Below are 72,089 nucleotides of genomic sequence, written 5' to 3' on the forward strand. Positions count from 1 at the left end.
CGGCAATTTCAATCATGAAAATATCGAAAACTAAAAGGCGTAGGGCGGCGGTTTATATATCGTTGGAAAGCGGAGAAAGAGAGCTTTAAAATGATATGCATCTTTTCATAGTTTCTGCACTGCTCGGTGTCCCTTTAAGGAAGATACTTGGGGGCTGAACAGCATCAGATTATGTCTTCTCCCAGCCTGTGATATGCAAATGCAGAAGCTCCAGTGTACTCAGAATGTTCTCCAGTGGCTCTCCATCTTTGAGATTATATATTATACAGAAGCAATCAAAAGTATGTGAACCCTTTGGAATTGTATGGATTTCTGCGCAAATTGGTCATAAAATGTGATCTCATCTTCATCTAGGTCACAACAATTGTCAATCACAGTCTGCTTAAACTAATACCACACACATAATTAAATGTTTCCATGTTCTTATTGAACAAACCATGTAAACATTCACAGTGTAGGTGGAAAAGGTATGTGAACCCTTGGATTTAATAACTGGTTAAAACTCCTTTGGCAGCGATAACCAAACGTTTGCTGTAGTAGCAGATCAGACATGCACAACGATCAGGAGTGATTTTTGACCATTCCTCTTTACAGAATTGTTTCAGTTCAGCAATATTCATGGGATATCTGGTGTAAATTGCTTTCCTGAGGTCTTGGCACAGCATCTCAATTGGGTTGAGGTCAGGACTCTGACTGGGCCACACCAGGAGGCATATTTTCTTCTGTTTAAGCCATTCTGTTAATTTACTTCTATGATTTGGGTCATTGTCCTGTTGCAGCATCCATGCTGAGCTTCAGCTGGTGGACAGGTGGCCTTAAGTTCTTCTGCAAAATGTCTTGCTAAACTTGGGAATTCATTCATTCCTTCGATGACAGCAATCCGTCCAGGCCCTGATGCAGCAAAGCAGCCCCAAACCATGATGCCCCCACCACCATACTTCACAGTTGGGATGAGGTTTTGATGTTGGTGTGTCATGCCTCATTTTCTCCACACTCAGTGTTGTGTGTTTCTTCTAAACAACTCAACTTTGGTTTCATCTGTCCACAGAATATTTTGGCAGTACTCCTGTGGAACATCCAGGTGCTCCTTTGCAAACTTTAAATGTGCAGCAATGTTTTTTTTTTTTTGGACAGCAGTGGCTTCCTCTGTGGTATCCTCCCATGAACTCCATACTTGTTAATATTTTACGTATCATAGATTCGCTAACATGGATGTTAGCATATGCCAGAGACTTTTGTAAGTCTTTAGCTGACACTCTAGGATTCTTCTTTACCCCACTGAACATTCTAAGCTGTGCTCTTGCAGTCATCTTTACATGATGGCCACTTTTAGGGAGAGTAGCAGCAGTGCTGAATTTTCTCCATTTATAGACAGTTTGTCTTACCATGGATTGATGAACAGCGAGGCTTTTGGAGATACTTTTATAACCCTTTCCAGCTTTATGCAAGTCAACAATTCTTAATCGTAGTTCTTCTGAGAGCTCTTTTGTGTAAGGCATCATTCACATCAGGCAGTGCTTTTTGAGTAAAGCAGACCCAAAAATGGTGTGTGTTTTTTAAAGGGCAGCTGTAACCAACACCTCCAATCTCATCTCATTGATTGGACTCCAGCTGTCTAACACTTCACTCCAATTAGCTCTTGGAGATGTCATTAGTCTCGGGGTTCACATACCTTTTCCACCTGCACTGTGAATGTTTACATGGTGTGTTCAATAAAAACACGGAAACATTTAACTATTTGTGTGGTATTAGTTTAAGCAGACCGTGATTGTCTATTGTTGTGACTTAGATGAAGACCAGATCACATTTTATGGCCAATTTGTGCAGAAATCCATATAATTCCAAAGGGTTCACATACTTTTGATTGCTACTGTATATAGATTTAGAAAGGGTTTCTAATAATAAAAGCAGGAAATATGCATAGAAAAAGGTATCCCGAATAACTGACGGCATTCTCCTATGTGTTACTACAGTGCCTCTTTACGGTACCCATACACTAGTAGATGGTCAGCAGATTCCACCATCAGATAGATCCCTCTCTGATCGAATCTGATGAGAGAGGGACCTATTGCTGGCAGTGTAGTGCAAACTGATTTCCAATAGATTTCAGCATGTCATTTTTACGAAATCTGTCCATCCACCTCTGCCTGCTGGCCCCCAGGCCTCCCCATGAATTGTATCCCTGAGCCCGGGGTGAGTGTTGCAGGCTCACCAGGAGAAAGACACGAAAGGTGAAGGACACAGGAGCCTCTCATCTATGGATGAATGGGAGAGACCCTCCTTCAAAGCATCTCATCCTGATGAAGCCCACGATTAGGCAAATGCATCTATGGGAGGAGCCTTGTAAGCATTGAGAATGACTCTCACTGAAGCCTGCATCCCTGCGTGTTTGTGAGACTCCAGCAGGTTGAGTGAGTGGAGACAGGCTTACAGTGTGCATACTGACTGGGAAAAGCCATCCAGAGTGGTGAGACAATTGCCCGCGTGTCTTTGTGGAGCGCAGAGTCATTAAGCAATAGCTTTTACGCATATATGCGTGTCTGCATGAACTGTGACATAAGCTATGCATTGAAGTTGGGGTAATATGCAGAGTGCTCAACAATATCTCATATCTTTACATATATGCATGCAATCCCTAGAATGTCCTTGTAGGATCAATATATAAAAAAACAATAAAAGCAAAAACAGATAAAATATAAAAAAACATAACAGTCTCTGAAAAAAGTCCTTCAGACTTCTTGACACTATGTTCAATTTTCCACCGGCATCATCCAGCTTAATAGTATTAGATTACGCTCACCAGATATGATGGCTGATCAAATGAAAATCAGCAGAAAACGCTTCTGGCCCAGCCAGTAGATTCAGGTTTCCACAATCCAGATATTCCAGGTTTATCACTCCCCACCAGATTGTCTTGCTAACCAGGAGCAGGTCAGCAAACAGCGCTTTTGGTGAGTATGGCATTCACTTGCTTCATATCACACTTTGCCTATGACTCAAAACAGGCTTGACATAGTGTAAATCCGTTTTTATTCAAAACTGTTAAGGCTTCTTGCACACCAAGACGTTGCATTAGGTGGCACGTTAAGGTCGCATAACGTGCACCTAACACAACGTATGGTGCTGCAAGAGCCGACGGTAGAGTGAGCCGCGTTAGGCGGCTCGAGTCCTATAATGTCTCCCAGAGTGGCGCTGATTGGCCAGCGGGACCACGTGATGCGGAGCGAGACACTCCGCATCACGTGGTCCCGCCGGCCAATCAGCGCCAGCCAGTGCAGTGAATATTAAGTAGCCATGTGCGCGGCTACTGTAGCTGGCTCTCCCCGCCTCCTCTCCGCCCCCCACTGCGCATGTGCAAACAGTCTAACGCGGCTATAGCCGCTCCAACGCCGTAGCATGCTGCACTTTGCACAGAACATGCAGCGTTACATGTAACGCAACGTGGGCTGTGTGAACAGCCCACTTGTGTTACATTGCTGTGCGTTGGGGGAGCGTTACAGGCGCACTAAAGTGCGCCTGTAGCGTCTTGGTGTGTAAGCAGCCTAAAAGTAGTGTACTTACAATATAAAAACTTCTCATGCGCATATAAAATCCTTCTGAGCTCGTCCTGGCGTCTCCTCACTCTGCATGGCACCGCCCTACTATTTTCGTCCAATGACTCATCAGCCCCTTATCCCACAGTTTTATTTTATATTTAAATCAACTTTTTAAGCTTTTACTGTTTCATGGCCTTTTCCCAATGACACATCATTTGAAGTATGCCAGGGCTAAAATATATGAACTATTGACTTTTTTTATCTCTTTCCTGCTCTTTACTGCCACAAAAGTGTTTTATGGCTGCAATTCCTTATCAGTGAGGGTTGCGCTAGAGTCAGACCCAGTCTCGACCTGGACAGGAACTGCCACTTACATACCTGATTTTTAACTCTTTCAGGCAGAGAAAGAAAAAAAAGGAACACAGCCTAGTTATTTGTGTGCTAGGCACTATACATATACATGTCTATCTCATCATGTCACATGTCACCTCGGGTATCCTTTAACTCCTACATAGTCTCAGGGTGACATGGAGAGTTTATTACAGCCCTATGCTGCTGGAGCCAGGAAACAGTTGACTGTATGTTTGTGAGCCGGGGGGGGGGGGGGGGGGCACAGTGATGCCCAGGGGGGACCCTGTGTAGACCCCCAACGCTCTTATATTATGTCTCTCAGTAGAATATTTAAAATAAAAATGGGATCTGGAACAGATGAAACAACACAAAAGTAATGTGAAAGGCAAAGCAATGTTTTATTCTGCACAGAGTATAATGTAAGCACATAGCAGGTAAATAATCAATCATCACATTCCCTGCAGCCAGGCAGGTGCAAAGCTAATTGGAGGAAGTGGAACAGTTAGGCCTGGTGCACACCAGAGGAGTTTTTCTGAGCGTTTTGAGTTTTTAAAGGGACTCCGAGCTCAGAAAAAAAAGGAAAGTTGTACTCACCAGGGGCTTTTTCCAGCCCAGTGCTGGTCGGGAGTGTCAGGAATATATTGAGGTGCTGATGATATTAGGAAATACAGGAACATATCTCTGTCATTTTCTGTCTGCTATATCTCACATGTGTATTCTGCTTTGAAGGGATGGTTATCTGGCTGTACTACATTTGCATTGAATTTCTCTGGAAGCAGGGGGCTGGGACATTAGCATACAGTTCCTCTGGACAGCCAGAAAACAGGTAATTAGGAAACACTTAATCAGACAGTTGCTTTGAAGCAGATCACACAGGACATCCTGCTGCAATGTGAAAGCCTTAATCAATTGTCACCTGTAACCTGGGGAGATTGGAGGTTAACAAAGTCTTTTGTTGTATAGGACACTGTTCACATGTGGATGTCAGATCTCTGGGAAATCAAATTATGTCTGAGGATGTTATTAAATCTAGCTTCCCCCCGTCCACACAGGCTTACAGCCTCCAGGCGTATTTCATAGTATAAAACCGCAGCTAGGATAGCCACAACTTGTAGTTCTTGGAGGTAGCTCACACGGCTAGAACTAACCTGGTTCCTGACCAGAAGTGCGTACCGCCCGCAACAACACCAGATCGATACGCTGGTACGTTTATTTCCCGTTTATTTTGGTAAGCAAAATCGCTTTGTGTGTTATCTTTGTACATTTTATCTTGTAACTATTTTTACTTTGTTTTTTTGTAATCTTTTTGTATATATTCAGTTCTGCACTGTTCTATGTTTTTTCTGGAATATTAAATTATTATTTAATAAGTTTGACTTCTGCCGTACTAAACTAACACTCATAGCCTAGAAGAGACTGAAGTGTAACCGTGTATAAGTTCATGCCTAATTGTACGCTTGAGCAACACTACCGTAGGAAATTGTAATTGCATTGTGTGTGGGGGCGTTTGTCATACGTTGGCCTAAGCGCGCAGCTGACCCAACGTACGAACAACGCCAGTGCGAGTAGCTAACAGTATCGTTCGGAACGACTGTTAGTGGGTCTTTGCTTCACGACAGTGTAAGATTGCAACTGTGTGTGTGTGTGGGTGCGTGGCGTTCCCGTATTTGGCCTAAGCGCAAAGCTGACCCAAATACGAAAACGCGGAGTGCGCGCTGAGGACTCGACAGCAGAGTGGAAGTGTCTAGCAACGCTAGTGGTGGCAGTGAGAGGTGTTTTGAGGGGTTCCAGCCTTGTTTGTAGCTTAAATAAGGCTGTTCCCCGCTTAATCTGGTCAAACCCGCAGTCGGGAACCGTATACGCAGGCGTGCCGCGGGCCGGTTCCTGACATAATTGGCTGGCAGCGGTGGGATCGTTTAGTACATTAGTACGCAGTTTAGCTCGCTATTCTGAGTACTAAAGGCTGGAAGCTTGCTAGAAGCAACTAGCCTACAGAAGTCTACTCAGTGCAGAATCTATATACGTTTTTTTTTTTTTTGTTCAAAGATACACACTTGGTGTTTGCTTTCCCTCCCCCCCTTTTTTTTCTTTTTATTTTGTGCAACACGATGGCTCAGAAAGCATCCAGCTATGCAAGGCAAAACAAAGAGATACTACTCAACCTGTGTGAGCACAAAGGCATCGAGACGGTGAGCGGCCAGACTAAGGAGCAGTTAGTTCGTGCGCTCGAGGAGCATGATGAGGCAGAACGAGCCCGTGCTTCAACGTCAGCAGATGCAGCTCACGACACGCCAGAGGAGGAATCGCTCCCGCCACAGGATGCGAGTGGAGACGATGTCCTGGATGATCCACCTAACACGGAGATGACATCTCTGGAAGCCGACCTACAGCTACTAGGTTCGGCTGAGCCCGAACTGCGCCTAAAGCTGATTCTGGAACATCGGCAAGCAGAGAGGGAAATACGACAAGCAGAGAGGGAACAAGCTGCCCAGCGACTCCAGGCCGAGAGGGACAGACTCCGGGCAGAGGAGGGAAGAGCTGAACGGCAACACCAGCTGGAGCTGGCGAAACTTCAGCAGCAGAACCGGTCTGCTGGACCCGCAGAACGCGAAGGTGAGCGAGTCCACAGAATCCCCCTGGATAAGTTCCCCGCTATGGACAAGGACTCTGACATAGACACTTTCCTACAGGGGTTTGAAAGGACTTGTCGGCAGTATGGGGTGCCCCGTGAGCAGTGGGCAAGATACCTCACACCAGGGCTGAGAGGCAAGGCCCTGGAGGCGTTTGTGAGTCTCCCCCAGGAGGAAGAAACAGACTTTGAGGCAATTAAGAAAGCCATCATTGCACGATACCACCTCACGCCAGAGGTGTATCGCAAACGTTTCAGGACAGTGCAGCGAGGTCCTAATGACAGCTACCTGGATCATGCTTGCACCCTGCGCACTGCCTTCCAGCAGTGGCTAAAAGGACTGTCAGTTAAAACCTTGGATGCCCTGCAGGAGCTGATGATAAAAGACCAGTTCCTACACACCTGTCCTGTTGAGGTCCGGCTGTTTGTGCTGGATCGAGAACCAAAGACAGTGGATGAGGCTGCGGAAATGGCCGATGCCTACACCGCCCATAGAGCACCTGAGTCCCGGAGGACTACTACGCCCAGCTGGAGAGGAGAACAGATTGCTAAACCTGTTTCACCCAGCACCCAGAGGAGGCAAGCACCGCTGTCTCCTGGATTCAAGCAACCTGACACTCGGAAATGCTTTGTATGTGACAGGGTGGGTCATATCAGCATGACTTGCCCAGAGAGGAAGAGGGAGGCCCCAAAATCCAGTGAGGCCTCAAACCCCAGTGAAGTCCCAACGGCTTTGTGTGCTACCAGGAATGCTACTGGCTATGCAGAGAATCTGCAGCTTGTCACGGTTGGGGGTACAATTGCCACTGGGCTGAGGGACACTGGAGCAGAAGTGACTCTCATACATCCCCAGCTCGTGAACCCGGAGCAGTACATACCTGGGAAAATGATTGCTGTCCGAGGAATTGGGGGTGTCACCCCAGCCATACCCACCGCCTTGGTCCACCTGAATTGGGGGGCCGGCAGCGGATTGAAAGAAGTTGGGGTAACCGACAAAATCCCCACCAACGTTTTGCTGGGTACTGACCTGGGACGGTTAGTGGCCCGGTATGAGCCTACTCCAAACCCCGTGGAGCCTGCATCCCCAGCAGGAGTTCAGGACTCTTGCAAGGTACTGTCTGATAATGCTGTGCAAATGGGGAGTGCTGGTGAGGCCCCAGGGGCTATGGACTGTGTGCTAGGAGCCAGCCCTAGTGAGTCTCCAGTGCCTAGGCCTGGAGTGGGACATGTTGATACAAAGAATGCAGAAATTGATAATGTCATTTATGATGCACGGACTATCGAGGCGATCGATGCCAGAACTGTTGATGCTACTTGTGAAGTGCTGAGTAGCAATGTGTGTAAAGATACAGATAATGTTGATGTTTTATGTGATGTTCTAAATGTCAATATGTATAAGACGGATAATGTTGATATCATATGTGTTGTGCTACATAATGATGCTTGTCCTGTGGACACTCCGTCGGCTGCAGGAGTAACCAGCAATGGTCGCTGGGCTGCAGCAGATGGATTGCCCACTGAAGGGGCAGACGGCACCAGGCCGGGTCTTCACCCTTCCGATGTTTTTAAGACCAAAGGTGATGTGGTTTATGATACGTCTAATGTGGACGCTCCCTCAGCTGCAGTGGTAACCCGCAGCGCTAGTGGGTCTACAGCACAGGGACTGTCCACCGAAGTGGCAAATGTTGCTGGGTCAGCCACATCCAATCCGGAACCTGGCCCGGAGGGCCCAGGAGCCTCTCCGTCTGCAGCCTTCCTGGAATGTGTGACAGGCAGCACTGAGCTCTCTGGGGCTGTTCGATTTGACAGCAGCCTGGAAGAGCTCAGGGGGCTAGCCAGCAGGTCACCAGCTGGGAGGGGCGGGCTGAGAGGGTCCTGGGGAGTTATTCCCTCTGAGCTGTCCGAAGTGGAGGAGGCAGACCGGCAGATAATCGTTCCCCAAAGGGACCGAGAGATAGCTCCTGCCACTATAGAGGAAGTGCGTGTAGCGACGGTTGGAACCCTTCCCCAGCTGCAGCACTGTCTCTATGGTCGCAAATTCACGGTTGTCACTGACTCGCATTCCCCTGGTTGGTTACGTCAGGTTGCCAAGGGCAACGACACATTGCAGCAACCTGACCAACTTTTCCATTCCTGTAGCTTGGAGCTAAGGAGTTACCCCCCCCAGGCCCGGCCGTCAGTGTCAGCTTTGGCAGGACGATTCGTTAGAATCATCTGCCGGAGCCGTCTGGAAGAGGGGGCGTGTCAGGAATATATTGAGGTGCTGATGATATTAGGAAATACAGGAACATATCTCTGTCATTTTCTGTCTGCTATATCTCACATGTGTATTCTGCTTTGAAGGGATGGTTATCTGGCTGTACTACATTTGCATTGAATTTCTCTGGAAGCAGGGGGCTGGGACATTAGCATACAGTTCCTCTGGACAGCCAGAAAACAGGTAATTAGGAAACACTTAATCAGACAGTTGCTTTGAAGCAGATCACACAGGACATCCTGCTGCAATGTGAAAGCCTTAATCAATTGTCACCTGTAACCTGGGGAGATTGGAGGTTAACAAAGTCTTTTGTTGTATAGGACACTGTTCACATGTGGATGTCAGATCTCTGGGAAATCAAATTATGTCTGAGGATGTTATTAAATCTAGCTTCCCCCCGTCCACACAGGCTTACAGCCTCCAGGCGTATTTCATAGTATAAAACCGCAGCTAGGATAGCCACAACTTGTAGTTCTTGGAGGTAGCTCACACGGCTAGAACTAACCTGGTTCCTGACCAGAAGTGCGTACCGCCCGCAACAACACCAGATCGATACGCTGGTACGTTTATTTCCCGTTTATTTTGGTAAGCAAAATCGCTTTGTGTGTTATCTTTGTACATTTTATCTTGTAACTATTTTTACTTTGTTTTTTTGTAATCTTTTTGTATATATTCAGTTCTGCACTGTTCTATGTTTTTTCTGGAATATTAAATTATTATTTAATAAGTTTGACTTCTGCCGTACTAAACTAACACTCATAGCCTAGAAGAGACTGAAGTGTAACCGTGTATAAGTTCATGCCTAATTGTACGCTTGAGCAACACTACCGTAGGAAATTGTAATTGCATTGTGTGTGGGGGCGTTTGTCATACGTTGGCCTAAGCGCGCAGCTGACCCAACGTACGAACAATGCCAGTGCGAGTAGCTAACAGTATCGTTCGGAACGACTGTTAGTGGGTCTTTGCTTCACGACAGTGTAAGATTGCAACTGTGTGTGTGTGTGGGTGCGTGGCGTTCCCGTATTTGGCCTAAGCGCAAAGCTGACCCAAATACGAAAACGCGGAGTGCGCGCTGAGGACTCGACAGCAGAGTGGAAGTGTCTAGCAACGCTAGTGGTGGCAGTGAGAGGTGTTTTGAGGGGTTCCAGCCTTGTTTGTAGCTTAAATAAGGCTGTTCCCCGCTTAATCTGGTCAAACCCGCAGTCGGGAACCGTATACGCAGGCGTGCCGCGGGCCGGTTCCTGACAGGGAGGTCCCACGCGGCCTGCCAGCCATTCCGGAGCGGGGAGAAGGAGAGGAGCCAGGACGCCGGCGTGGGACCTCCCGACCAGCACTGGGCTGGAAAAAGCCCCTGGTGAGTACAACTTTCCTTTTTTTTCTGAGCTCGGAGTCCCTTTAAATCTGCTGCTAATGTTATCCTATGTGTCTGTGCACACTGGAGCAATGAGGTTTTGTAAAAAAACCATAGCATTACATTGGGAAGAGCTTTTAGAGGTTTCAAAAGCTCTTCCCAATGTAATGCTATGGGGTTTTTTACAAAACCTCATTGCTCCAGTGTGCACAGACACATAGGATAACATTAGCAGCAGATTTAAAAACTCAAAACGCTCAGAAAAACTCCTCTGGTGTGCACCACGCCTTAGGCCCCGTTCACATCACAAACGCGGACGGGCATGCACGTGGAACGCAACGCGTACGAATGCACGCCATCCGCGTTTGTGTGCGTTGCGTGGCTGATCCCACCACTGAAAAGTGAATGGGAGAGCCACGCGTTTTTGCAAAAAATGCGTGCAGCATGCGTTCCCGGACCGCACAGGTCCGGAACGCATGCAGTGTGAACATCAGACATTGCACTCTATGCAATGTCTGATGTCGTGCGTGTCGGCCACCTGCACGCGTTTCCAAAACGCGGCTGGAAACGCGTGCAGTGTGAACGGGGCCTTACACAGAGCAGCCAATCAGGTTTTAGCTCTTAAAGGAATCATCAGGCAAAAAATAAAAAATCAGCGTTACTCACCTGGGGCTTTCTCCAGCTCCTTGCAGCCGACTGTCCCACGCTGACTTGCAGCCGACTGTCCCACGCAGTAGGCCATGATTGACAGCGGCACTTTACGCAGGCACAGTAAGGACGACCTCGAGGTCGTCCTCTGCACCCTGCAGGGAGCCCGGGACAGCGGCAGAGAGCGGAGCGGTCAGCGTGGGACAGTCGGCTGCAAGGGGCTAGAGAAAGCCCCAGGTGAGTAACGCTGATTTTTTGCCTGATGATTCCTTTAAGTGAACCCAAATCCTGGATGGTTGTTCTCATGTGTGTGTGTCGTGTGGAATTGTGATTTCTCATCTAATGTATTTCAATGGCATTGCAGGTGACATGTTTTTCTTTTTTTTCTTTTTTTAATTCTTGCCTGTGTGCATTTTGCTATTTTTATGCCTTTTGAAGATTGCACTGCAGTGTTACTTTCTTTTGTGTGTGTGGTGTTGGAATCGCATTTAGTGCAAGTTCATGGCAACACAGAAAAATTGCAGTAAATGAACTTCATTGGCGCAAAAATCACAATCTGAAAAATCACAAAAATTACAAAACCACAAAGAAAGAAATGGATGTGTGAAAAATCGCAAAACGCAGAATCATACATGCAAACAAATGTGAGAGATCGGAGGTGGAATTCGGGTGGATAAGTATGAATATAGCCTTCTGCATTTGCTTCAGGTCTCTGAGCTCTAGTGTTGATAGGTTTTAAAGGGAACCTTAACTGAGAGTGATATGAATATTTCCTTTTAAACAATACCAGTTGCTTGTCACTCCTGCTGGTCTCTTTGGCTGCAATAGTGGCTGAATCACACATCTGAAAACAAGAATGTAGCTAATCCAGTCTGATTTCAGTCAGAGCATCAGATCTGCATGCTTGTTCTGGGGCTGTCGCTAAAGGTATTAGAGACACAGGATCAGCAGGAGAGTCAGGCAACTGGTATTATTTTAAAAGGAAAAATCTCTATCCTTCTCAGTTCAGGTTCCCTTTAAGGTAAGGAAGGGCATAGATTTAAAAACACCTGTAAGCACATACACATAAGATGTACATTTCTCACTGAGTAAAATGCACTATAAATTACTTTTTACATATTTTGCTGTCAACTACATTAACTAGTAGAAATCTGACAGATCTGGTTTTGGACTAGTATATCTCCTCATGGGGGCTTCTCAGTATTTCCTTTAGGCCTCGTTCACATTGCGTTCTTTCCGCCTGTCCATCCGCGTTGGGCGAGTTTTGTTGAGTTTTTTTTTTCGATTCCCGGCTATTACCTGCACGTTGTTTGTTTGTTTTTAACTGCTTTTCTAAGCGGTTTTGCCGAGCGATTGCGGTTCGTCAGTCAGGAAGTGAACTCTTTGATCCGGAAAAGAATAAATACAATGTATTTATTCTTAAGAATGCGAATGCAATCGCTGCACAAATCGATTTTGTTAGCGTTTTGTGTTTCTCCTATACCTTCCATTGAGGCGGAAATGCTTCAAAAATGGTCCACACACCGCTTTACTAAACGGACAGCGCACGACCCGCGCTGATATGAACACTTCTCATAGACATTCATTGCACAAGAGTTTGGGGGCGATTTTAAAAACTGCACGTGGGTGAAAAAAAAAACGAAAATGCCTGCAGTGTGAACTAGCTCTTAATGTTTAAAAAAAAACACTCCCTGAAAAGGATCTGTACACAGATACCAACCAGCCTCTCTACTCATTTGCATGATATTTTGGTACTTAGACTGAGCAACTGCCATTTAGTAAGTTGTTTTGAAAGTGAAGAAATCTCTGAGAATCTCCCACGAGGAGATGGACTAGTCCAAAACTTATCAGATCTGTCAGATTTTAACTAGCTACTATAAGTGACAGCACTTATACAAGTGACAGCAACGTAGGAGAAAATAAATGTATCATGCATGTTATATTGGATCAAATGTACATTTTCATTTCACAGTTTTTTGCGATGGCGAAAGCGAAAGCAATTTAAGCAGTTTTGCAGCATATAAGCTTACGGTACATTGGCAGATAAGTAGACATGGGGTGAACAGACAGGAAACCAGATCATGCTGGACACTTCCCTGATCTGACAAAATGAACAGGTGTACTTCTGTTGCAGGTTACACAGATGTTATTTGTAGTATTTAATTTGGTATAATGACATCTTTTTTTCTCTATTTTCTCTATTTTGCATATGGTGAGGTTAAATGGTTCATAGCTGGTGACATTCTTTGGGCCGGGGTCAACGTTACAGATGTCCTCGACTTTCCCCACGGTGGCATGGATGAAAGTATTGATGGGTTTGCACTTTGGAGCATGGACTATGCTACTCATTTCTTTGGTACAGTTGAGGGCACTGGGGGTGACTTTGGTGATATGCTTCTTCTGGAATGCCTTCCAGCTCTGACTATGGCAGGAATGGAGAATTCCCAGGAAAATCCCAAAGATCAGCAGCCATCTTGTTACTGGGAACATCATGCCAAAAGGATAGTCTGCAAAATACGGGCAAAATCATTTCAATGGCAAAATATTATTGGGCACGTTTGTAAATTACAGTGTACCTAAAGGAAACAAAATGACTAGTCGTGCTCGGAATGGGTAAATTTTGATTATGCAAAATGATGCGTAATTACGTTAAGTACAATTCACTACGTTTGTGAATCGTAATTACGCCTGAAATTAGCCGTAATTACGCGTAATATAATGTACAGTGCGTAAAAACAGTGGCATCCATACGCCTGTTTACATAATTATGCGAAACGCATGAAAACTACGCCTGTAGGCATAATTACGGTTTGCATTACCGTCATTACGTGTAGCTTATTATGCGTAATTTGCAAATTACGCATTACGATGCATAATTACACACAGTTTCTGCTCACCACTAAAAATGTCTCTAGGGAGTACTTACCTCAGGAGGAGGAAGCCTCTGGATCCTAAAGTGCTAAATTGGCTTCCCCGTCCTCCTCACCAGAGGGGAGCCAGCCCAGGGACTGAAGAAGATTCCGCAGGCAAGGGCTTGTCAGCGGTGCGCGCAGGCACATTAGCAGCTTTCCGATGGGCTCAGGCAGAAATAACCGAGCTTGATCGCGTCCGCTCTACTGTGCAAACTGTTTGCGCCTGACTCACTTTAATGGAAACCTGAGATAAGGTAAAACAAACAAACAATTACAAATACCCGGGTCGCTGACTGCGTCCCACCTGGTGGAATTACTGGGCTGCCTGGTGGAGGATCCAGGTGCCATGGGAAGATGGTGAGGGACCGATCAGCCTGAAGGGGGCTGGAAAAAGCCCCAGGTATGTATGCATTTTTATTTTACTCATCTCAGGTACACTTTGAAGTGGAATGAAACCCAGCATTTTCTCTTTGCTCTAAAAAAATTATTTACAGCATATTATATACAACCAGCATTTTTTTTTTTACTAGAACAGCATTCAAAGGGTTACACACAGGATTTGAAAGTTCAGTGCAGAGAAATCTGGATGCACCTGAACTGCAGATAATGTTATCTTGTGTTTACTTAATTGTATCAAGTGAGGAATGTGACACATTCTCTCACTGTGCAGAAGCTCCTGGACGCAGAGAGACACTCAAAACATTTCTGCCTTCAATACAACATGAATAAAACTAGTTATGAATAAAATGCAAAGGCAGCTCTCAAGCAAAAAACTGTACTTTGGGGAACTTGTAATCTCTAAATGAATAATAATACTCATGCACAAATGCAAATATGATAACCATATGGCATATGATAAGTAGGAAAACTTTTTTTTATTGAATATTATGTCAGGGTTTTATACCTCTTTAAGGCCCGTACCCATTCTAGATTAAACTCATCTGAAGAGGCCGATAGCAACTACCTCTGCCGATAATCAGTGCTGGGCCGAAATTACGCATTAGCGTAATTACGCATCGTAATTCACTACAAATGCACCGTAAGCGTTACGTGTAAGGTTACGGTATTACGCGTAATTAATTACGCGTAGACCGTGGGTTACGTTTTTACGCGTAACAAATTACGCGTAAAACAGTAAACTCCCATTGAAATTACACAGTCTGCCGTAATCGCGTAATATTACGCTCCCGTATAATATAAAAAAGCCACCGACTTTAAGGGTTAATAGCAAAGCCCCCTTAAGTGCTAAGAGCCTCAAATTTGGAGAATATATTAAGGAGATCAGAAGGAATAAGAGGAAAAAAATTTTTTTCAAAAAGACCTTATAGTTTTTGAGAAAATCGATGTTAAAGTTTCAAAGGAAAAATATATACATTTAAAAACCCGCCGACTTTAACGGTTAATAGCAAAGCCTGCTTAAAATTTAGAAACACCAAATTCACAGGGTATATTAAGGGGATCAGTGGGAATAAGAGGAAAATTTTTTTTTCAAAAAGACCTTATAGTTTTTGAGAAAATCGATTTTTAAGTTTCAAGGGCAAAAATGTCTTTTAAATGCGGAAAATGTCAGTTTTTTTTGCACAGGTAACAATAGTGTATTATTTTCATAGATTCCCCCAAGTGGGAAGAGTTTTACTTACTTCGTTCTGAGTGTGGGAAATATTGAAAAAAAACGACGTGGGGTCCCCCCTCCCAGACCTCTTTAACCCCTTGTCCCCCATGCAGACTGGGATAGCCAGAATGCGGAGCACCGGCCGCGTGGGGCTCGGCACCCTGACTATACCAGCCCGCATGGTCCATGGATTGGGGGGTCTCGGAAGGGGAGGGGCAGCCAAGCTTTCCCCTCCCCCTCCGAGCCCTTGTCCAATCCAAGGACAAGGGGCTCTTCTCCACCTCCGATGGGCGGTGGAGGTGGAGGCCGCAATTTCCTGGGGGGGGGTTCATGGTGGCATCTGGGAGTCCCCTTTAAAAAGGGGTCCCCCAGATGCCCACCCCCCCTCCCAGGAGAAATGAGTATAGAGGTACTTGTACCCCTTACCCATTTCCTTTAAGAGTTAAAAGTAAATAAACACACAAACACATAGAAAAAGTATTTTAATTGAACAAAAAACATAACCACGAAAAAAGTCCTTTAATATTCTTAATTAACCATTAATACTTACCTGTCCCTTTAAAAGCCAGTTCCCACGCAATATCCTCGGAAATATACTAATCAGTTACAATGTAACAAAGTTATTACAATGTAACAACTTTGTTACTTTGTAACACCACCGCACCCGACGTCACTCGCCGCTCACCCGCCGGCCGCCGCATACACGCTAAGTCCCCGCCGGCTCCCGCCGTCCACTCCGCCCACACCTGTCACCCATATACATGCTGGCACCCATGGGTGCCAGCATGTATATAGGTGACATGTGGGAGAGGCGGGGAGGGCAGCGGAGCCGGCGAGGAATTAGCGTCCTAAACCCGACAGAGCTCTGAGCTATATAGCTCAGAGCTCTCTAAAGCATCTTTGTATTTGGGCTCCAAGGAGCCCCATTGGTCCTTAGCAGACCAATGGGGTTCCTTCTGATTTGAAGGAACCCCATTGGTCTGCTAAGGACCAATGGGGCTCCTTGGAGCCCAAATACAAAGATGCTTTTGAGAGCTCTGAGCTATAGCTCAGAGCTCTGTTGGGTGAAGGGACGCTAAGTCCCCGCCGGCTCCGCTGCCCTCCCCGCCTCTCCCACATGTCACCTATATACATGCTGGCACCCATGGGTGCCAGCATGTATATGGGTGACAGGTGTGGGCGGAGTGGACGGCGGGAGCCGGCGGGGACTTAGCGTGTATGCGGCGGCCGGCGGGTGAGCGGCGAGTGGCGTCGGGTGCGGTGGTGTTACAAAGTAACAAAGTTGTTACATTGTAATAACTTTGTTACATTGTAACTGATTAGTATATTTCCGAGGATATTGCGTGGGAACTGGCTTTTAAAGGGACAGGTAAGTATTAATGGTTAATTAAGAATATTAAAGGACTTTTTTCGTGGTTATGTTTTTTGTTCAATTAAAATACTTTTTCTATGTGTTTGTGTGTTTATTTACTTTTAACTCTTAAAGGAAATGGGTAAGGGGTACAAGTACCTCTATACTCATTTCTCCTGGGAGGGGGGGTGGGCATCTGGGGGACCCCTTTTTAAAGGGGACTCCCAGATGCCACCATGAACCCCCCCCCAGGAAATCGCGGCCTCCACCTCCACCGCCCATCGGAGGTGGAGAAGAGCCCCTTGTCCTTGGATTGGACAAGGGCTCGGAGGGGGAGGGGAAAGCTTGGCTGCCCCTCCCCTTCTGAGACCCCCCAATCCATGGACCATGCGGGCTGGTATAGTCAGGGTGCAGAGCCCCACGCGGCCGGTGCTCCGCATTCTGGCTATCCCAGTCTGCATGGGGGACAAGGGGTTAAAGAGGTCTGGGAGGGGGGACCCCACGTCGTTTTTTTTTTCAATATTTCCCACACTCAGAACGAAGTAAGTAAAACTCTTCCCACTTGGGGGAATCTATGAAAATAATACACTATTGTTACCTGTGCAAAAAAAACTGACATTTTCCGCATTTAAAAGACATTTTTGCCCTTGAAACTTAAAAATCGATTTTCTCAAAAACTATAAGGTCTTTTTGAAAAAAAAAAATTTCCTCTTATTCCCACTGATCCCCTTAATATACCCTGTGAATTTGGTGTTTCTAAATTTTAAGCAGGCTTTGCTATTAACCGTTAAAGTTGGCGGGTTTTTAAATGTATATATTTTTCCTTTGAAACTTTAACATCGATTTTCTCAAAAACTATAAGGTCTTTTTGAAAAAAAAAATTTTCCTCTTATTCCTTCTGATCTCCTTAATATATTCTCCAAATTTGAGGCTCTTAGCACTTAAGGGGGCTTTGCTATTAAACCTTAAAGTCGGCGGCTACCTAACATTGATCCATGCGTCAACTTTTCCGCTTGGCAGCATGACCTTACGCATTAATTGCTAGTAGGAATTTACGCGTAAGCCTATAACGTAACAACCTGAATTACGGTATTCTTACGCGTAATTGCGTAAGGGCAATGCGTAATTACAGACATGTACCGAAATTGAATGTCTATGCCGTAAGCGTAATTTCGTAATGCGTAATAGCGTAAAATTACGCGTAATGATCCGTAAGCGTAGCTTTTTCCATTACGACCAGCACTGCCGATAATGCAACATGTGTACAGTAGCCCCTGACTCCCCATGGCCACCGTGCCAGCAATCATTTCACTTGAGCAAAGGCGGATAGCTTTGTTCTCCCTACTGACATCACACCTGCACCACTCTGTCAGCCCTCCTGCATTGCAACTGAACACACCAGTGACCCGATGGATAGGTCCCTAATTTAACACGGCAATGTATAACCTCCAACATGACCTAGTGCAGTAGGTATACCGTATAACCCTGCAACACTCTTTTTAAAGTGGACCCAAACTAAAAATACAAGATTTCAGTAATAAAATCTATTTTCTAAATTATAATAATAAATAGCAGCCTTTTTTCAGCTGCATGATGAGAAATATAAAATATTTTACATTTATTGGAGGAACCCCTCCCTTCCTTTCATATTGCCGGGACAGAATCTGGCAAAATGCTGGAGTAGGTGATGTCTGGCAATGGAGGAATTGCTAATGGCTGCCACCTGTATAATCCTAGTTATAAAAAGAGAAGGGTGAAAAGCATGTACTGAAATCCTCATAGGCTTGAAGGAGTGTTTATTTATCTTTGTATGCGTCAGTGGTGCAACTAAATATTTTGAATTAAAAAAATGTTTGGTTCGTGTCCGCTTTAAAGGAAAACTTAGAATAGAATTGAAAAGGGGGGTGGACCCGGACAATTCAGTAACCAAAGAAAAAAACACAAAAAACAAGTAGTGCGATATGTCAAAGCATAAGGTAAGATCTGCGTAAGGAGATTTACTCCCAATTCTCAGGTTGCAAGCAGATTGCAACCACCAATTGGGCATATTGTGGAATTTCTGCCACCGCTCAGGTATAATAATAATCCTAACATTTGTGTAGTGCTTTTCTCCTGTTAGACTCAAAGTGCTCAAGAGCTGCAGCCATTTAGAGAATGCTTAAGGGGCCACCCTGCAGTGTTAGGAAGTCTTGCCCAAGGACTTCTTACTGAATAAATACTGACCCTAGCCAGCATTCAAACCCTGGTCTCGCATGTCAAAGGCAGGGCCCTTAACCAGTACACTATCCAGCAACTGCATGAGAAGGTCTTCACAGGTTTCACTCCTGGTTATGAACCAAGTTCCCGAGAGGAGACAGAACTGATAATAACAACACAGTGGAGTTGTAAAGTATTATGGGAAGATGGTGGAGGCACCCAACAATATAAAACAAATAAAATCAGCTTAAAATAGAGAGGCAGTGGTGAGACTCACCTCTCCTGAATAAAAAAGCCAATGGTTATTTGAATCAAACAAGACGACTTATAACGAAAATTCTATATTTGATCAGTGCGCTCCTCAATAGATATTCTAAATATTGATAAATCTTAATAAATCTCTGTCTGGTCGGATCGCTATTTTTCAATTGTGTGTGTCACACTACGTACAAAATTTCTATTCTATGGAAACAGCGCTCAACAACCCACATATTAATACACAAGATTCCACATTTAAAAAGTCCACAATGCCCTCAATAGGTGTGATCCACAGGTATCCAGTTAATAGTCCAAGCAATAATTCTTCATATACAGTTCATAGCAGTAATGATATATTCTCACCGGAACAATAGGCCAACCACTAACGATTAGCAATCACGTTTTTGGACCATGCCAGCACACGAACTCCTCCACTGATATAGGACTCCTCAGATGTGTGTATACATGTCATATGAAAGAGAGACACAGCAATAGTGTAATACCGTTTACAGAGCATACACTATCCAGCACCACCAGTGCTCCCACTCCAAGAAATGATCTAGGGCTCAAACAGGTGTACCATAGCGTAATTCCATTTAATAAAATATATTAAAAAGAGCAAGTGCACTTACAAACATCAAGTTAAAATGCGCATATAAAACAATCCTCGAGGTGATCCAGCGTCTGACCGGCTCCTACAGCGGCGCTGTAGGAGCCGGTCAGACGCTGGATCACCTCGAGGATTGTTTTATATGCGCATTTTAACTGGATGTTTGTAAGTGCACTTGCTCTTTTTAATATATTTTATTAAATGGAATTACGCTATGGTACACCTGTTTGAGCCCTAGATCATTTCTTTGCTGACACAAGAGAAAGTCATCACAACAAGCTAGAGCTGCTGGTCTGTGAAGGGTCGGCCATATTATCTGGTGAGAGGCTTGAGTGCATAGCTGGTGGAGGCACTTTAGGGTGACCCGTGAGTGGAGTGGGAGCACTGGTGGTGCTGGATAGTGTATGCTCTGTAAACGGTATTACACTATTGCTGTGTCTCTCTTTCATATGACATGTATACACACATCTGAGGAGTCCTATATCAGTGGAGGAGTTCGTGTGCTGGCATGGTCCAAAAACGTGATTGCTAATCGTTAGTGGTTGGCCTATTGTTCCGGTGAGAATATATCATTACTGCTATGAACTGTATATGAAGAATTATTGCTTGGACTATTAACTGGATACCTGTGGATCACACCTATTGAGGGCATTGTGGACTTTTTAAATGTGGAATCTTGTGTATTAATATGTGGGTTGTTGAGCGCTGTTTCCATAGAATAGAGACTTATAACGAAAAACTATGGTATACCAAGACGTTTTGAGGGCTTTAACTACTCTCAGGTCAATGATACCCAAAAGCAAGTACCCAGTGGTTGAGTAGAGAACAAACCAGCATCTCTGAGAGTCGGAAATGGAAAGTTATATGATATCACTAAGACAGTAAACCCTGTCTGTTGAAGGGGAAAAAAGCACTTGGATAATTGACCTTAAGAATGGTAAGGCTACTAATGATTAAACAAATGCAGGGAATTACTGCTAAGCAGCAAACAATAAATTCAATATGTTCTCTTCTCATATGGCTGGCAAAAGAAAACATATTAACTGTTTAACATAGCCTACTTTTCCCAATAATGAAAAGTCTTGAAATGATGATTATGAACTTGAAGATGATAAATAGCTCAAGGAGTTGGAAGTACTAATCAAATATATAAATCATTAAAGGGTCACTATGGCAAAAATTAGGCTACAATGGTAACCTGGAAGCATGTACGTAATATGAGGAGCAATAGTTAATAAGCTTTTTTTTTTTTTTTTTTTTAAATGTGGGCTTGAAAGGTTATAGACAGCATTGCGCAGGGATCCTGCCCGTCGTTTTTTTCAAGCTATGCGATGGAATCCCCCTCTCAGTGCTGGAACAACTGATTTATCCTCTGCTTTATTCCTGCTCAAGCTGTGCGGGATATGTAGACTGCACAGGGAGTGCTGGGGAAGATCATAGCACTGGGCGTAGAAGGAGCCAAGTCATTTATCTTGCTTATTTGTTTATCTACAATCTTCCACAGCATTCGCTGACCTCCCTGCATTCCACTGTCTGCAGCTGGGAGACAGGAGAGAAGCAATCAGCTTTAACAGTGCACTGCGTCCCGATTCAACGGAGGAGGAGGCAGGACCTCTACTTATGCTACCTATAACCTTTCAAGCACACATTTAAAAACACTTAGTATCCAATGATCCTAATATTCAGTACAAGCTACCAGGGTTATCCCAGTGGCTTAATTTTCGCCATGGTGCCCCGTTAGGGCCCGTTCAGACTGCAAAACGCGGACGGCCACGCATGCAGAACGCAACGCGTACGAACGCACGCCATCCGCGTTCGTATGCGTTGCGTGGCTGATCCCATCACTGAAAAGTGAATGGGACAGCAGCGCGTTTTTGTAAAATCTGCGTGCAGCATGCGTTCCCGGACCGCACAGGTCCGGAACGTATGCAGTGTGAACATCAGACAGTGCACTCTATGTACTGTCTGATGTCCTGCGTGTCGCCCCTCCGCACGCGTTTCCAAAACGCGGCTGGAAATGCGTGCAGTCTGAACGGGCCCTTAAACTATAAAAGAAAGTGTTAGCATTTGGCTTTACTTCCTGTTAAAGTGGATCCGAGATGAACTTTTACTCATTGCATAATTGTGTTCCTTTCCTATTGTTTATAGGGCATTCCTCAAGCCAAATACTTTTTTGTTTTTGTCTTAATACTCTAATTCCCTATAAACTAAAGAAGCCACGCCCACAGGTTTTCAGAGAGCCAAGGCACTTTCAGACAGTAGCAAGGGCTCATGGGAGCTCAGTCTGGGCAGGAGGAGGGGGAGGTATTACTAGCCAGAGATTTCAGAGGCAGAGGGGAGGAGGGGTGATTAGGTTTTTTCACAGTCTGAGTGCTGATGGTGCAGATAAGCCTGCCTCTGGGAAATGTTCACAAACAACATGGCTGCTGTCATTGTATCACAGGAATAATCTATATATATAATAGAGTAAGTGCCTCAACCTTCAAACAAGAAGAAGAAGTAGCGCCCTGCCCCCAAGGCCGGTCCAAGCAAGAAGAAGGGGCTGGTCCAAGCAAGAAGAAGAAGTAGTGTCATATCAACCAAGGGCAAAGAGGGATAATTTGCATATTCAGTAGCAGAGCAGTGCATTGTGGGTAACCACAAATGTTCACTTATAGTGGAATTATTGCAGATTTGCTTCTGTTTTAAGAAGGCAAATTACACCAAGCTTTGCTTTTTTTAGTAGGAGGGATTTTTGGTCTATTTTATCCCTCTATACATTCTTAGTAGTTTGGGTCACCCTGAGCTGCTTGGTTACTCTGTTGTACTGGTCCAAGCCCAATATCATACAGCCATATCAATCCCTGCTATGTACTGATGAGAACCAAAGGTCTGAAATAGGCTGTCACATGTGGGTTTGATATGACTGTGTAAAACTTAAAGCTATAAACTTGCTTGGCTTACAAAGGGTGAAAAGGAATAATTTGCATATTTAGTAGCAGTGCATTGTGGGTAATCACAAATGTTCACTTATAGCTGAATTATTGTAGATTTTATTCTGTTTTAAAGGACTTCCGAGGCCAAAATCTGCCCCCAAAACGTAAAAAACATTAACTACCTGCATGACTTTGTAAGGCACGGAGGACGCCGTCCGCGCCCTCCGTGCCGTTCCGCCTGGTCCCCTCTGCTCAATAGCCCCCCAAAAGACAGCGACCCCCAGCTCTAGGGCCAACCCCCGGTCCATGTAACAGGCAGCATGGATCGGAGGGTTGGTCCTAGAGCTGCGCAGCCGCAGTAGCGACTATGCGGACTGCGCAGCCGTGGCCAGCTCCGGCGTCCATCTTTATGCAGGCTGCAGATACCGACCCAGACCGTGGAGTCACAGCCTTTCAGGGGGCTATTGAGCAGAGGGGACCAGGCGGAATGGCATGGAGGGCGCGGACGGCGTCCTCCTTGCCTTACAAAGTCATGCAGGTAGTTCACTTTTTTACGTTTTGGGGGCAGATTTTGGCCTCGGAAGTCCTTTAAGAAGGCAAATTACACCAAGCTTTGATTTTTTTAGTAGGAGGTCTTTTTGGTCCCTTTTATTCACCTATACATTCCGAGTGGTTTGGGTCACCCTGAGCTGCTTGGTTACTCTGTTGTGCTGGTCCAAGCCCTATCTCATACAGCTGTATCAATCTCTGCCATGTACTGATGAGAAACAAAAGTCTGAAACAGGCTGTCACATGTGGGTTTGATATGGCTGTGTAAAATGTAAAGCTATAGGCTTGCTATACATCAGTGGTTCTGGATGCTTGCTTGGCTTACTAAGGGGAAAAAGGAATTATTTGCATATTTAGTAGCAGTGCATTGTGGGTAACCACAAGTGCTCACTTATAGCTGAATAATTGCATATTTCTTTCTGTTTTAGGAAGGCAAATTACACCAAGCTTTGCTTTTTTTTAGTAGGAGGTCTTTTTGGTCCCTTTTATCCCCCTATGCATTACGAGTGGTTTGGGTCACCCTGAGCTGCTTGGTTATTCTGTTGTACTGGTCCAAGCCCTATCTCATACAGCCGTATCAATCCCTGCTATGTACTGATGAGGACCAAAAGTCTGAAACAGGCTGTCTACATGTGGGTTTGATATGACTGTGTAAAATTTAAAGCTATATGCTTGCTATACACCAGCAGCTTTGGATGCTTATTTGGCTTACCAAGGGGGAAAAGGGGAAATTTTCATATTTAGTAGCAGTGCATTGTGGGTAACCACAAATATTCACTTATAGCTGCATTATTGCAGAGTTCCTTCTGTTTTAAAAAGGCAAATTACACCAATACAGTGTGCGGCATTGCAGGAAGTGGCGACAGTGGAACGCACAATGGAATACAGTAGAGGTGAGTCATCCCCGCCCGCTGCCTCTTATTAATAGTGGCGGCTTCCACTGTGCTTAAGCAGGAGGGGGAGTGCACATGGGGGACCAAGGTGAGGGGGGGGTTCCTGCTGAGCTTGAGCTGGAGTGCCAGTGCACATGAGGGACCCAGGTGAGGGGGGGTTCCTGCCGAGCTTAAGCTGGAGGTAGAGCACACATGGGGGACCCAGTTGAGAGGGGTCCAACCCCCCTTCCTACCGCTGTGCCCAATACCCCCTTCCTGCCCTCTACCCTCTTATGCGGCGTATGCTACGCCGCGGGTCTGCTAGTCAATCATATTCTATTAAAGCTGTTTGCAGCTAGATTTGCTGTGTAAACTATCTAAACTTTAGATAAGATATATAGACAAGTTACTTGTTATAGTTCGTTTTTCATCTCGGATCCACTTTAAGACAACCATGGATGGATAAAAATGTTTATTGAGCACACCGTTAATTATTTATGGATTGTATTTTTAGGAGCCAAGTCACATGCTTACAGCTCTTTTTGTATCTTAACTCACTTGTCCTTATTGGGTGTCTCTGGATCCTTAAATTATTGACTTTAGTCCAGCAGCCTAATCTGGAACTCCGGTCAGTTAGTATTGCTAGTTTATTCTGGAGGGGAACCATCACTAAAGTCCATGAGATGTCTGTAGCTTGGGTAGAGACAGGATCATTTTCTCCATATATATATACATACATGGCTGCCTTAGTGGTAACTTGTGAGTACTTTTACTATTACTCATATCAGCCTATGTCCAGATACTGTAACTTACCACACCTATAGACTCCCGGTATTATCTTTTGTCTTCTTGGTTCTAAGGCCTTTGATCACATCTTTTGTAGGGATGGCCTTGCTTAGGATAACTCATTATTATTATTATTGATTTATAAAGCGCCAACATATTTTGTGGCGCTGTACAAAGTAAGGAACGAACATGGGGTACATAATAATACAGACAATGGTGTACACCAATATACAAATACATAATTGGTGGCAAAATACAAAAACGATGCAAAATGCAGAATACAACAAGATACAGAATTGATAATGACAGTGATAAAAGTAACATAATGAATAAAATGTATAATGATTTCCAGGACACAAAAGGGGGAGAGAGTCCTGCCCTTGCGAGCTTACAATCTAAACTCATGGAGAAGCATGTGATCAGTTTGATCAGCTGATAGATTTGTAAAGTTCTGATTTGCTGTGATGACTTTCTGGTTTAACTACTTTGGCCTCCTGGACGAACTAGCAACGCCCAGGAGGCCATGTGCGCTGCCGCGCGCCCCCGTGGCCGATCGCGCGTGTGCACGCGCACTCCCGGCCCGTGGTTCGCTAGCCAGGCAATCAGTGAATCGGGCTATGGTGCCCGATCACTGATTGCTCTCCCCCCGAGAAAAACCGTCAGCTTCGCACGGAAGCTGAGGTTTTTCTGTTCCTATTTCCCCCGACGTCACTCTAAGCGTCCGTGTTATGCTTAGAGTGACGTCATTGTAAGCAAACTCATGGCTGCCATCTTGTGGCCAAAAAGCTAACTGCATGAAAATGCAAAAAAAAAAAAAAATAGACCAATATGTAAAAAAAAAATTTGATTTGCATCCCACCCTCCCAAAAATACCCACAGAAAATGTTTAATAATAAAAAAAAAAACCATTACAATTAAAAAAAAAACCAAACACATAAATATTTACCTAAGGGTCTAAACTTTTTAAATATCTATGTAAACATGAAATATTTCTATTTTTTTTTTTAATTATAAGCTTGTAAATAGTGATGGATGCAAAACGGAAAAAATGCACTTTTATTTCCAAGTAAAATATTGTCGCCATACATTGTGATAGGGACATAATTTAAACGGTGTAATAACCGGGAGAAATTGGCACATACAATACGTGAGTTTTAATTGTGGAGGCATGTATTATTTTAAAACTATAATGTCCGAAAACTGAGAAATAATGCATTTTTTCCGTTTTTTCCTTATTCTTCCTGTTAAAATGCATTCACAGTAAAGTGGCTCTTAGCAAAATGTACCCCCCAAAGAAAGCCTAATTGGTGGCGGAAAAAATGAGACATAGATCAGTTCATTGTGATAAGTAGTGATAAAGTTATAGGCTAATGAATGAGAGGTGAACATTGCTCGGATGCATAAAGTGAAAACGACTGAAGGCTGAAGTGGTTAATGCATGATCATGACAAGCAAATCAGAACCTTACAAATCTATCAGCTGATCAAACTGATCATCACATGCTTTTCCATGAGTTCTCCTAAGCATTGCCATCTCTAAGTGTGTCAATGGTCATGGACCTTCAAAGCAGCTGTAGAGTAGAGTGCCGCCTTTGACATGGGAAACCAGGGTTCGAACCCTGGCTAGGTTCAGTACCTATTCAGTAAGGAGTCCTTAGGCAAGACTTCCTAACACTGCAGGGTGGCCTCTTGAGTACGCCCTAGTGGCTGCAGCTCTTGAGTGCTTTGAGTCCGACAGGAGAAAAGAGCTATACAAATGTTTGGATAGGATCAGTTGTTAGCCATCAGTTAACCTCCTTGCCGGTTATCCCGAACTCAGTTCGGGGTAACCTGTGCAGGAGGATATCTCAGGCCCCGCTGGGCCGATTTGCATAATATTTTTTTTCTTGCACGCAGCTAGCACTTTGCTAGCTGCGTGCATTTACCGTTCGCCGCCGCTCGCCGCCGATTCGCCGCTAACCGTCGCGTCGCGCCCCCCTCCAGACCCCTTGCGCAGCCTGGCCAATCAGGCCAGGCAGCGCTGAGGGGTGGATCGGGATTCCCTATGACGTCCCGACGTCGATGACGTCGGTGACGTCATCCCGCCCCGTCGCCCAGGCGACCGGGGAAGCCCAGCAGGAAATCCCGTTCTCAACGGGATTTCCTGCTGACTCTGATCGCCGAAGGCGATCGGAGTGGGTGGGGGGATGCCGCCGCTTAGCGGCTATCATGTAGCGAGCCCTGGGCTCGCTACATGATTTAAAAAAAAAAATCCCCAAAAAATGTGCTGCGCTGCCTCCTTGCCGGAGGAATTAGACCGGCAAGGAGGTTAAAGCAGGGAATTTTGAATTATAATAATTGATACCAATTATTGGTCAATGTAAAACAGAAGAGTAAGCTTTCGGCCAATAAGCCTTCCAGTGGGAAAAGAGTCTGAAGAAGGATTAGTGGCCTAAAGCTTATTCTTTTTCTTGTAATTTAGCCAATTAATGTTATCATACTGATTCAAAACATCCTCATTCTTCAAACAAGGAGAATTGAATAAGGATGATACGATTTATTGCCTATTTTAACCACTTCGCATCCAGACCTTGTTTTCCCCTTATTGACCAGAGCAGTTTTGACACTTTAGCGGTGTCCCTAATCAGCAATAACTTCATCTGTATTCGTGCCACTTAACCACTTCCCGACCGCCGTATGTACAATTGGCGGCCTGGAAGTGCACCCCGCAAGGACCGCCGTATTGACAAATGGCGGCGGTCCTTGTAGGGGCATGGGCGGAGCGATCGCGTCATCCGTGACGCGATCCTCCGCCTCCGCCTGGCGTCGCTCACCCGCCGCAACATCCCGCCGGCCATACGGAAGCGCCGGCGGGATGTTAACCCGACGATCGCCGCATACAAAGTGTATAATACACTTTGTAATGTTTACAAAGTGTATTATACAGGCTGCCTCCTGCCCTGGTGGTCCCAGTGTCCGAGGGACCACCAGGGCAGGCTGCAGCCACCCTAGTCTGCACCAAGCACACTGATTTTTTACCCCCCCTGCCCCAGATCGCCCACAGCACCCATCAGACCCCCCCCTGCCCACCCCCCAGACCCCTGTTTGCACCCAATCACCCCCCTAATCACCCATCAATCACTCCCTGTCACTATCTGTCAACGCTATTTTTTTTTTATCCCCCCCCCCCTGCCCACTGCTCCCTCCTGATCACCCCCCCACCCCTCAGATTCTCCCCAGACCCCCCCCCCCAGACCCCCCCCCCATGTACTGTATGCATCTATCCCCCCTGATCACCTGTCAATCACCTGTCAATCGCCTGTCAATCGCCCATCAATCACCCCCTGTCACTGCCACCCATCAATCAGACCCTAACCTGCCCCTTGCGGGCAATCTGATCACCCCCCCCCCCCACACCAATAGATCGCCCGCAGATCCGACATCAGATCACCTCCCAAATCCATTGTTTACATCTATTCTCTCCTCTAAACACCCACTAATTACCCATCAATCACCCATCAATCACCCCCTATCACCACCTGTCACTTTTACCTATCAGATCAGACCCTAATCTGCCCCTTGCGGGCACCCAATCACCCGCCCACACGCTCAGATTGCCCTCTGACCCCCCCTTATCAATTCACCAGTGCATTAATTACATCTGTTCTTCCCAGTAATAACCCACTGATCACCTGTCAATCACCTGCCAATCACCTATCACCCATCAATCACCCCCTGTCACTGCCACCCATCAATCAGCCCCTAACCTGCCCCTTGCCGGCAATCTGATCACCCACCCACACCATTAGATTGCCCGCAAACCCGCTGTCAGATTACCTCCCAAATGTATTGTTTACATCTGTTATCTTCTCTAAACACCCACTAATTACCCATCAATCACCCCCTATCACCACCTGTCACTGTTACCTATCAGATCAGACCCTAATCTGCCCCTTGCGGGCACCCAATCACCCGCCCACACGCTCAGATTGCCCTCAGACCCCCCCCTTATCAATTCGCCAGTGCATTAATTACATCTGTCCTTCCCTGTAATAACCCACTGATCACCTGTCAATCACCTGCCAATCACCTATCACCCATCAATCACCCCCTGTCACTGCCACCCAACAAACTGCCCCTAACCTGCCCCTTGCGGGCAATCTGATCACCCACCCACACCAATAGATCGCCCGCAGATCCGACATCAGATCACAACCCAAGCGCAGTGTTTCCATCTATTCTCTCCTCTAAACACCCACTAATTACCCATCAATCACCCATCAATCACCCCCTATCACCACCTGTCACTGTTACCCATCAGATCAGACCCTAATCTGCCCCTTGCGGGCACCCAATCACCCGCCTACATGCTCAGATTGCCCTCAGACCCCCCCCTTATCAATTCGCCAGAGCAATATTTACATCTGTTCTCCCCTGTAATAACCCACTGATTACCTGTCAATCACCTATCAATCACCCATTAATCACCCCCTGTCACTGCCACCCATCAATCACCCCCTGTCACTGCCACCCATCAATCACCCGCTGTCACTGCCACCCATCAATCAGCCCCTAACCTGCCCCTTGCGGGCAATCTGATCACCCACCCACACCAATAGATCACCCGCAGATCCGACGTCCGATCACCTTCCAAGTGCAGTGTTTACATCTGTTCTCTACCCTAAACACCAACTAATTACCCATCAATCACCCCCTGTCACTGCTACCTATCAGATTAGACCCCTATCTGCCCCTAGGGCACTCAATCACCCGCCCACACCCTCAGAATGCCCTCAGACCCCAGCCCTGATCACCTCGCCAGTGCATTGCTTGCATCTATTCCCCCCTCTAATCACACCTTGAGACACCCATCAATCACCTCCTGTCAACCCCTAGCACACCTACCCATCAGATCAGGCCCTAATTTGCCCCGTGTGGGCTCCTGATCACTCGGCCAAACCCTCAGATCCCCCTCAGACCCCCTTCCGATCACCTCCCCAGTGCATTGATTGCATCTATTTTCCCCTCTAACCACCCCCTGAGACACCCATCAATCACCTCCTGTCACCCCCCAAGCACTCCTATCCATCAGATCAGGCCCAATACAACCTGTCATCTAAAAGGCCACCCTGCTTATGACCGGTTCCACAAAATTCGCCCCCTCATAGACCACCTGTCATCAAAATTTGCAGATGCTTATACCCCTGAACAGTCATTTTGAGACATTTGGTTTCCAGACTACTCACGGTTTTGGGCCCGTAAAATGCCAGGGCGGTATAGGAACCCCACAAGTGACCCCATTTTAGAAAAAAAGACACCCAATGGTATTCTGTTAGGTGTATGACGAGTTCATAGAAGATTTTATTTTCTGTCAAAAGTTAGCGGAAATTGATTTTTATTGTTTTTTTTTTCACAAAGTGTCATTTTCCACTAACTTGTGACAAAAAATAAAATCTTCTATGAACTCGCCATACACCTAACGGAATACCTTGGGGTGTCTTCTTTCTAAAATGGGGTCACTTGTGGGGTTCCTAATACTGCCCTGGCATTTTAGGGGCCCTAAACCGTGAGGAGTAGTCTAGAAAACAAATGCCTCAAAATGACCTGTGAATAGGACGTTGGGCCCCTTAGCGCACCTAGGCTGCAAAAAAAGTGTCACACATGTGGTACCGCCGTACTCAGGAAAAGTAGTATAATGTGTTTTGGGGTGTATTTTTACACATACCCATGCTGGGTGGGAGAAATTTCTATGTAAATGGACAATTGTGTGTAAAAAAAATCAAACAATTGTCATTTACAGAGATATTTCTCCCACTTAGCATGGGTATGTGTAAAAATACACCCCAAAACACATTATACTACTTCTCCTGAGTACGGCGGTACCACATGTGTGGCACTTTTTTACACCCTAAGTACGCTAAGGGGCCCAAAGTCCAATGAGTACCTTTAGGATTTCACAGGTCATTTTGCGACATTTGGTTTCAAGACTACTCCTTGCGGCTTAGGGCCCCTAAAATGCCAGGGCAGTATAGGAACCCCACAAATGACCCCATTCTAGAAAGAAGACACCCCAAGGTATTCCGTTAGGAGTATGGTGAGTTCATAGAAGATTTTATTTTTTGTCACAAGTTAGCGGAAAATGACACTTTGTGAAAAAAAAACAATTAAAATCAATTTCTGCTAACTTGTGACAAAAAAATTAAAACTTCTATGAACTCACCATACTCCTAACGGAATACCTTGGGGTGTCTTCTTTCTAAAATGGGGTCATTAGTGAAGTTCCTACACTGCCCTGGCATTTTAGGGGCCCTAAACCGTGAAGAGTAGTCTTGAAACAAAAATGACCTGTGAAATCCTAAAGGTACTCATTGGACTTTGGGCCCCTGAGCGCAGTTAGGGTGCAAAAAAGTGCCACACATGTGGTATTGCCGTACTCGGGAGAAGTAGTACAATGTGTTTTGGGGTGTATTTTTACACCTACCCATGCTGGGTGGGAGAAATACCTCTGTAAATGACAATCTTTTGATTTTTTTACACACAATTGTCCATTTACAGAGGTATTTCTCCCACCCAGCATGGGTATGTGTAAAAATATACCCCGAAACACATTGTACTACTTCTCCCGAGTACGGCGATACCACATGTGTGGCACTTTTTTGCACCCTAACTGCGCTAAAGGGCCCAAAGTCTAATGAGTACCTTTAGGATTTCACAGGTCATTTTGAGAAATTTCGTTTCAAGACTACTCCTCACGGTTTAGGGCCCCTAAAATGCCAGGACAGTATAGGAACCCCACAAATGACCCCATTTTAGAAAGAAGACACCCCAAGGTATTCCGTTAGTAGCATAGCGAGTTCATAGAAGATTTTATTTTTTGTTACAAGTTAGCAGAAATTGATTTTAATTGTTTTTTTTTCACAAAGTGTCATTTTCCACTAACTTGTGACAAAAAATAAAATCTTCTATGAACTCGCCATACACCTAACGGAATACCTTGGGGTGTCTTCTTTCTAAAATGGGGTCACTTGTGGGGTTCCTAATACTGCCCTGGCATTTTAGGGGCCCTAAACCGTGAGGAGTAGTCTAGAAAACAAATGCCTCAAAATGACCTGTGAATAGGACGTTGGGCCCCTTAGCGCACCTAGGCTGCAAAAAAAGTGTCACACATGTGGTACCGCCGTACTCAGGAAAAGTAGTATAATGTGTTTTGGGGTGTATTTTTACACATACCCATGCTGGGTGGGAGAAATTTCTATGTAAATGGACAATTGTGTGTAAAAAAAATCAAACAATTGTCATTTACAGAGATATTTCTCCCACTTAGCATGGGTATGTGTAAAAATACACCCCAAAACACATTATACTACTTCTCCTGAGTACGGCGGTACCACATGTGTGGCACTTTTTTACACCCTAAGTACGCTAAGGGGCCCAAAGTCCAATGAGTACCTTTAGGATTTCACAGGTCATTTTGCGACATTTGGTTTCAAGACTACTCCTTGCGGCTTAGGGCCCCTAAAATGCCAGGGCAGTATAGGAACCCCACAAATGACCCCATTCTAGAAAGAAGACACCCCAAGGTATTCCGTTAGGAGTATGGTGAGTTCATAGAAGATTTTATTTTTTGTCACAAGTTAGCGGAAAATGACACTTTGTGAAAAAAAAACAATTAAAATCAATTTCTGCTAACTTGTGACAAAAAAATTAAAACTTCTATGAACTCACCATACTCCTAACGGAATACCTTGGGGTGTCTTCTTTCTAAAATGGGGTCATTAGTGAAGTTCCTACACTGCCCTGGCATTTTAGGGGCCCTAAACCGTGAAGAGTAGTCTTGAAACAAAAATGACCTGTGAAATCCTAAAGGTACTCATTGGACTTTGGGCCCCTTAGCGCAGTTAGGGTGCAAAAAAGTGCCACACATGTGGTATTGCCGTACTCGGGAGAAGTAGTACAATGTGTTTTGGGGTGTATTTTTACACCTACCCATGCTGGGTGGGAGAAATACCTCTGTAAATGACAATCTTTTGATTTTTTTACACACAATTGTCCATTTACAGAGGTATTTCTCCCACCCAGCATGGGTATGTGTAAAAATATACCCCGAAACACATTGTACTACTTCTCCCGAGTACGGCGATACCACATGTGTGGCACTTTTTTGCACCCTAACTGCGCTAAAGGGCCCAAAGTCTAATGAGTACCTTTAGGATTTCACAGGTCATTTTGAGAAATTTCGTTTCAAGACTACTCCTCACGGTTTAGGGCCCCTAAAATGCCAGGACAGTATAGGAACCCCACAAATGACCCCATTTTAGAAAGAAGACACCCCAAGGTATTCCGTTAGTAGCATAGCGAGTTCATAGAAGATTTTATTTTTTGTTACAAGTTAGCAGAAATTGATTTTAATTGTGTTTTTTCACAAAGTGTCATATTCCGCTAACTTGTGACAAAAAAATAAAATCTTCTATGAACTCACCATACTCCTAACGGAATACCTTGGGGTGTCTTCTTTCTAAAATGGGGTCATTTGTGGGGTTCCTATACTGCCCTGGCATTTTAGGGGCCCTAAACCGTGAGGAGTAGTCTTGAAACGAAATTTCTCAAAATGACCTGTGAAATCCTAAAGGTACTCATTGGACTTTGGGCCCTTTAGCGCAGTTAGGGTGCAAAAAAGTGCCACACATGTGGTATCGCCGTACTCAGGAGAAGTAGTATAATGTGTTTTGGGGTGTATTTGTACACATACCCATGCTGAGTGGGAGGAAGATCTCTGTAAATGGACAATTGTGTGTAAAAAAAAATAACAAATTGTCATTTACAGAGATATTTCTCCCACCCAGCATGGGTATGTGTAAAAATACACCCCAAAACACATTACACTACTTCTCCTGAGTACGGCAATACCACATGTGTGGCACTTTTTTGCAGCCTAACTGCGCTAAGGGGCCCAAAGTCCAATGAGCACCTTTAGGCTTTACAGGGGTGCTTACAATTTAGCACCCCCCAAAATGTCAGGACAGTAAACACACCCCACAAATGACCCCATTTTGGAAAGTAGACCCTTCAAGGTATTCAGAGAGGGGCATGGTGAGTCCGTGGCAGATTTCATTTTTTTTGTCGCAAGTTAGAAGAAATGGAAACTTTTTTTTTTTTGTTTTGTTTTGTCACAAAGTGTCATTTTCCGCTTACTTGTGACAAAAAATAATATCTTCTATGAACTCACTATGCCTCTCAGTGAATACTTTGGGATGTCTTCTTTCCAAAATGGGGTCATTTGGGGGGTATTTATACTATCCTGGAATTCTAGCCCCTCATGAAACATGACAGGGGGTCAGAAAAGTCATAGATGCTTGAAAATGGGAAAATTCACTTTTTGCACCATAGTTTGTAAACGCTATAACTTTTACCCAAACCAATAAATATACACTGAATGGGGTTTTTTTTATCCAAAACATGTTTGTCCACATTTTTCGCGCTGCATGTATACAGAAATTTTACTTTATTTGAAAACTGTCAGCACAGAAAGTTAAAAAAATCATTTTTTTGCCAAAATTCATGTCTTTTTTGCTGAATATAATAAAAAGTAAAAATCGCAGGAGCAATCAAATAGCACCAAAAGAAAGCTTTATTAGTGACAAGAAAAGGAGCCAAAATTCATTTAGGTGGTAGGTTGTATGAGTGAGCAATAAACCGTGAAAGCTGCAGTGGTCTGAATGGAAAAAAGTGGCCGGTCCTTAAGGGGTAGAAAGCCCGAGGTCCTTAAGTGGTTAAAGAGAATCTGTATTGTTAAAATCGCACAAACGTAAACATACCAGTGCGTTACGGGACATCTCCTATTACCCTCTGACACAATTTCGCCTTTCCTCGCCGCATTAAAAGTGGTTAAAACAGTTTTAAAAAGTTTGTTTATAAACAAACAAAATGGCCACCAAAACAGGAAGTAGGTTGATGTACAGTATGTCCACACATAGAAAATACATCCATACACAAGCAGGCTGTATACAGCCTTCCTTTTGAATCTCAAGAGATTATTTGTGTGTTTCTCTCTCCCTGCAGTTCTCATGCACTGAAGTTTCAGGCTGCTCATTTCTTCCTGCAAACAGCCTTGCCCTTGTCTGTAATTCTTCAGTATGTGAAAGCCCAGCCAGCTCAGAGGACGATGTATCCAGCTTGTAAAAGATAAGAGAGAAGAGAGAAGCTGCTCTAATCCTAAATAACACACAGGCAGTGTGCATACAGGGGCCTGGAAGGGGGAGTTCACTGCAGAACCAGAACACTGAAGAACTTGGCAGCCTTCCAGACACAGGCTGACAAGTCTGACAAGAGAGAGATAAGTTGATTTATTACAGAGATGGTGATAGTAGAACGTGCTGCAGTTAGCCAGAACACATTAGAATAGCCTTTTGAACTTGTAGGATGATAAAAAACAGGATGCAATTTTTGTTACGGAGTCTCTTTAAATTATCTATATATCGTTTTTTTCAAGACAAACTAAGCTTTTATTGGGGGTATTTGGTACGAAGTAAAATGTTCCTCTCTATGCATTTTAATGGGAAAAAGTGGGAAATTTTTTTTAAAAATGCATTGTTGCTCAATTTTGACCAATTCCTGTTTGGAAATAAAAAGTGCGATTAACATAAAAACTGTGCCGCCAGTTAAAGTCGCCCCAGTATAGATATCCAGATGTGTCCCCAGTATCACCGCCTCCCCCAGTATAGTCAGATGTGTCCCCAATATCAGCCCCCTAGCATAGCCACATGTGTCCCCTGCGTTTGACAGCCCCAAAATAGATTGACAGACGCACCCCCAGGAATAGTGCCCCTCTTTATAGCCATATGTGTCCCCGGATCAGGATTAACCCCATTATGGCCAGATGTACACCCAGGATTAGTGCTACCCCCCCCCCCCCATTATAGCCAAATGTGCCCCCAGTATATGATTACTGCCCCCCCAGTTGCCCAGATGCACCAAATTAGTAAATCCCCCCTCCCCTTAGTCAATTAGAAGCCCCCCAACAAATATGTAACCCCCCTTTTATTTATCCTACCCCCACCCCCCAGGATCGATAGCCAGATGCCCCCCCCCATGAGGCAGCCCCCTCCGTGCAGAAATCCTAAAAAAAATCCAACAGCAAGCAGCCTCACTCACCTACCTCATTCCTGCGACTGTCTTGAAGCCCGATCCTCTGCTCTCCGCTCTGCAGTCAGCCGCATATTGTCGGTAACCCGGGTCCCGGTTTGATGACGTCATCAAGCCGGGACCCGGGTTTCCGGCAATATGCGGCTGAATGCAGAGCGGTGATCGGAGGATCAGGCTTCAGGATCGTCGCAGGAACGAGGTAGGTGAGTGAGGCTGCTTGCTGGATGATTTTTTTTAATATTTGTGTGCCGAGGGGGACAGATGAAGGATCGCTGCAGTTCACTACTGCAGCGATCATTCATGGGAGGGGGGTGGACTGATTGACCAAAAGGGAACATGTTCCCTTTCACCAATTAGTATTGCAGCTGACAGTGCCGGAGGGTGCGCTCTGAAGCGCACCCGACCGTGCACAGCAGGGCTGCAGCCAGGTCAGTATATCTACGTCACTGTGGCTTGGAGGGTGCCACAGCTGACGTAGATATACTGTAGTGGTGGGGAAAGTGGTTAACCTCCTTGCCGGTCTAATTTCCACGGCCCTGCGGCCGTGGGAACGTTTTTTGCATTTTTTTTTTATCATGTAGCTAGCCTAGCGCTAGCTACATGATGCCCCCCTCCCTGCGGCATCCCTCCCACCCCTCCGATCGCCGCCGGTGCACTCACCCATAAGGAAATCCCATTCTGAACGGGATTTCCTTTAGGGCTTCCCCCATCACCATGGCGACGATCGTGATGACGTCACCGACGTCATCGATGTCGTGACGTCAGCGGGAGTCCCGATCCACCCCTCAGCGCTGCCTGCCACTGATTGGCCAGGCTGCGCACGGGGTCTCGGCGGGGGGGGGCCCACTAACGCAGCGGGTAGCGGCGAATCGGCAGCGAGCGGCGGCGATCGCAGGTAACATGCAGCAAGCAAAGTGCTTGCTGCGTGATTTAAAAAAAAATATGTAAATCGGCCCAGCAGGGCCAGAGCAATCCTCCACGGCGGGTTACCCCAAGCTCAGCTCGGGATAGCCGGCAAGGAGGTTAAAAGGCCTGTGTGTCTCCTTGAAACTTGAAAGTGTTAGGTATGCTTATTCGAATTTCCGTGGAATTGAAATTTCCACACTTCTGTTTTCTGATTGGCATTTCCAATTGGAATTTGGAAAATGGAATTCGGAAAGCAGAAATCAGAATTTTGTGGAAATCCGATTTACAGCAACTTGGTAATTTTAGCCCAATCACAGAATTCGGAAGCATTGCACCAATCAGAGAATGCAGAATTTGTCTGCAAAAATTGGATCACCACGGTAATTTTTGACCTCAAGACTGATTTTCCATTTTTCCAAGTTTCGTTTTTCTAATTTCTTTTTTCATTTTTTGCATTGTCTGATGCAAAAAATGACTAATAAAATACTTCTGAAAAATCTGAAAAATTGCAATTCAGAAAATGGAAAATCGGAAATCGAAAAATGGAAAATCGGAAGAAACGGAAATTGGCATTGGCGAAAATTGGAATTTCCAGGGAAGTGTCGACTTGAAAGTGTTGTCAAGATAAAATTTATCAAAATGACAATATAATATCCTCATATGGCAATTGCAATCGAACACTTGCACAATTGAACGTTTGATAGTTTACCTCATGTGTAAAATCTAATTTTGAATTCACTAAGGTGTTATGTATTTATTGAATGTTTTATCAATAAAATGTTTAAAAAATCTATAACACATTAGTAAATTTAAAATTATATTTGACCCATGCGGTAAATTATCAAACATTCGATACAGTGTTTGATAAAGCTTAGTGAATTGAGACCAATATCTTTTCATGGCAGTATAATAACGCTCGTCCCCCTGGCTCGATGTCTAGGCCTAATACTGGACTCGAGTCTCTCATTCAAACCACACATTGACAAACTAGGTATCCTACTCTTGTCATCCCCACCTAAAAAACCATCTCCTACGTCTGCTCTTTTCTCACACAGGACACTACCAAACTTCTGGTGCATGCCCTGATTATTTCACAACCAGACTATTGCAACTCTCTGCTCTGCGGACTCACTGGCAAACGGAGGGGGCTATTCCGGGTGTCTGGAACCTCCCCCCCTGCGCTGAGCTGTGTATTCAACAAGGGAGGCCCGCATAATATAAACAGCCTCATTCTCCCTCCCTTCTTACTTCTGGCGCCTCCCTCCAGCTAATAGAATGAGAGAGGCAGCCGAGCTTCCCCCACAAGAAGATGCAGCCTGCAGTGAGAGAATGTTGATTCTGGAGTCCCAGACTCTCCACAGCACAGAAGTGTCAGACATGATGCAATTAGAGGGCAGGCAACCTGGTAAATATGCACAGCATGATGCAGAGCTTGCCTGGACTCAGGGTCCGTGGACAAACATCTGTCTGGTCTCTCCCCATTGTTATAATGACTGCATGTGTGGATAAGGTGTTAAACAAGCTGAAAAGTTTTTGACAGTCCCTAGACTCCAGGAGGGCTTCTTTCTGACTTGTGTGAGAGACTGTCAGGGACAGGAGTCCTATTACAGGCAAGTAGCCTGTCTGATGTGGGACTGCAATACAGATAAGCTCTCTGCTCCTTCTCAGGCTATTCTCAATTTCTCTCCACTCCTTCTCTCTCTGGGCTAGTGCAACGCCAAAATGACAATAGCAATCGCTAGCGATTTGTGAGTGTGATTTTGTGAAGCGATTTTTCAGAGCGATTTTTGAATGAATCGCTCAAAAACATGCTACATGCTGTATACCTGCGATTTTGAAAAAGTCACAACGCTGCTGTGGGAACACTGTCATAGGGTAACATTAGCCAAGCGCTTTTCAAATCACTGTTGATTTGAAAAATGCTCAGAAGCACTCTTGGTGTGCACCAGCCTCCTTCATTCACCTTTGTTTCCCTCTTCCCCTAGTGCTGGGTGTCTTCTTGTCATACAGGAAAGCTAAATAAAAGTGCAATCCTGGTGAGACAAAATATTATTATTTAGTATTTATATAGTGCCGCCATCTTCCGCAGATGCATATATCCCTGCATCATATGGGTATCGCTTGCGCTATGTGACACTATGTGGCATATTCCACTGAATTGTCCAAACTAAGTCTATCTCCCGTTCCTCTCTCGGGGAGTTGTTCCAGCGCTGTCCCCTGTTCAAATTTGCTGCTACCAGAAGCCCTCAGAAACACTCGTGTCCTTGAGTACTTCCAAAGATAGGCAGCTCCGTAATACGCCAGCGCACTTTTGTGCATGGGCAGTATGGAGCCACCTGTATTCGGAAGCACTCGGGGACATAAGTGCTTCTGGATCTTTCAGGAATCCTGCCCTTAAAAATCCTGCGTTTGCCCCTGGTACCCACCAACCGTTTAGCCCCATTACAGTCCATCATCAACTCTGCTGCATGACTCATCCACCTCTCCTCCTGCTTCTCAAGTCCTATCCCCCTCTGTCAGTCCCTTCACTGGCTGCCAGTTACACAAAGGAAACAATTCATAATCCTGATTCTCGCCTGCAAAGCTCTCCACAACTTAGCTCCTTCTTATTTAAATAACTTTATTTCCACATACCTTCCAACACGCAATCTCCACTCTACTAACAATAATCTCCTATCTTCTTCTCTAGTCACCTCTTCTCACACCTGCTTACACTTATCTCAATCCTCTCCCCTCCTCTGAAACTCCCTCCCTCAACACATCTGCCACTTACCCTTATAGATGCAACCTGAAAACTCACCTCGTTAAGCAAGCATGCTTAGGATACTTCAGTCAGTGGCCACCATTTTTTATAATCTCATACACAGCTTCCCTTTACCTATTGTCCTATTCTTTAAACCTTTAAACTGTAAGGCCTTTTGACCAGGTCCATCTTCCCCTTCTGTCTCTCAATGCTGTGTATTATGTGCACATACTGTATCTTCAACCCTTGTGTAAAATCTGTAGTTGATTGCATCAGCTGTAACCCACCATTGTCTTGTATTGTTAACTGTTGTATTGTTTATTTTGTATCGTTACTCCCTGTATTCAGAACCACGGAAGATGATGGCGCTTAAAGCGGTATCGTCACCATAAAAATCAAATTTCAACAGCAACTGGTATGAGTGTATTAAGTGATAAGGATGCTAATCCTGCATTCAAAACTTTCAAAACTTTTTCTGCTGTTATGATTTGAAGTTATCACACACTTAAGGAACACTGGCCCTTTAGTAGTCGTGCCAAAGAATTGCATGCTGGGGGTTCTTTTTATCTATAATCTATTCCTCATCTTCCCTTTATTTCCCTGCCAGCTTCTTATCTGAAACCTGATCCCCTACTCACTTGTGTTTACAAGCAAGGCTGAGGTGACTCAGCGATTGGAGGAGACAAGAAAAAAAGTAAAGGGCAGAAATGACATCACGAGTTAGCCTTAACTGTGGGCAAAAGACATGGCCCCCACCAGGAACAGAATTCTCGTAATTTACTATATAACATTCACTGAAACCAAAACGTGGACAGTATAATACATGTGTTATGTAAGTAGATCAAGCATTTATCTACTTATGTATGTGTTTTTTTTCCCTGGCATAGTATGGCTGATCGTACCGCTTTAATAAATCAATGATAATAAAAAGAAAAAGCGTAAGCTTTCAGCTAATTCCATCTGCCACCCAGAGAGTGCTTTTGAAAATAAAGGAATTCCTGAGAACTCCTCTTGAGGAAATGGACTAGTCTATAGGAATAGTTTGAAGAAGGTTTATTACCTGAAAATTTACTCCTTTTATTTTAAGTTCATAAATTATATCACCCTGATTTAAATATTCCTGTTTCAACTAATAGCTAACATGGCACAATACAATACTTGTTTTTAGAGTGAAACACTAAGGGCCTGAGGCCACTAACACAGCTGTGTCTGCCTCTGTCTGCTTTTCAGCATCGGTAACATTGATGTGTAACTGAAAAGTGGTCACAACTGCATTAGTGGTCTCAGCCCCTAAATAAAAACAGGGATGGTCGTAGTCAGCCAACTTCGCTACGCTGGAACTAAGCGTAGTTTTATGCAATTACGCTTCGCCAAACTACAGCTTCGAAATCAAATATTCGCTTCATATGCATTTTGTAGACTACGCGTTAAAATACGCAATTACGCGTAGTGTGAAGCGTAGTGTGTGCGGATACTTATGCCCGTATGCAGAAAGTTTTACGCATTAATTTATCTTTTAAATGGAAACTCTTCTATGCGTACATTCCCCTTTCCAATACGTAAATTTGTAAGCATACAAGCGCACGCAGAAAATTAGACGCGAGTACCGCATTCATAGTTCACTACGCAATGCACATGTTAGCTACGCGTAGGGAGTTAGTAGAAGGAACACCGCTCTACCCCACCAGTGGATAGTTGTGCTGGACCAGGTTAGCAAGACCTCAGAGATACTCCAACAGAAGGAAGGTCCGCACCAATTCACCACGAATCCTCTTTATTATTAGGACGTATCCAGTATTAAAACATCACATCTCAAGCTGACATGTTTCGGACCTACTGGTCCTTAATCATAGCTGAGTTCACATGGAAAACTTTTGACACATTAATACACACCCGGTCTAAAGCTCCACCCCCCGCCCACCTCCATGGGGGCGGTCTCACCCCGGAGGGCGGAGCCAGGATACAGGTCAGTTCTAAAAGGTGCATAAAATTTAAAACAATACGACAAAGTGTGTCATTGTACATAATAAAACAGAGTAAAAAAAATGTCAAAAAATTGTTCTCATAAATGAGATCAATAAAAAGAGTAAAGCAGTAATACAGGCAGACACTGGAAAACAGGGAGAAATAAAAGGGACACACACCATCATAGGCCAATAGAGGGATGAATGAGGTCACTGTGTTGTGAGACTCACATCCCACCTAGCATTCAAGCCTCGAGGGGCTCTAGTGTCCAGTTTAAATATCCACATAGCTTCTCTCCTAAGTAAACACCTATAAAGATCCCCACCCCGTTTGGATGGAAACACTCTCTCTATGCCCTGGAATTGGAAACCAGTCATATTCCCACTATGTACCTCCCTGAAATGTTTCGCAACATTAGAGACATTGGTGGTAAGCCACCCTTGACCCAGGTAGTGTTCCGCTACCCTTTGCCTAAGCGGCCTAGTAGTACATCCAACATACTGAATGGAACATACACTACACGTGATTAAATAGATCACGTCCTTGGTTCCACAGTTAATAAACTGTTTGATTGGAAAACTACGGCCGCTAACGGAAGAGACAATAGATCTTGTTTTCGTATGCACATGGCAGTATCGACATGTAGAAACACTGCATCTAAACGAACCTGTCAGGGAAAGTCACGTGTTTGGGTGTTGCGTTGATTCAAACATGCTTGGGGACAAAAGTTTGGCAAGAGTGGGTGCTCGTCGGCTGGCCATTCTGACACCTTCATTGATGATCGGACGTAGGCCTGCATCAGCCTTGAGTATGGGTAAGTACTTAGTGACAATGCCTATGACCTCTTTGTACTCTGACGAAAAGGTGGTTACAAATGTGGGTTTCGGACTAGTGGCCCCCCTAATTGAGGGAGCATGTACCAGATCTGATCTGGGTACGCGTAGTGGTCGTAAGCTACGCGTAGCTGTACTTCGCTACGAGTAAATTCGTAAGCGTAGTTTTGAAACATCACCTACGAACTACGATGCGTAAATTCGCACTGACGCAGTTTCTGCTCATCCCTGAATAAAAATGTAAAATAGCATAGATAATGAAACTATATAAAAAATAATGCCGTTACTTACCAACCTTATAATGCCTTGTACCCTGTGATTCACTGTGCTGACAGTCACAATGGAGATCTGTAATAGAGGATAGGTATACCTGAGTGAGCAAGGCTATCTGGAAATACAATATGAAAAATGACGTCACAACAATAACTCAATTCATTGAGGTTCTCAGTGCTGGTGAACCCCAAACAGCATTGAGGGTCATAAGCAATACTACAAACCTAGCATAATAAGTCATTTTTAAATGAATGTAGGAGAACCCAGGTTAAAAATGTTCGCACTGCAGACGTGTGCGCACAATAGCAATTTCACTACTACTGTTTACCTAATTTCCTACACTTCTAGCAATCCTTGCTATGTACTGATATAACCTGCATGATGTTTGCAGACACCTTTTAGCACAAGATTTATAAATAATCCAAGACTACTTTGCAGGTTCTCATATATCATTTTCTGAAAAAGCTTTAGTAAAGCAGATCTAATGACCGCATGAGATCAGATGCCCATAGTCTGCTTCTCTTCAATATACTGACCTGTGTTATACATCAACCTATACGCTGAGCTGGCTTTGTGGTCGGCTTTTCAGACAGTGGGTTTCTTAAATAGTAGGTGTTAGTAGTGGTATTAACACCCATCCTATGTGTTACTTTCTGGAAATGTGTATCATATTTCCACTTCCTTTCCCACATCTCATCAGAAAATAGCTCACATGAACATACTTAGAAGAAAATTGTATTGGTTTTCCAAATTATTCTTTAAAATTTTCAAGAACTTCATTATGATAAGAAAAAAGGTCAAATCCCCAGTTCAAGCAAAGTTTTTTTCATAAGCATTTAATAGAAAATTATTTTTTATGCATCATTTTTTCCCTACACATTTCATTAAGTAGTAATCTTTGCATGACCGAAATGTTAATTAAGATAGTTTTTTGACCTACCCCCATTTTATAATATGGAAGCACTTATTTTTAATATCCAGTCGTCAAAGGACCTCTGTGAGCAATTTGCCCGCTTCTTCTCAGGCAAAATCTCTGCTATCCGGTTCGCCATCCAACTTACAGCTTCTGAGCCTAATATAGGGTCAAATAACATTAGCAGAGACAACATAACACCTTGGTCAAACTTCAAGGAAATTGATGAAGAAGTCACATCAAGCATCCTCCTTCAACTTCACCAAACTACCTGTGACCTGGATCCTGGCCCAACACAGTTCATGTTGAAATGCCTGACCTGTTTATATCAGTATTCCCCAGAATTGTAAATTGTTCCTTACAATCGGGGATATTTTTCATGCTTTATTAAAGGAAGCAAGCATCAGCCTCTCCTCAAAAAACCTTCACTGCACCCAGATGCAATGACCATCTACAGACCAGTCTCTAACCTTCCCTTTCTGGGGAAGGTGATTGAAAAAGCTGTATACCACCAGAAACGGGAATCTTACAAAACAATATTTATGACCTATTCCAGTCCGGCTTCAGGAAAAATCACAGCACTGAATTGGCCCTCATCCAAATCTGTAACCACCTGCTCATGGCAAGAGACAGAGGAGAGTGCTCTATCCTGATACTGCTAGACCTTTCTGCAGCCTTTGATACATATGACCATGACATCTTGATAAGCAGGATACATGAATACTGCTGCATTGATGGCATAGTTCTCCAGTGGTTCCAATTCTTCTTGAGTGGCAGAACCCAAAAAGTGTCTATGGGCAGTGCTGCTCATCCAGATTCCGGATATCCGGGTAACCCGGATATCTGACCTTTTTTCAGCTATCCGACCGGATTCAGATTCCAGATACCTGGGCTCAAATCCGGATAGCTATCTGCGGATAGTTGCCAAGAAATCCGGATATCCGCGGATATCCGAATATTGAGATACTGTAACTAAGTAGATTATGTCCAGGATGTCATTGAGCCAATCAGAAGGCTCTCAGCATAAGCCCTAGCAACCAATCACAGAGGGGAACCCTGGCCAGCCACTCCTGACCTCATTGAGCCAATCAGAGGGCTCCCAGCCTAAGCCCTAACACCCAATCACAGAAGGGAACCCTGGCCAGCCCCCCCTGTGGGTGCCATGATGAGAAATCTCGTCCTGTGTGACTGCAGTGCTCAGTCACTGAGAGACATGCTCCAGTCCTGCTGGCCTAGCAAGTGCTATATACAGTGATAAACCTAAAGCTGTTCAGTGATTAACCCTTCACTATCGCTACACTATTGTTGTATTGTTAATTAGCTTGATTTCATTGTGTGACAGTCAGAGTGTGTGCTGCAGGGCTGCTGCAAGCAGCGGCTATCTGTCTGTGTGTGTGCTGTGCCTGTGCACAGACCAGGCCAGCTGCTGCCTGTGCTAGCCTTAGCTACAGTATAGGTTAGGTTAGGGATTAGGGAATAGGATTAATGTGTTATTGTGTAGTTAGTACTTTAGTACTGCAGTCAGTGATAGTACTTGTTAGAGTAGTAGCACTACTGTGTTAGCTTACTACAGAACTGCTGTGCTGTGAGCAGTGCCAGTTTGACAGTTAGTGTGCATTAGTGTCTTCTCCTTTGCTGTCTGACTGTCACTCGGCATGTGGCCCTTGGCACGTGGCCCTTAGCACTTGGCACGTGTCGCGTGGCACTTGGCATGTGGCACTTGGCACGTGGCACTTGGCACTTTGCACTTTGCATGTGGCACTTGGCACTTGCCACTTGGTACTTTGCACTTGGCACTCTGCACTTTGCGCTTTGCACTTGGCACTTTGCACTTTGCACCTTCTTCAGGCATACTTCCAGATGTTAACTGAAGTAAAACACTGATGCAGGTCATCAACCTCAAATGTTTTACTTCAGCTAACATCTGCAAATATGCCTGAAAAAGGGGACTGGATCCCTGAAATCTTTCATAATGTAACTTGAATCAAGTTACTTGATCAATTAGCCATTAATGGTATTACATTTACAAAACTTTGTTTTATCTACCTACATAATTTGTTTGGCTAACATGTTACAGAAACGTTTTTGCTACTATTTTATAATTAATTTTAAAAGTAACATTTTGTGAAATGTGTGTGTGTATGTATATATATATATATATATATATATATATATATATATATATATATATATATATATATATATATATATATATATACAGTATAGACCAAAAGTTTGGACACACCTTCTCATACAAAGAGTTTTCTTTATTTTCATGACTATGAACATTGTAGATTCACACTGAAGGCATCCAAACTATGAACTAACACATGTGGAAGTATAGTACATAACCAAAAAGTGTGAAACAGCTGAAAATATGTCATATTCAAAGCAAAAGGTAGCCACTTTTTGCTTTGATTACTGCTTTGCACACTCTTTTATTATTATTATTATTATTTTTTTTTTTTTTTAATTTATATAGCGCCAACATATTCCGCAGCACTTTACAAAGCACAATAAGACGACAAGAGGAACATAGATACAACTAACAAATGTACAGCAGAGTTCCAAGCAGCACAAATACTGTTACAAGAACAGTAAACATTAGGAGGATGACCCTGCCCTTGCGAGCTTACAATCGAATGGGTTGTGGAGGACATACTAGATAAGGGGGTGGAGGATGGATGAGGCAGTGATTCTTTGCCTCTGATTACATTGTGACAGAGAAGTAAATAAGGGCTATAGAATGTTATAAGCTTGTCTGAAAAGGTGTGTTTTAAGAGTGCGTTTGAAGATGTCCAGGTTTGGAGCATGACATACAGGCTGTGGAAGAGAGTTCCAGATAAGGGATGATGCTCGTGTAAAGTCCTGGATGCGAGCATGAGAGGAGGTGATCAGCTTAGAGGCCAGGAGAATTTCTTGGGAGGAGCGAAGGTTGCGGGAGGGACAATATCTTGAGATTAGTGAGGAGATGTATGGAGGAGACAACTCGTGGAGGGCTTTGTATGTTAGAGTCAGGAGTTTGAACTGGATCCTCTGGGTAATGGGTAACCAGTGGAGAGAACGGCACAGTGGGGCTGCATCGGAAGAGCGTGTGGAAAGGTGAATGAGGCGGGCCGCTGAATTTAGAAGGGATTGGAGAGGTGCTAGCCTGTTTTTTGGTAGGCCACAGAGCAGGGTGTTGCAGTAGTCTAGGCGGGAGACGATTAAGGCATGAACAAGCATTTTGGTGGCTTCTTGTGTGAGGAAGGGACGGATACGGAATATATTTTTGAGCTGGAAATAGCAGGTGGTGGTTAATGAGGCAATGTGAGGTTTAAAGGAGAGCTCTGAGTCAAGTATAACCCCCAAGCAGCAGGCCTTAGTGGTTGAGGTTATTGGGGTGTTGTCTACCATCAGTAGCGTAGCTAGAGATCATGGGGCCCCATAGCAAAACATTCATGGGGCCCTCAGATGGAGGCACTCTTAAGCTATGCCACCTGCCTCTACCTAGTGTTGGGCGAACAGTGTTCGCCACTGTTCGGGTTCTGCAGAACATCACCCTGTTCGGGTGATGTTCGAGTTCGGCCGAACACCTGATGGTGCTCGGCCAAACCGTTCGTCCACATGGCCGAACTAAGAGCGCATGGCCGAACGTTCCCCGAATGTTCGGCTAGCGCTGTGATTGGCCGAACGGGCCACGTGGTTCGGACCCGAACGCGCTCTGATTGGCCGAACGGGTCACGTGGTTCGGACCCCGAACGCGCTCTGATTGGCCGAACGGGTCACCTGGTTCGGCCCGAACGCGCTCTGATTGGCCGAACGGTCACGTGGTTTGGGTAAATAAATACCCGAACCACGTCATATCTCCGCCATTTGTCTGTGGGTTTAGCTTTGGGTAGGCAGGCAGGGTAGTTCACGCTCCAGCCACGCTAGCCAGGGTCCCCCCAGTCATTGTGTGTCGCTGCTGGGAACAGTAGTACACCGCTCGCTCAGCCACACTATATAGCATTGTGTGTACTGCCACTGTGCACCTCGCTCAGCCACGCTATATATAGCATTGTTTACTGCCACTGTGTGTACACGGCTCAGCCAGACTATATAGCATTGTGTGTACTGCCACTGTGTGTACACGGCTCAGCCAGACTATATAGCATTGTTTACTACCACTCTGTGTACACCGCTCAGCCAGACTATATAGCATTGTGTGTACTGCCACTCTGTGTACACCGCTCAGCCAGACTATATAGCATTGTGTGTACTGCCACTGTGTGTACACCGCTCAGCCAGACTATATAGCATTGTGTGTACTGCCACTGTGTGTACACCGCTCAGCCAGACTATATAGCATTGTGTGTACTGCCACTCTGTGTACACCGCTCAGCCAGACTATATAGCATTGTTTACTGCCACTGTGTGTACACGGCTCAGCCAGACTATATAGCATTGTGTGTACTGCCACTCTGTGTACACCGCTCAGCCAGACTATATAGCATTGTTTACTGCCACTCTGTGTACACCACTCAGCCAGACTATATAGCATTGTGTGTACTGCCACTCTGTGTACACCGCTCAGCCAGACTATATAGCATTGTTTACTGCCACTCTGTGTACACCGCTCAGCCAGACTATATAGCATTGTTTACTGCCACTCTGTGTACACCGCTCAGCCAGACTATACAGCATTGTGTGTACTGCCACTCTGTGTACACCGCACAGCCAGACTATATAGCATTGTGTGTACTGCCACTCTGTGTACACCGCTCAGCCAGACTATATAGCATTGTTTACTGCCACTCTGTGTACACCGCTCAGCCAGACTATATAGCATTGTGTGTACTGCCACTCTGTGTACACCGCTCAGCCATGCTATATAGCATTGTTTACTGCCACTGTGTGTACACGGCTCAGCCAGACTATATAGCATTGCTTACTGCCATGTGTGTACACGGCTCAGCCAGACTATATAGCATTGTGTGTACTGCCACTCTGTGTACACCGCTCAGCCAGACTATATAGCATTGTGTGTACTGCCACTGTGTGTACACCGCTCAGCCAGACTATATAGCATTGTTTACTGCCACTCTGTGTACACCGCTCAGCCAGACTATATAGCATTGTGTGTACTGCCACTCTGTGTACACCGCTCAGCCAGACTATATAGCATTGTGTGTACTGCCACTGTGTGTACACCGCTCAGCCAGACTATTTAGCATTGTGTGTACTGCCACTCTGTGTACACCGCTCAGCCAGACTATATAGCATTGTTTACTGCCACTCTGTGTACACCGCTCAGCCAGACTATATAGCATTGTGTGTACTGCCACTCTGTGTACACCGCTCAGCCAGACTATATAGCATTGTTTACTGCCACTCTGTGTACACGGCTCAGCCAGACTATATAGCATTGTGTGTACTGCCACTCTGTGTACACCGCTCAGCCAGACTATATAGCATTGTTTACTGCCACTCTGTGTACACCGCTCAGCCAGACTATATAGCATTGTGTGTACTGCCACTCTGTGTACTCTGCTCACCCAGACTATATAGCATTGTTTACTGCCACTCTGTGTACACCGCTCAGCCAGACTATATAGCATTGTGTGTACTGCCACTCTGTGTACACCGCTCAGCCAGACTATATAGCATTGTGTGTACTGCCACTCTGTGTACACCGCTCAGCCAGACTATATAGCATTGTGTGTACTGCCACTGTGTGTACACCGCTCAGCCAGACTATATAGCATTGTTTACTGCCACTCTGTGTACACCGCTCAGCCAGACTATATAGCATTGTGTGCACTGCCACTCTGTGTACACCGCTCAGCCAGACTATATAGCATTGCTTACTGCCACTGTGTGTACACGGCTCAGCCACACTATATAGCATTGTGTTTACTGCCACTCTGTGTCTGCTGGGATCAGTAGAACACCGCTCACCCGCCACTGTATAGCATTGTGCTCTGTGTCGCTGCTGGCAATAGTGGTACACCGCTCACCCACCACTGTATAGCATTTCTGTACTGCCACTGTACTGCTGCCAGTCAGCGTGTACTTTAAGGATAAGTGAAATGAGGAAAAAATCCGGTGAAAGAGGGAGGGGCAAGGGAAGAGGTGTTTCCCCTGACGGTTCACGTACAGGCCACAGGGGAGCACCCAAGAAAACCCACTCAATACCGCCCATGTTGTCCAGGACAACAACCCTCACAGATCCAAAAGAACAGGACCAGATAATTACTTGGATGACCTCTCAAGCGTCCAGAAGTGGGTTAAGCAGCACCAGCACATCACGCACGAGGTCCGAGTCCTCAGCCAGTTACAAGGAGCCAGTGGGCACAAAGCTGACACAACCGGCAGCAACACCACGCACACAACTGCCAGATAACCAGTCCGATGAATTACCTCAGGACACAATGGGGTATTCGCAGGAGCTATTCCCAGGCCAAAAAACTTCCACCTTTGAAAGGTCAATGGAGGAACAGCCAGAAATGTTGTGCCCGGATTCACAACCATTAACTGTGGGAAATGCACCGCGCACTGAAATACAACAAGGCGAGTCCGAGGACTTTGAAACCCAAATCCCAGAGCAAGTTGGGCAGAAGGGGTTGCAATTGCAGGAGGTCGGCCGAGAAGCTCTGGAAGACGACGTTGGAGTGAGCTGCGCAGAGGTTGTTCTGGGGAGCTCTACTCCACGGCGGCGGCCCCCCACAATGACATATGACGAGTTTGAGGAGATGGAAGAGGAGGGTATGGACAATGTGGACATAGACCCAGATTTTGTTTGTGAACAAGAACTTCGCCGTCGTAGCAGCAGCACAGATGAGTCTGTTGAAGAACCCACTGCTGCACGAGTTCGCCTTGTGCCACAAGGTAGGCGGCGCGCAATTTCAGGCACCACAAGCGTGGAAGTTCAAGTGAGAGGCAAAAGAGGCGCAAACAGAAATCGCCAGCAAGGCAGATGCTCCAAAGTCTGGGCTTTCTTTGAAGACTGCACTGAGGATGTTACCATGGTGATTTGCAAGGTGTGCAAGACCCGCCTGAGCAGGGGGAAAAGTATTAACAACCTCTCCACCACCAGCATGAGCCGCCACATGCTATCCAAACATCCCACTCTGTGGGCAAACGCGTCAGGACAGGGTACCAGCAACAACACTGCCTCCCTTGGGTTCACCAGACTCACCACCAGACCCGCCTCAGCAGCAGCAGTAGCCCAGCCATTGCGTGGTTCACAACATTCACAAACATCAGACGACGCTGACACTGTCACTTTCCGGAGTAGTGCTCTTGAGGTCTCCCAGTGTTCATCAAACACAACAACCAACAGCCCTTCAGTGTGCAGCCCTACTGTTCAGTTGTCTGTCTCGGAGATGTTTGAGCGCAAGAGGAAATTGCCAGCAAATGACCCCCGGGCCGTGGCAGTAGCAGCCAGCATAGCCAAGCTTCTGGCCTGCGAAATGCTGCCATATCGAGTGGTGGAGACAAAGAGCTTCAAGGGCATGATGTCAGTGGCCATCCCACGTTACGTGGTTCCCAGCCGCTACCACTTTGCGCGCTCTGCAGTGCCTGAGTTGCATGAGCACGTGGTCAGCAAAATAACCCGAAGCTTGAAGAATGCCGTTGCCTGCAAGGTTCACCTCACCACTGACACCTGGACGAGTGCGTTCGGCCAGGGTCGATACATCTCCCTTACCGCGCACTGGGTGAACCTTGTGGAGCCTGGCAGCGATTCCTCACCTGCTACGGCGCAGGTGTTGCCCACGCCGCAAACAGCTGCACCGCCGTCCCTCCCACTGGATAACAACAGCAGCACCTACCTCTCTGACTCCTTCTCCTCCAACGCATCTCAAAGCTGTACCTCATCCGGAAACGCGAACCCAGCACCAGCAGCAGTAGGATCGTGGAAGCAGTGCAGCACAGCTGTTGGCATGCGTCAGCAAGCGTTGCTGAAGCTGATCTGCCTTGGGGATAAGCAGCACACAGGGGAGGAAATTTGGAGGAGAATAAAGGAACAGACGGATTTGTGGCTGGCACCGCTGGACCTGAAACCGGGCATGGTTGTGTGTGATAATGGGAGTAATCTCATTTGCGCTTTAAGGTTGGCTAAGCTGACACACATCCCTTGCCTGGCGCACGTGATGAACCTAGTAGTTCAGCGGTTCCTGAAGACATACCCAGGCGTGGCCGATCTTCTGTTGAAGGTGCGACGAGTGGCCAAACATTGTAGAAATTCAAGTACTGCTTCGGGGGCACTCGCCAAGATGCAGGAGCGCTTCAATCTCCCCCACCATCGCTTGCTGTGTGATGTCCCGACGCGCTGGAATTCTACACTGCACATGCTAGCCCGCTTTTGTGAGCAGAAGAGTGCAGTGGTCCAGTACATGACGGCGCAGTACCGAGGCGCATCCGGCCAGCTGCCAAGCTTCTGTGGATCCGATTGGGCCAACATGTTGGACCTCTGCCAAGTCCTCCAAAATTTTGAGCAATCCATGTTGCTTGTGAGCAGTGATAACTCTTCAGTCAGCATTACCATACCACTGCTGTGTTTGCTGAAGAGGTCAATGTTGAAAATCAAGGAAACAGCTGTCATGATGCAACTGGGGGAATCTGAAGGAGAAAACGATCAGCGTGATGGTACCAACATCAGGCCATCCGCCTCAGGAAACGCTGGCCCCAGCAGCTATGATGAAGAAGAGGAGGAGGAACAGCTGGAGTTGGAGCAGGAATTGCCTGCCACCACTGACGAGGGCCAGAGCGGTGCACGTTGGACTTCCACAATTCAGCGCGAATGGTCAGCAGAAGCAGACCAGGAAGAAGGTGACGACTATGATGCATCACAACAACTATCACAACGCTCACAAGAGGATGATGAGGATTCTGGTAGGACTCTGGCACACATGGCTCAATTCATGCTAGACTGCATTGAACGCGACCCACGCATTGTGCGCATTCTGGACAACACCAATTACTGGGTTTATACCCTTCTGGATCCACGGTACAAACACAATGTTCCAAAACTGCTTGAAGAAAGAGTCAGACAGGTCAAACTAGAAGAATACCAGCAGGCCCTTGTGGAGACTTTAGAGAGGAGATTGACATCCTCCCCCTCCTCTAACCAGTTGTACGCCGACAGACTGACTTCCGCAAACCCAGGACGACCAGGAGGGCAGCAAACAACACAAGCCGCAGCTAGTGCCCAAAAGGGAATGGTATCGGCAGTGTCCTTGGAGTGGGAAAATTTTCTGACACCCATGCAGCAGCAGCCCACTGAACAGCAAGCGTGCAGATCCACCTCCAACACCGATCGCCTGGAGAAGATGGTCAAGGACTACATGTCAGATGGCGTAGCTGTGTCTAACAATCCATCTGCACCCTTCAACTATTGGGTATCGAAGCTAGACACCTGGCACGAACTGGCAATGTACGCAATAGAGGTGCTGGCTTGCCCGGCAGCCAGCGTTATGTCGGAACGCTGTTTCAGTGCTGCCGGAGGCATCGTCACAGATCGGCGTATCCGCCTCTCCACAGAAAATGCAGACCGTCTGACTCAAATTAAAATGAATCAATCCTGGATTGGAAACGACTACGCAACACTCCAGGACCCAAACCAAGTAACATGACCAATGAACATCTGGGATGGTTTAGCGTTTCCGGTCCCTGTTTATTGAACCTCTCATCTGTATTACATTTATGACTGCATGGCGGCAAAAAGCATTGCTGCTATATCCGCACGCTTTTTGTCCTCATGCAAGGCCTGGGTTGTTGTGTCTCAAAAAGCATGGCCTTCTCCTCCTGCGCCTGCTCCTGTTCCATCACGTGTGCTGCTGCTGCTGGGTTAGCGTTGCCGGTCCCTGTTTATGGAACCTCTTCTCTTTATTACATTTATGACTGCATGGCGGTACAAAGCATGCTATCCGCACGCTTCTTGTCCTCATGCAAGGCCTCGGTTGTTGTGTCTCAAAGCGTGGCCTTCTCCTCCTGCACCTCCTCCTGTTCCATCACGTGTGCTGCTGCTGCTGCTGGGTTAGCGTTACCGGTCCCTGTTTATGGAACCTCTTCTCTTTATTACATTTATGACTGCATGGCGGTACAAAGCATGCTATCCGCACGCTTCTTGTCCTCATGCAAGGCCTGGGTTGTTGTGTCTCAAAGCGTGGCCTTCTCCTCCTGCGCCTCCTCCTGTTCCATCACGTGTGCTGCTGCTGCTGCTGGGTTAGCGTTACCGGTCCCTGTTTATGGAACCTCTTCTCTTTATTACATTTATGACTGCATGGCGGTAAAAAGCATGCTATCCGCACGCTTCTTGTCCTCATGCAAGGCCTGGGTTGTTGTGTCTCAAAAAGCGTGGCCTTCTCCTCCTGCGCCTCCTCCTGTTCCATCACGTGTGCTGCTGCTGCTGCTGGGTTAGCGTTACCGGTCCCTGTTTATGGAACCTCTTCTCTTTATTACATTTATGACTGCATGGCGGTAAAAAGCATGTTACCTGTGCAAAGAAACATGACATTTTCCGCATTTAAAAGACAGTTTTTCCTTTGAAACTTTACAATTAATTTTCTCAAAAACTATAAGCTCTTTTTCAAATATTTTTTTTTCCTCTTGTACCCACTCCCAAGGTGCACATACCCTGCTAATTTGGGGTATGTAGCATGTAAGGAAGCTTTACAAAGCACGAAAGTTCGGGTCCCCATTGACTTCCATTATGTTCGGAGTTCGGCGCGAACACCCGAACATCGCGGCGATGTTCGGCGAACGTTCTCGAACCCGAACATCTAGGTGTTCGCCCAACACTACCTCTACCCTATGGATGTGAGTTAATTGAGCAATTTACATTATCATGCAATCAATATTGCACATAATTCATGGGCACTGAGACAAAGCCAGAGGGAGGAGTAACACAAAAAAGTTAGTAGTGAATACATTAAGTACCCACTGGGCCCCCTATGCTCAAGGGGCCCATAGCAGCTGCTATGGAAGCTATGGCTATTGCTACGCCCCTGTCTACCATTATGGTTGCAATTGGTGGGGGTGTAGATAGCGATGGTGGAAAAATCACAATTTCCGTTTTAGTCATGTTGAGTTTGAGGGAGCGGGAGGACATGAATGCAGAAACGGCACGTAGACAGTCGGGGACTCTGGATAGTAGTGAGGACAGGTCAGGAGCTGAGAGATAGATTTGGGTGTCATCCGCATAGAGGTGATACTGGAAGCCAAAAGAGTTAATTAGTTGTCCCAGGCCACGGGTGTAGATTGAGAAAAGAAGTGGCCCAAGAACAGAGCCTTGAGGTACACCAACAGACAGTGGGTGTGGAGAGGAATTGGTGTTAGAGAAGGAGACAGTGTAAGAGCGTCCAGCGAGATAAGAGGAGATCCAGGAATGTGCTTGTCCCTTGATTCCTATGATGACAGTGTCTGCAGAAGCAGAGCATGATCAACCGTGTCAAAGGCAGAGGAAAGGTCAAGGAGTATTAGAATAGAGAACTGGCCTTTGGATTTAGCTACCAGTAGGTCATTAGAGACTTTCGTGAGGACAGTTTCAGTGGAATGGTGTGTGCGGAATCCAGATTGAAAGGGGTCAAGTAAGGAGTTGGTAGAGAGAAAGGCAGACAATTCTGAGTGGATGTGACGTTCCAGCAGTTTAGAAGCAAAGGGGAGGAGAGAGACAGGATGGTAGTTGGATAGAGAAGTTGGATCAAGAGAGGGTTTTTTGATAAGTGGTGTGATGATAGCTTGTTTGAATAAGGAAGGAAAAGTGCCAGTGGAGATAGACAGGTTGAATAGAGTTGTTAGAGCGGGATTAAAGGAGGAGGAAAGCTGGGGGATTAGATGAGAGGGAATGGGGTCCAGGGCACAGGTAGTGAGATGCGCTTTGGAGATTAGTGAGGAAAGACACTGTTCAGTTAGTGTGGTGAAAGATGTTAGAGTGGGAGAGTGGTCGTGTGGAGCGGGGGGAAGGCAGTTAGTGGTGGGCGAGGGTGCAGACGGACAGAAGGAATTTATAGGTGACGGTTGAGCTGGTAAAAATGGTTGTGTGTTGAAGCTATTACGTATTGCATCAGTCGGCTGACAGACATATGGTAGGGGGAGGAGGTGTGGGACGAAGTAGGGAGTTAAAGGTGTTGAACAATTGTTTTGGGTTGTGGGACTGTGAGGAAATGAGTGAGGAGAAATAAGACTGCTTAGCAGAGGTGAGGGCATCCCTGAGCTCCTGCATAGTTTGTTTATAGTGATTGAAGTCCTCTACAGCAGTGCTTTTTCTCCAGCACCTTTCTGCCACCCTGGAGCGCCTTTTCAGCTGTTTGATTTGTTCAGTGAGCCAGGGCTGCTGGTTAGTTTGGCGGGGGCAGGTGGTGGTGAGTGGAACGGCTGAATTCATGGCAGAGGAGACTACACTAAATAAGTAAATGGATGCTGCCTCAGGGTCAGTGTAGGAAGACAGAGTACTTAGAGGTTGCAAGGCCTCAGTCAGGAAATTCACATCCAGGTTGCGGTAATTCCTGCGCGTGACTGTATGGTGTAGTGTTGGTGGAGTTGACGGTAGAGAAGAATTGATTGAGAAGGTAAGAAGGTTGTGGTCTGAAAGGGGAAGCAGAGTGTTATGAAAGCTTGAAATAGAACAGAGGTGGGTAAAGACAAGGTCAAGAGTGTGGCCGTCTTTGTGGGTGGAAGTGGAGGACCATTGTGCGAGGCAAACGAGGAGGTGAGTGAGAGTAGTTTGGTGGCAGTAGAGGAGTTAGTATCGATGGGTATATTAAAATCTCCAATGATGATAGAGGGTATATCAGCGGAGAGGAACTGGAGAAGCCATGCTGAAAAGTGATCAATGAAAGTAGAGGCTGGGCCAGGCGGGCGGTAGATAACAGCAATCTGGATGTGGTATGGAGAATAGAGACGGACAGCATGAACTTCAAAGGATGAGAGTGAGAGTGCGGGCAGTGGTGTGAGTGGCTTAAAGGAGCAGTGTTCAGAGAGGAGGATCCCCACTCCGCCTCCCTGTTTGTGGTCAGGTCTAGGGGCATGACTAAATTTTAGACCACCATATGATAGAGCAGCTGGAGACACTGTGTCTGATGGAGTTATCCATGTTTCGGTGAGCCCCAGGAAGGTGAAAGTGTTGGAGATAAGCAAGTCATGAATAAAGGCCAGTTTATTACAAACGGAGCAAGAGTTCCATAGAGCCCCAGATATGGGGAGGGGAGAGCTGGGAAGAAGGGGGATGTCGATAAGGTTGTAGGTGTTCTGGGAGGGGATGTGGTGAGGTTTGTTATTGGTGGAATGAGTTGTAGTCTGAGCAGTGTGAGGTCTAGGAGTGGGCCCTGGGTTTGGTGATATGTCCCCAGAAGCCAGGAGGAGGAGTAGGCAGAGCAGGGAGATGTGGGGGTGAGACTTGTGTGTATGCAAGTTAGGTTTAGTGAGAGCAGAGGAGGGGTAGTGTGAGCAGAGAAATAGGAATAGTTCGTGGCTAGAGAGAAGGGGAGATGATAGCAGAGAGGGAGCAATGTGTATGGTGTTGCTTACAGTGGGAGGATGAAGTGACATGTGGATTTTCAGGAACAGAAGGCAAAAAGAAGCGGTTGTTAAAGACATTTTAAACATTCTGAAGTGGTCTACAGGGAGATCGATAGCTGACAGCAGGAGGGTGGAGTGTGTTTAGATACAAGAATTGCAGAAATAAGCAAGCATATGGTGAAACAGATAAAAAACAGTTAAGTAGCAAACCATGTAATCAAAGTGCAGAGTCTCGTGGCAGTTCCTTCTGTTCCCTTCTGGTTCAATTCTGGTCTAATTCGGGTCTTTTGCTGTGCACTTCAAATCATGCACTTAAAATTAATGCACATCTGACTACAGTCATATCTGACTTAGAGACTAGATTAAGTAGACAGCACAGGGGATGGAGATGAGTGCTGGAATGAGGATCAGGTGTGAATGGCCAGGCATGGGCTGTGAGAGGCTGGGTCAGTCTACAGACATGCAAATTATGACTAATTAATTAAGTACACATTGCAGCATAAGGCCTGGCACCAGGAAATGGTCACAATTATGTATGCGTACCTTAAAGTTAAAAGCAATGCAGGTAAAGTTGAACATAAGCAAGATTTGTTTGATTGCAGAGAGAAATTGCATGAAGACAGATATAAAATCAGATGCAGATCATATGCGTACCATAAAGTTAAAAGCAATGCAGGTAAAGTTGAACATAAGCAAGATTTGTTTGATTGCAGAGAGAAATTGCTCTTGATGAGCTTCAAAAGGTAGTCACCTGAAATGGTTTTCACTTCACAGGTCTGCCCTGTCAGGTTTAATAAGTGGGATTTCTTGCCTGATAAATGGGGTTGGGACCATCAATTGCACTGTGGAGAAGTCAGGTGGATACACAGCTGATAGTCCTACTGAATAGACTGTTAGAATTTGTATTATGGCAAGAAAAAAAACAGCTAAGTAAAGAAAAATGAGTGGCCATCATTACTTTAAGAAATGAAGGTCAGTCAGTCCGAAAAATTGTGAAAACTTTAAGTGTCCCCAAGTGCAGTCTCAAAAACCATCAAACGCTACAAAGAAACTGGCTCACATGTGGACCGCCCCAGGAAAGGAAGACCAAGAGTCACCTCTGCTGCGGAGGATAATTTCATCCGAGTCACCAGCCTCAGAAATAGCAAGTTAACAGCAGCTCAGATTAGAGATCAGGTCAATGCCACACAGAGTTCTAGCAGCAGACACATCTCTAGAACAATTGTTAAGAGGAGACTGTGTGAATCAGGCCTTCATGGTAGAATATCTGCTAGGAAACCACTGCTAAGGACAGGCAACAAGTAGAAGAGACTTGTTTGGGCCAAACAACACGAGAAATGGACATTAGACCAGTGGAAATCTGGGCTTTGGTCTGATTAGTCCAAATTTGAGATCTTTGGTTCCAACTAGTGGTGCTCATCCAATATTCAGGTATCCGAACTACCCAGATAATCCGAACTTTTTCCGCTTTCCGAACTTTGAATAGCAATTCGGATATTTTTTAAAATCCGAATAGCACTATCCGAGCAAACTCGGATTTCCTATCTGAAATCCGAAATCCGGGCGGATAGTTATTTCAGATATCCGAGCAGAAGCCAAAATCACCTTCAATGACAAAAATCTCTTTTGAAGGCATTCAGGCCGAGAGAGAGAGAGAGACAGAGAGAGACAGAGACAGAGACAGAGAGAGAGAGATATTTAAGTCCCCACATCATCAATAAGTGTTACAATGACCCCAAACACACCTCCAGGCTGTGTAAGGGTTATTTGACCAGGATGGAGAGTGATGGGGTGCTGCGCCAGATGACCTGGCCTCCACAGTCACCAGACCTGAACCCAATGGAGATGGTTTGAGGTGAGCTGGACCGCAGAGTGAAGGCAAAAGGGCCACCAAGTGCTAAGCATCTCTGGGAACTCCTTCAAGACTGTTGGAAGACCATTTCAGGTGACTACCTCTTGAAGCTCATCAAGAGAATGCCAAGAGTGTGCAAAGCAGTAATCAAAGCAAAAGGTGGCTATTTTGAAGAAGCTAGAATATGACATATTTTCTGTTTCACAATTTTTGGTTATGTACTATATTTCCACATGTGTTAATTTATAGTTTGGATGCCTTCAGTGTGAATCTACAGTGTTCATGGTCATGAAAATAAAGAAAACTCTTTCAATAAGAAGGTGTGTCCAAACGTTTGGTCTGTGCTGTGTATATATATATATATATATATATATACATATATATATATATATATATATATATATATATATATATATATATATATATATATATATATATATACTGTATATATACTAGCTGATGACCCGGGGTTGCCCAGGTATGCATTTGGCTGCTGTTGCCTCTGCCCACTTTTTCTAACTCTAACACACAAAAACTGAATGACCAAGTTTCTGAGCTTTGGGGTTGGCTGTTTGTGGTTCCACCCCCTTTTATGAATTTGAACCCCAGTGACCCAATGTCCAACTGTAACAGGTTTGAGGCTTACGCCATTAACAGTGCAAGAATGGCAGCAATTTTAATATTCCCCTTGAAAATCTATCAGTGAATTTTGATTGGCTTTTTATGCTCTACCCACTTTTCTCATTATTAATCACAGTCACCCAGTGACCAACTGTGCAAAGTTTAAGGATCCTGCCATTAACAATGCAACAATGGCTGCAGTTTACATTTTCCTAGTGAAATGTGTTTTTGGCTCCACCCACTTTTTGTAACCTTGACACACAGTCACTCAATGACCAAGTTTGTGAGCTTCCGGGTTCCTGGCTTCAAAATTGTGTGAATGGAAATAGGTTATCCACCAAAGAAATCTGATTGGCTGTTTGTGGCTCTGCCCCCTTTAGTGAATTTGAACCCCAGTCACTTAATGACCAACTGTAGCAGGTTTGAGGCTTGTGCCATTAACAGTGTAAGAATGGCAGTAGTTTAAATATTCCCCTTGAAAATCAATAGGTGAATTTCGATTGACTGTTGTAAACTCCACCCACTTCCCTGAATATTAATCTCAGTCACCCAGTGACCAACTGTGTCAAGTTTGAGAACCCCGCCATTAACAGTGTAAGAATGGCTGCAGTTTATATTTTCCCATGTAAAAAGTTAGTTGGTTTTGGCTCTGCCCACTATTTCTAACCTTGACATACAGTCACTCAATGACCAAGTTTATGAGCTTTGAGGTCCTTGAAAACAATAATTTGTATATTCCCATTGAAATGAAACAAATCTGATTGGATGTGTGTGGCTCCGCCTCTTTATGAATTTGAACCCCAGTTACCCAATGTGATGATTTGCTCAGCTGCCTGTGCAGGCAGGCAGCTTTTTGACCATTGTTTTGATTTGCATGCTGCAGGACTCTGGAAAGAAGAACTTCTGTCAGTTTTGCAGCTTGTGCTTGCAGAGGAATTTGCATACGTTGTCATGCAAATTGCCTGGCCACATTCATTGGAGGCGTGTACTATAAGTACTATGTCTTTCCCACAATGCTTCGCTGTTCATAAGGATTTAGTCCTGTGTAACACTCCTGCCGGGAGTGTTAGCCACGCTCTTTGTTTGAAGATCAGCTTAGAGTAATTCCTGAATCTGCACTAGGCAGGTTTTCCCTAGTGCAGTTAGGATTGTTTATCTGTTTGTTTGTTCCTTTGCCATTGTCCGGTCCCAGCGGTGGTCGACAGGAAATGGTTCTGATCTCTGTTCTTGGAGTATAGCTGGTGCAGCGGTTGCTACCAGCTATCTCTTCTGTTCTGTCTTCTGGGATCGCGCTAGCCACTTTTCGCTAGCGCTGTGGATCCTTCTGTTCTGTCTCATTGGATCGCGCTAGCCACTTTTCGCTAGCGCTGTGGATCCTTCTGTTCTGTTTCATTGGATCGCGCTAGCCACTTTTCGCTAGCGCTGTGGATCCTTCTGTTCTGTCTGTCTGAATCGCACTTGCCCTAGCGTTAGTGGCAGTGGATTCCTCTGGTCTGGATCTTGGACCTAACCTCGGCTGCGGTCGCTGCTGGTTACTCCTTCTGTTTGTCGTGTGCTTGGATCACACTGCTCTGACAGCAAGAGCAGTGGATCTTTCTGATACCTGGTTCGCACTGGCTCTGACGGTAAGAGCAGTGGTTCCTGTTTGATCGATTCTCGTTGTCTGTCTGTTTGCGTGCGCTTGCTGGTGCCTGCGGTAAGGCAACCGTGTAGCAAGCGCGTTTGTGTGGTGTCTGTCTTGTGTCAGTTAGTTAGGCGTGCTTGTCTCTATTGTGCTTATCACGTGGAGACCGCGCATAACCGCGTGCACTGTTGCGAATGAGTGCGGTGTTCGCGGTTAGCTAGCGTTTGTTATTTTTCGCATCTCCTCATTGTATTATTTGCTGTGCCTTTGCTAACCTCGTATTCTATTCTGATCTGCCTTGTGTCACGTCTGGCGATCGCACCTCTCGCGATCGCGTTCCTACTTCATATCTGCTGTTGTGTGTGTGCGCGGTCGCGGGGTGGCGACTGGATTGGCGCACACACATACAATCTGTCCCTTTGCTCGTTCTCATTCGCAATCGCCTTTCTTGCGATTGCGTTCTGCGCTTCGTACAATTCCTGTCTGGCATTTGTGGAGGTACAGAGGATTGGTTCCTCTGCACTCCCCAGCGCCATCTGCTGACAGGAATTTTCCCTCTACGGGTGCATAGCACCTTTTGCTGGGTGCCTGCAAATATACGCTTGTGGAGGATTTCCGCCGTGTCAGCGCACGCGTTGTGCGCTGATCACGGAGAAAGTTCCACAATCGTTACACCCAATGACCAAATGTACCAGGTTTGTGGCATATGCTATTAACAGTGTGAGAATGGCAATAATTCCCCTTGAAAATAAATATTCCCCTTGAAAATAAACAGGTGCACTTTGATTGGCTGTTGTAGGCTCCACCCATTTTCCTGAATATTAATACCAGTCACCCAGTGACCAACTGTGCAAAGTTTGAGAACCCTGCCATTAATGGTGTAAGAATGGCAGCAGTTTATATTTTCCTAGTGAAATTTGTTTTTGGCTCTGCCCACCTTTTGGGCCTAGCCCACTCAATACAAAAATCCTGGAGCTGCCTCTGGGTCAGATTTAGAGAAATAGCCAAGTATTAGTGAAGGCCAGGTCACTAACGAGGTTAGAATTAAAGGACTACTGAAGTGAGAGGGATAGGGAGGCTGCCCGATTTATTTCCCTTTAAACAATACCAGTTGCCTGGCTACCCTGCTGATCTTCTGTCTCTATTTCTTTTAGCCATAGACCCTGAACAAGCATGCAGCATATCAGGTGTTTCTGACATTATTGTCAAAACTGACAAGATTATCTGCGCGCGTGTTCCTGGTGGTATTCAGACACCACGGCAGCCAAATACACCAACGGGGCTGCCAGGGAGGTAACTAGTATTGTTTAAAAGGTAATAAATATGTCAGCCTACGTATCCCTCATCCTTTCTGCCTCTGATAAATTCTCCAGTGATCTGGACATGGACAGCAATCTAATTTACGCACCAGCCAGTTCCAGGATGTTAAGTGCGAATTCACAATCCTGTGACAGTTGCCTCTCAGCAAACTGGAGCCTCTAGACATGTGCCCAGTCTGCCTAGTGCTACATCCAGCCCTACCTGTTTCCATACTTTCCATTCTAAACTGATCCATAAGTTGATTTACTTTGGATGGAAACCTTTGCATCCTGCATAAGGTATAGGTTCTTACTGGAAAGAACTACTGCTGTAACATGAAATAAAAATTGGCAGTAAAGTTATTGATTAAAAAAAATAAAAATTCTAAATATGACTGTAAACTGGGGCAAGGTACTCTTCCTTTTATGTCTAGTAGGTTGTTGTACATTTTTCTTAGGAGTATGGGATAGTTCCTGGGAGTTGTGAAAACAACCGCCAAGGTTCTGAAATAAGAAAGAGTGGTGCAGTATTGTTAAACAAAGTGGATGATGAGTAGAGTAAGTAGTGTAGAAATTTATACTCACAAGAGTGGGTTACACTCCTGCAACCACCGACAGAGCCTACGGGAAATTAACCATCCCAGTTTGGTATCCCAGATCTGCTAGGTAGGTGCTGGTCGCAATGGTCAGTCACTCTCCTTAGGTATTTGGACATGTGGACACCCCTTTGGGGTAGTATCTTGTACATTTTTTGTTAAAGTGAGTGTCCAAGGTAATAAAAAAAAAAAGATCCACTTACCTGGGGCTTCCTCCAGCCCGTGGCAGTCGTCTTGTGCCCTCGCCGGGTTGGTGTCTTCTGTGCTCCACCACGCGGGTCACATACCGGCCGACGTCATCAGGACGGTACTGCGCAGGCATTTTTTGCCCTTGCCGCAGCTCCGGAGGCCCCAGGTCTTCTCCGCTGCAGAACCCGACCTCGCCGCTCCCCCGCGCGGGTCACGTGGTCCGGCTGATGTCATCAGAACAGTACTACGCACCCTGCGCAGTACCATCCTGATGATGTCGGCCGGACCACGTGACCTGCGCGGTCGAGCGCAGAAGACGCCGACCCAGAACCCGACCTGGCGAGGTCGAGTTCTGCAGCGAAGAAGACCGGGAGCCTCTGGGGCTGCGGCGAGGGCACAAGACGACTGCCACAGACTGGAGGAAGCCCCAGGTAAGTAGATCTTCTTTTTTTTTATTACATTGGATGTTTCCTTTAAGCACTATACAACTTTTCACTGTAAGTTATTATATACTGTCTCTCCCATTTCTTTTGTTTTGTACCAATGTCTGTAATTTTACACCATTATCTGTATGTTTATGTATCCATGTTTGTTTTTGCACCATACAACTCCAAAGAAGATGATGGAGCGATGGTATATAAATCAATAATAATTATTAATAAAAAAGCTTTTCTTACTGTGAAAGACTGTCACAGAGTATTCTAAATCTAGACAATACAGTTATTTATCAAAAGTTTCATCAATGTCTCTTGCAAAACCACAGTGCTAATTTAACAAGTAAATACTTCTGGTGTTATTTCTTAACAGGGCTGTGGTCTTAGCAATAACGGTATGTTGGCTTCCTTTTTAACTAAAAAAACAAGCTTTCTTTGAGAATGTATTTACCACGACTGACCACGAGACATGGTTCCTCTTCTACTGCACGCAAATGCTTTTAAAAACATATTCCAGTTACAATAACAAAATAAAATAGTAAAATGCATACTTTTTGTTCATATTTGGCTTCAGTTTTTTTTTATTTCTTTTTATTAAATACTAGCTGATGGCCCAGCGTTGCCCGGGTATGTATTTGGCTGGTCTTAGCTCCGCCCACTCTTTCTAACCCTAACACACAATTACTCAATGACCTAGTTTGTGAGCTTTGGCGTCTTTGGCATCAATAATTTGCATTGAAATTAAACAAATCTGATTAGCTTGTTTGTGGCTCCACCCCCTTTTCTGAATTTGAACCCCAGTCACCCAATGACCAACTGTACCAGGTCTGAGGCTTGTGCCATTAACAGTGCAAGAATGGCAGCAAATAAATATTCCCCTTGAAAATCAATAGGTGAATTTTGATTGGCTTTTGTAAGCTCCACCCACTTTTCTGAATATTAATCCCAGTCACCCAGTGACCAACTGTGCAAAGTTTGAGAACCCTGCCATTTACAGTGTAAGAATGACTGCTGTTTACATTTTCCCAGTGAAGTTTATATTTGTCACCGGTTTGGTTATGGGGATAAAAAGTATCCTATATGTTATTTCAGGTAATGTACTATGTGTGTGCCAAATTTCATTCAAATCCGTTCAGCCATTGTTGTGTGATTGAGTAACAAACATCCAAACTTTCGCATGTATATTATTAGTGAGATAAGGAACTCTTAAGAAGTCTTGGAGCCACGCATGGGAGTGGGTAAAGCTCGGGCTGCAATGGTGTGAAGGTGATTTAATTACAAATATTGAAACAATCAGATTTCCTGATTTTTTTCATTCCCTGCACCCTGCACATAGTTGGATGTTGTAAATGATCTCATTTTACCATTTGCTGACCGATGCAGTTGAAATCTACGTCCTGCATGTAGATATCAATCATCCCGCCGTGCAGTCACACCGCTCCTGACGATCACACCGCTGTCTCCCCGCTGCAATACACTCGCCCTGCCGTCTCTATGACTGCAGAGCACTGTGAGCTGGTCAGGAGCTGTTTTCATTGGCTCCTGGCCCTGTCATCACTGTAAGCCAATCTCATTGGCTTACATTTATTGACAGGGTCAGAAGCCAATGAAAGCGGCTCCTGACCAGCGCACAGCGTTCTGCCCTCATAGGGACAGCAGAGAGAGGGACCTGTGGTGGGGACAGAACGGTTTGACTGGTGGGAGCAGCAGATTTTTGTGGCGATTCGTTGGGAGGCTGCGTTTCACCTACCAGCAGTCTCTGGTCCTTAAGGGGGCAGAGACTGCTGGTATGTAAATGGTTAACTCCCTTAAAGCTAACATGTGAGAAGTAAAGGTTTAAAATGTAAAAACACCTCAGTAATGGGGTCCCCCTGCTCCAGTCTGAGTATGAGTTTCCCCATGCCAAGTAGAACAAAGACCTTGTGCGTGGAGGAACAAAGCCCTGCACATGCGGTTTTCATTGTACTGGGCATGTGCGGACCTTACTCGCACATGCCCAGTATTCATGAACTCGTAATGGCAGAGAGTGCGGCCATGAGAAGTGTATTTGACAAACTCTTGTTGAATATGTTTAGAGAGACCCAGTGCTGGGTGGGGGGGAGGGGGATAAGAGGATGGGGGGAACTCTGGACTATCCAATGGCTTCCCACTACTGAGGTAAGAATTTTAATACAATGCTAGTTTCAGATATACTTTGACTTCTCATATTTTTAATTACATTTTTGAGAAAATTAGTCCACAGGAAATCTACTTATTACAATCTGTGTCAATCCATGGAGGAGTCCTGTGTAAAACTCACCATCCACTATAAGACATTTTTAAAAGACTAGGGGTTTGATTCACTAAACCGTGATAACTCAAATATTACACCTTATGAAAAGATATCACACCTTATGAAAATATATCACACCTTATGAAAAGATATCACACCTTATGAAAAGATCACACCTTATGAAACATATCGCACCTTGGGCTTGATTCACTAAACCGTGATAACTCAAATATTACACCTTATGAAAAGATATCCCACCTTGGGCTTGATTCACTAAACCGTGATAACTCATAGCATGGCCGTTTTCATGCGCTTTTTTGCGTTTGTGTGCGATCAGCCGTTTTCGCTCCATAGCGCTCGCTATGCTACTCTTATAAGGCATGTTAACTTTGATGAGGTGTGATATCTTTGATAAGGTGTGATATCTTCTCCTAAGGTGTGATCTTTGATAAGGTGTGATATTTGAGTTATCACAGTTTAGTGAATCAAGCCCTAGATGTTAAATTGGATAAAAACATCATGTTAACTCATTAAGGACCAAGCTAATTGAAATCTACGCCCTGTTTTGGTGGGTTCCTGGCTGACAGGGCGCAGATTTCAATTAGCCGCCGGTGCGCGCATTCACCGTTTCTGTTGCTCCCCGCCGATCACGCCGCTCAAACCCGACGAGTCTCGCCGCATCACACAGGCTCTGCCTGTCTCTATGACGGCAGAGCCATGTGAGCCGGTCAGGAGCCGATTTCATTGGCTCCTGGCCCTGTCTTTCAATGTAAGCTGCTACCATTGGCTTACATTGAAAGACAGGGTCAGGAGCCAATGACCAATGATAGCCTTTCATTTCAGACACAGAGATCCAGCAATGGTTAGATATTGTACTGGTTTAAGAAAACCTGAACGACTTAAAAAAAAAGTTTCACATACATGGGGCTTCTGGCAGCCCCTGCAGCTGCCCTGTGCCTGCGCCGTCATGGAGCGATTCTCTGGTTCCCCGCTGCGGCTAAGTTTCTTTATCGCCGACTGCCAAGTTGATGGTCACTGGCCGCACACATCCTCGTTCGTGCTACCATCACTGGGAGCCTCCTGTACAGGCACAGTACGATAAAACATGACACAGCCAAGAGCAAAGAGGACTATGTGGAAAAATCGAGGAGTAGAATAAAACCGTCACAATAGCTAACCATATACCAGTCCCTACAGAGAGAATATAAAATGGCCCCCTACCTGAAAAAGCTCCAAAACTCTCAAGAGAGGAAAAACCTGAGTGTCTACAGACTGAGTGCTCACAACCTCGAAATAGAGTCTGGGAGACACAGACAGACGTACAAATCCAGGGAGGAGAGACTATACCAACACTGTGAGCAGAAGACCCCTGAGGATGAGAAACATTTCCTGCTACACTGCCCCAAATATACTACAACAAGGGACACTTACTTTAAGAAATTAATGGAACTATTTCCAGAATTTCACACATTAGTAGATGGGAGAGAAACATATATCTTACTGGGAGAAGAAGAATCCACAGTGACAATTGCTGCACACTTTGTTACAGCATGCCACACAGACTGAGAGGAGGAATCCACAGTGACAATTGCTGCACACTATGTTACAGGCATGCCACAGACTGAGAGGAGCATAACTGAACTGTAAACCTAAAAATATCCACAGACTGCTTAGCCATTGTCCCCCTACCCCACCCTCTTCAATGTCCCCTTTTTCCCCTTGCTTTGGCAATGCCTGTATGTATCTTGGTCATGCCAAAAAAGCTATCTTTGATTTGAAAACCTTGTACTCTGCCTATGCAGGATGCTCCCTGCAACAGAAGCACGAACGAGGACATGAGCAGTCAGGGCTGCACAGACACAGTGGCCATCAACTTGGAAGTCGGCGATAACAAAACTTAGCCGCATCGGGGGACCAGAGAATCATTCCATGGCAGTGCGGGCACAGGGCAGCTGGAGGGGGCTGGCAGAAGCACCAGGTAAGTTAAACTCTTTTTTTTTTCAAGTCTGTTCAGGTTTCCATGAAGGACTCTGCCTCTGACACAGGAGACCAGGGTTTGAATTGGCTCTTCCTGTTCAGTAAGACAGCACCTATTCAATGAGGAGACCTTGGCCAAGATTCCATAAAACTGCTACTGCCTACTGAACATGCCCCTAGTGGCTGCAGCTTTGCACTTTGAGACCGCCAGGAGAAAAGCGCCATATAAACGTTCTGTGTCTTGTTAAAAATTCAGAATTGAGTAGTGGGCTACGAATTTCAAGTGGTGCAGAACAGGGGGTGGGGGGAGCCCACCGCCTTGAAACCTCAAAGCATGAGAACATCACATGAACACACATGCATAGTGTGGATCTCGCAGGAGCTGTGGAGGGCCCATGCATACAGTAATTGTTAGAACGGGTATTTGTTAGAAGTATAAAGAGAGGATAGTAAAGGTTGTTAAATGCAACTGGAACATGGGCACCCTTTAAAGGCCACTATAGTTGCGTAACACATTGCCTCCAGCCAAGGGATATGAAACTCAAAGAAGAGGCCATCACATTGCCTGGTGTTCATACATTTGGTCTATAGATGGCACTTGTAAAATTGCATAAGATTATCTGTACTGTTGATGATCATTGGTTCCTGTCTTCTGCTAGCTAGGAACATGGAAAAATGTTTAATGAAAAGAGCTGCTGAAGCTTGTAAATAAACAAACCCAGTTTTAATTATCCTGCCTGACTACTGAACACAACAAACAACCGATCTGGCAAACGCATAATTTTGACTGTCTGAATCCCTACGATGGAATAATATTTAGCTTTGTCAATTGAGTTATTACTAAAATGTATAGGGTAATATTGCCCTCAGTGCTGACAGCCATAAAAATGATGTAACTAACTAAACATAAATGAACACATATGTAGCTAAGACTTAATTACCAATTAGTTTATCTATAGCAGGGTAAATAGGCATGTGCCAAAGGGATTAATTATAACAAAACTGTAGCATATACCATATATATATATGTGTGCTTCCAATTACTTAAAACCAATTTCTACATAGAGTATGCCTATTATTTTGGTTGCTGAAACCTTCTGTAACAACAAGCAATTGAAATGTTCTGGATAAGTTAGTAACAATAGTTTTATGTGTTTATCTGTTTATTGTTTAATTGTTTTTGTTTTTCCTTTTTAATCATTAGAAGCTTGTTCACAATTTGCCTTCTCAAGCTTAGAAATATTTTTCACCAAAGTTGACTTAGTATTTCCAATTTGTAAACACTGAGGATGTTTAGTCTATAGAATACTGTAATACAGTCATTTTTTAATTGTACAGGTTTACTACATAATCAAACATCTCAAGAACACAAGCGTTTGCATCTGTCTTGAATACAAGGTGTGTATTTGCCTCTAGGGGGCTGTGCATGCCCCTGTTGGTAGTCATTTCAGATGCGGCCTGATCAGGAGCACTGCTAATTTTTCCCGGTGTAAACCATTGTATGGCCAGCTGCCCCCCAGGTTCACACTATGCTTGTTTGTTAACCACTTGAGGACCGCCCCCAGCCGATGGGCGGCGGCAAAGTCCGGGCCCAAACGACCGCAATACGCCCATCGGCAGGGGCGGCTGCGGGAGTGGCTATGCGGTGATCGCGTCATTTGTGACGCGATCAGCCGCCGGGGACTGGCTCCGCCAACCGTTCGCTGTAAGCCGCCGGCCGTTCGGAAGCGCCGGCAGGTTACTAGCACCCGGATCGCCGCTACACGCATGTATAATAGGCTTTGTAATGTATACAAAGCCTATTATACTGGCTGCCTCCTGCCCTGGTGGTCCCAGTGTCCGAGGGACCACCAGGGCAGGCTGCAGCCACCCTAGTCTGCACCCAAGCACACTGATTTCCCCCCCCCTGCCCCCTGATTGCCCACAGCACCCCTCAGACCCCCCCCTGCCCACCCCCCAGACCACTGTTTGCACCCAGTAACCCCCCTAATCACCCATCAATCACTCCCTGTCACTATCTGTCAACGCTATTTTTTTTTATTCCCTAATCTGCCCCCTACTCCCTCCTGATCACTACCCCACCCCTCAGATTCTCCCCACTAATTACCCATCAATCACCCCCTATCACCACCTGTCACTGTTACCCATCAGATTAGACCCTAATCTGCCCCTTGCGGGCACCCAATCACCCGCCCACACGCTCAGATTGCCCTCAGACCCCCCCTTATCAATTCGCCAGTGCAATATTTACATCTGTTATTCCCTGTAATAACCCACTGATCACCTGTCAATCACCTATCAATCACCCCCTGTCACTGCCACCCATCAATCACCCCCTGTCACTGCCACCCATCAATCAGCCCCTAACCTGCCCCTTGCGGGCAATCTGATCACCCACCCACACCAATAGATCGCCCGCAGATCCGACATCCGATCACCTCCCAAGTGCAGTGTTTACATCTCTTCTCTCCTCTAAACACCCACTAATTACCCATCAATCACCCCCTATCACCACCTGTCACTGTTATCCATCAGATTAGACCCTAATCTGCCCCTTGCGGGCACCCAATCACCCGCCCACACCTCAGAACGCTCTCAGACCCCAGCCCTGATCACCTCGCTAGTGCATTGCTTGCATCTATTTCCCCCCTCTAATCACACCTTGAGACACCAATCAATCACCTCCTGTCACCCCCTAGCACACCTACCCATCAGATCAGGCCCTAATTTTCCCCGTGTGGGCTCCTGATCACTCGGCCAAACCCTCAGATCCCCCTCAGACCCCCTTCCGATCACCTCCCCAGTGCATTGATTGCATCTATTTTCCCCTCTAACCGCCCCCTGAGACACCCATCAATCACCTCCTGTCACCCCCCTAGCACTCCTATCCATCAGATCAGGCCCAAAACATCCTGTCATCTAAGAGGCCACCCTGCTTATGACCGGTTCCACAAAATTTGCCCCCTCATAGACCACCTGTCATCAAAATTTGCAGATGCTTATACCCCTGAACAGTCATTTTGAGAAATTTGGTTTCCAGACTACTCACAGTTTTGGGCCCGTAAAATGCCAGGGCAGTATAGGAACCCCACAAGTGACCCCATTTTATAAAGAAGACACCCTAAGGTATTCAGTTAGGTGTATGATGAGTTCATAGAAGATTTTATTTTTTGTCAAAAGTTAGCGGAAATTGGATTTTTATTGTTTTTTTCACAAAGTGTAAGTGTCATTTTTCACTAACTTGTGACAAAAAATAAAATCTTCTATGAACTCACCATACCCCTAACGGAATACCTTGGGGTGTCTTCTTTCTAAAATGGAGTCACTTGTGGGGTTCCTATACTGCCCTGGCATTTTAGGGGCCCTAAACCGTGAGGAGTAGTCTAGAAAACAAATGCCTCAAAATGACCTGTGAATAGGACGTTGGGCCCCTAAGCGCACCTAGGCTGCAAAAAAGTGTCACACATGTGGTATCGCCATACTCAGGAGAAGTAGTATAATGTGTTTTGTGGTGTATTTTTACACATACCCATGCTGGGTGGGAGAAATCTCTCTGTAAATGGACAATTGTGTGTAAAAAAAATCAAAAATGTGTCATTTACAGAGATATTTCTCCCACCCAGCATGGTTATATGTAAAAATACACCACAAAACACATTATACTACTTCTTCTGAGTACGGCGATACCACATGTGTGACACTTTTTTGCAGCCTAACTGTGCTAAGGGGCCCAAAGTCCAATGAGTACCTTTAGGATTTCACAGGTCATTTTGAGACATTTGGGTTCAAGACTACTCCTCACGGTTTAGGGCCCCTAAAATGCCAGGGCAGTATAGGAACCCCACAAGTGACCCCATTTTAGAAAGAAGACTCCCCAAGGTATTCTGTTAGGTGTATGATGAGTTCATAGAAGATTTTATTTTTTGTCACAAGTTAGCGGAAATTGATATGTATTGTTTTTTTTTCACAAAGTGTCATTTTCCGCTAACTTGTGACAAAAAAAAAATCTTCTATGAACTCACCATACTCCTAACAGAATACCTTGGGGTGTCTTCTTTCTAAAATGGGGTCACTTGTGGGGTTCCTATACTGCCCTGGCATTTTAGGGGCCCTAAACCGTGAGCAGTAGTCTAGAATCCAAATGCCTCAAAATGACCT

The 72,089-nt window shown here is 45.4% G+C and overlaps 1 protein-coding gene across 1 annotated transcript; it reads right to left on the reverse strand.

Moving 5' to 3' along the window:
* Positions 1 to 12,559: 12,559 nt before the first annotated feature.
* On the reverse strand, positions 12,560 to 43,234 carry LOC137528159 (amphinase-2-like). Its single transcript, XM_068249425.1, has 3 exons — positions 43,210 to 43,234; positions 42,692 to 42,748; positions 12,560 to 13,279 (listed from the first exon to the last, which is right to left on the reverse strand). The coding sequence occupies exons 1-3, from the start codon at positions 43,220 to 43,222 to the stop codon at positions 12,852 to 12,854; spliced, it is 498 nt and encodes a 165-aa protein (XP_068105526.1). The 5' UTR covers positions 43,223 to 43,234; the 3' UTR covers positions 12,560 to 12,851.
* Positions 43,235 to 72,089: the final 28,855 nt, after the last annotated feature.

This window comes from Hyperolius riggenbachi, chromosome 8 (genome assembly GCF_040937935.1).
Source record: "Hyperolius riggenbachi isolate aHypRig1 chromosome 8, aHypRig1.pri, whole genome shotgun sequence".
NCBI classification, from domain to species: Eukaryota; Metazoa; Chordata; class Amphibia; order Anura; family Hyperoliidae; genus Hyperolius; species Hyperolius riggenbachi.

Coding starts and splice junctions, on each gene's coding strand:
- LOC137528159 (XM_068249425.1), bottom strand. Junction 13,280..42,691: donor TACAAGGCATTATAAGGTTG/GTAAGTAACGGC, acceptor CGTATTTTGCAG/ACTATCCTTTTGGCATGATG.